Here is a 72,089-nt window from a genome sequence, read left to right as displayed (position 1 = left end):
TTGCACAATGCAGGTTCCCTAGCGGGCACTTTGACTATGTAGGTTCCCTAGCGGGCACTTGGACTGTATAGGTTTCCTAACGGGCACTTGGACTATGTAGGTTCCCTATCAGGCACTTGGACTATGTAGGTTAACTAGCGGGCACTTGGATGATCAAGGTTAACTAGCGGGCACTTGGACTCTCTAGGTTAACTAGCGGACACTTGGACTATCTAGGTTAATTAGCGGGCACTTATACAATGCACGTTCCCTAGCGGGCACTTTGACTATATAGGTTCCCTAGCGGGCACTTGGACTATATAGGTTCCCTACGGGCACTTGGACTATCTAGGTTCCCTAACGGGCACTTGGAATATGTAGGTTCCCTATCGGGCACTTGGACTATGTAGGTTCCTCAGCGGGTCCTTGGACTATGTAGATTCCCTAGCGGGCATTTGGACTACCTAGGTTCCCTAGGGGGCACTTAGACTCTGTATGTTCCCTAGCGGGCAATTGAACTATGTATGTTCCTTAGGGACACTTGAACTATGTAAGTTAACTACCGGGCACTTGGACTATGTAGGTTCCCTATCGGGTACTTGGACTGTCTAGGTTAACTAGCGGGCAATTGGACTGTCTAGGTTACCAAGTGGGCACAGGGACTATATAGTTTACCTAGCAGGCACTTGGACAATGTAGGTTAACATGCGGGCCCTTGGACTATCTAGGTTACCTAGCGGGCACTTGGACTATCTAGGTTAACTAGCGGGCACTTGGACTATCTAGGTTAATTAGCGGGCACTTATACAATGCAGGTTCCCTAGCGGGCACTTTGACTATGTAGGTTCCCTAGCGGACACTTGGACTATATAGGTTCCCTAACGGGCACTTGGAATATGTAGTTTCCCTATCGGGCACGTGGACTATGTACGTTCCTCAGCGGGCACTTGGACTATGTAGGTTCCCTAATGGGCACTTGGAATATGTAGTTTCCCTATCGGGCACTTTGACTATGTAGGTACGTCAGCGGGCACTTGGACTATGTAGGTTACCTAGAGGGCACTTGGACTATCTAGGTTAACTAGCAGGCACTTGGATTATCTAGGTTAACTAATGGGGACTTGGACTATGTATGTTCCAGTGCGGGCACTTGGACTATCTAGGTTCCCTAAAGGGCACTTGGACTATCTAGGTTACCTAGCGGGCACTTGGACTATGTAGGTTAACTAGCGGACAATTGGACGATCTAGGTTAACTAGCGGGTACTTGGACTATCTAGGTTAATTAGCGGTCCCTTGGACAATAGGTTAACTAGCGGACACTTGCACTATGTAGGTTAACTAGCGGGCCCATTGACTATGTAGATTAACTAGTGGGCACTTGGACGATCTAGGTTAACTAGCGGGTACTTGGACGATATAGGTTAACTAGCGGGCACTTGGATTATCTAGGTTACCTAGCGGGCACTTGGACTGTCTAGGTTAACGAACGGGCACTTGGACTATGTAGGTTAACTAGCGGACACTCCGACTATCTAGGTTAGCTAAAGGGCAATTGGACTATCTAGGTTACCTAGCGGGCACTTGGAATATGTAGGTTCCCTAGCGGGCACTTGGACTATTTAGGTTACCTAGCAGGCACTTTGACTATCTAGGTTAAGTAACGGGCATTTGGACTATGTAGGTTGCCTAGCGAGCACTTGGACTATGTAGGTTCCCTAGCGAGCACTTGGACTATGTAGGTTCCCTATCGGGTACTTGGACTGTCTAGGTTAACTAGCGGGCACAGGGACTATGTAGTTTACCTAGCAGGCACTTGGACAATGTAGGTTAACTTGCGGGCCCTTGGACTATCTAGGTTACCTAGCAGGCACTTGGACTATGTAGGTTAACTACCGGGCACTTGTACCACCTAGTTTACCTAGCGGGCACTTGGACTATGTACGTTCCCTAGCGGGCACTTGGACTATCTATGTTAACTAGCGGGCACTTGGACTATGTAGGTTAACTAGCAGGCACTTGGATTATCTAGGTTAACTAATGGGGACTTGGACTATGTATGTTCCAGTGCGGGCACTTGGACTATCTAGGTTCCCTAAAGGGCACTTGGACTATCTAGGTTACCTAGCGGGCACTTGGACTATGTAGGTTAACTAGCGGACAATTGGACGATCTAGGTTAACTAGCGGGTACTTGGACTATCTAGGTTAATTAGCGGTCCCTTGGACAATAGGTTAACTAGCGGACACTTGCACTATGTAGGTTAACTAGCGGGCCCATTGACTATGTAGATTAACTAGTGGGCACTTGGACGATCTAGGTTAACTAGCGGGTACTTGGACGATATAGGTTAACTAGCGGGCACTTGGATTATCTAGGTTACCTAGCGGGCACTTGGACTGTCTAGGTTAACGAACGGGCACTTGGACTATGTAGGTTAACTAGCGGACACTCCGACTATCTAGGTTAGCTAACGGGCAATTGGACTATCTAGGTTACCTAGCGGGCACTTGGAATATGTAGGTTCCCTAGCGGGCACATGGACTATTTAGGTTACCTAGCAGGCACTTTGACTATCTAGGTTAAGTAACGGGCATTTGGACTATGTAGGTTGCCTAGCGAGCACTTGGACTATGTAGGTTCCCTAGCGAGCACTTGGACTATGTAGGTTCCCTATCGGGTACTTGGACTGTCTAGGTTAACTAGCGGGCACAGGGACTATGTAGTTTACCTAGCAGGCACTTGGACAATGTAGGTTAACTTGCGGGCCCTTGGACTATCTAGGTTACCTAGCAGGCACTTGGACTATGTAGGTTAACTACCGGGCACTTGTACCACCTAGTTTACCTAGCGGGCACTTGGACTATGTACGTTCCCTAGCGGGCACTTGGACTATCTATGTTAACTAGCGGGCACTTGGACTATGTAGGTTAACTAGGGGACACTTGCACTATGTAGGTTACCTAGCGGCACTTCGACTATCTAGCTTAACTAGCGGGCGCTTGCACAATGCAGGTTCCCTAGCGGGCACTTTGACTATGTAGGTTCCCTAGCGGGCACTTGGACTGTATAGGTTTCCTAACGGGCACTTGGACTATGTAGGTTCCCTATCAGGCACTTGGACTATGTAGGTTAACTAGCGGGCACTTGGATGATCAAGGTTAACTAGCGGGCACTTGGACTATCTAGGTTAACTAGCGGACACTTGGACTATCTAGGTTAATTAGCGGGCACTTATACAATGCACGTTCCCTAGCGGGCACTTTGACTATATAGGTTCCCTAGCGGGCACTTGGACTATATAGGTTCCCTACGGGCACTTGGACTATCTAGGTTCCCTAACGGGCACTTGGAATATGTAGGTTCCCTATCGGGCACTTGGACTATGTAGGTTCCTCAGCGGGTCCTTGGACTATGTAGATTCCCTAGCGGGCATTTGGACTACCTAGGTTCCCTAGGGGGCACTTAGACTCTGTATGTTCCCTAGCAGGCAATTGAACTATGTATGTTCCTTAGGGACACTTGAACTATGTAAGTTAACTACCGGGCACTTGGACTATGTAGGTTCCCTATCGGGTACTTGGACTGTCTAGGTTAACTAGCGGGCAATTGGACTGTCTAGGTTACCAAGTGGGCACAGGGACTATATAGTTTACCTAGCAGGCACTTGGACAATGTAGGTTAACATGCGGGCCCTTGGACTATCTAGGTTACCTAGCGGGCACTTGGACTATCTAGGTTAACTAGCGGGCACTTGGACTATCTAGGTTAATTAGCGGGCACTTATACAATGCAGTTTCCCTAGCGGGCACTTTGACTATGTAGCTTCCCTAGCGGACACTTGGACTATATAGGTTCCCTAACGGGCACTTGGAATATGTAGTTTCCCTATCGGGCACGTGGACTATGTAGGTTCCTCAGCGGGCACTTGGACTATGTAGGTTCCCTAATGGGCACTTGGAATATGTAGTTTCCCTATCGGGCACTTTGACTATGTAGGTACGTCAGCGGGCACTTGGACTATGTAGGTTACCTAGAGGGCACTTGGACTATCTAGGTTAACTAGCAGGCACTTGGATTATCTAGGTTAACTAATGGGGACTTGGACTATGTATGTTCCAGTGCGGGCACTTGGACTATCTAGGTTCCCTAAAGGGCACTTGGACTATCTAGGTTACCTAGCGGGCACTTGGACTATGTAGGTTAACTAGCGGACAATTGGACGATCTAGGTTAACTAGCGGGTACTTGGACTATCTAGGTTAATTAGCGGTCCCTTGGACAATAGGTTAACTAGCGGACACTTGCACTATGTAGGTTAACTAGCGGGCCCATTGACTATGTAGATTAACTAGTGGGCACTTGGACGATCTAGGTTAACTAGCGGGTACTTGGACGATATAGGTTAACTAGCGGGCACTTGGATTATCTAGGTTACCTAGCGGGCACTTGGACTGTCTAGGTTAACGAACGGGCACTTGGACTATGTAGGTTAACTAGCGGACACTCCGACTATCTAGGTTAGCTAAAGGGCAATTGGACTATCTAGGTTACCTAGCGGGCACTTGGAATATGTAGGTTCCCTAGCGGGCACTTGGACTATTTAGGTTACCTAGCAGGCACTTTGACTATCTAGGTTAAGTAACGGGCATTTGGACTATGTAGGTTGCCTAGCGAGCACTTGGACTATGTAGGTTCCCTAGCGAGCACTTGGACTATGTAGGTTCCCTATCGGGTACTTGGACTTTCTAGGTTAACTAGCGGGCACAGGGACTATGTAGTTTACCTAGCAGGCACTTGGACAATGTAGGTTAACTTGCGGGCCCTTGGACTATCTAGGTTACCTAGCAGGCACTTGGACTATGTAGGTTAACTACCGGGCACTTGTACCACCTAGTTTACCTAGCGGGCACTTGGACTATGTACGTTCCCTAGCGGGCACTTGGACTATCTATGTTAACTAGCGGGCACTTGGACTATGTAGGTTAACTAGGGGACACTTGCACTATGTAGGTTACCTAGCGGCACTTCGACTATCTAGCTTAACTAGCGGGCACTTGCACAATGCAGGTTCCCTAGCGGGCACTTTGACTATGTAGGTTCCCTAGCGGGCACTTGGACTGTATAGGTTTCCTAACGGGCACTTGGACTATGTAGGTTCCCTATCAGGCACTTGGACTATGTAGGTTAACTAGCGGGCACTTGGATGATCAAGGTTAACTAGCGGGCACTTGGACTATCTAGGTTAAGTAGCGGGCACTTGGACTATCTAGGTTAATTAGCGGGCACTTATACAATGCACGTTCCCTAGCGGCACTTTGACTATGTAGGTTCCCTAGCGGGCACTTGGACTATATAGGTTCCCTACGGGCACTTGGACTATCTAGGTTCCCTAACGGGCACTTGGAATATGTAGGTTCCCTATCGGGCACTTGGACTATGTAGGTTCCTCAGCGGGCCCTTGGACTATGTAGATTCCCTAGCGGGCATTTGGACTACCTAGGTTCCCTAGGGGGCACTTAGACTCTGTATGTTCCCTAGCGGGCAATTGAACTATGTATGTTCCTTAGGGACACTTGAACTATGTAAGTTAACTACCGGGCACTTGGACTATGTAGGTTAACTAGCGGGCCCATGGACTATCTAGGTTACCTAGCGGGCACTTGTATTATGTAGGTTAACTACCGGGCACTTGCACCATCTAGGTTACCTAACGGGCACTTGGACTATGTACGTTCCCTAGCGGGCACTTGGACTATCTATGTTAACTAGCGGGCACATGGACTATGTAGGTTAACTAGGGGACACTTGCACTATGTAGGTTACCTAGCGGCACTTCGACTATCTAGCTTAACTAGCGGGCACTTTCACAATGCAGGTTCCCTAGCGGGCACTTTGACTATGAAGTTTCCCTACGGGCACTTGGACTATCTAGGTTCCCTAACGGGCACTTGGAATATGTAGGTTCCCTATCGGGCACTTGGACTATGTAGGTTCCTCAGCGGGCACTTGGACTATGTAGGTTCCCTAACGGGCAATTGGAATATGTAGGTTCCATATCGGGAACTTTGACTATGTAGGTTCGTCAGCGGGCAATTGGACTATGTAGGTTACCTAGCGGGCACTTGGACTATCTAGGTTAACTAGCAGGCACTTGGATTATCTAGGTTAACTAATGGGGACTTGGACAATGTATGTTCCAGTGCGGGCACTTTTACTATCTAGGTTCCCTAAAGGGCAGTTGGACTATCTAGGTTACATAGCGGGCACTTGGACTATGTAGGTTACGTAGCGGACAATTGGACGATCTAGGTTAACTAGCGGGTACTTGGACTATCTAGGTAAACTAGCGGTCCCTTGGACAATAGGTTAACTAGCGGACACTTGCACTATGTAGGTTAACTAGCGGGCCCATTGACTATGTAGGTTAACTAGTGGGCACTTGGACGATCTAGGTTAACTAGCGGGCACTTGGACGATGTAGGTTCCCTAGCGGGCACTTGGACTATGTAGGTTCCCTAGCGGGCATTTGGACTATATAGATAACCTAGCGGGCACTTAGACTCTGTAGGTTACCTAGCGGGCACTTGGACTATCTAGGTTAACGAACGGGCACTTGGACTATGTAGGTTAACTAGCGGGCACTTGGACTCTCTAGGTTAACTAGCTGACCTTGGACTATGTAGGTTAACTATCGGGCACTTCGACTATCTAGGTTAACTAGCGGGCACTTGGACTATCTATGTTAACTAGCGTTCACTTGCACAATGCAAGTTCCCTAGCGGGCACTTTGACTATGTAAGTTCCTTAGGGGGCATTTGGACTATGTAGGTTAACTAGCGGGCACTTGGACTATCTAGGTTCCCTAACGGTCACTTGGAATATGTAGGTTCCCTATCAGGCACTTGGACTATGTAGGTTCCTCAGCGGGCACTTGGATTATGTAAGTTCCCTAACGGGCACTTGGAATATGTAGGTTCAATATCTGGCACATGGACTATGTAGGTTTCTCAGCGGGCACTTGGACTATATAGGTTCCCTATCGGGCATTGGACTATGTAGGTTAACTAGCGGACACTTGGACAATCTGGGTTACCTAGCGGGCACTTGAACTATGTACATACCCTAGCGGGCACTTGGACTCTCTAGGTTACCTAGCGGGCACTTGGACTATCTAGGTAAACTAGAGGGCACTTAGACGATCTAGATTTACTAGCGGGCCCTTGGACTATCTAGGTTTACTAGCGGGCACTTGGATTATCTAGGTTAACTAGCGGGCACTTAGACGATCTAGGTTAACTAGCGGGCACTTGGACTATCTAGGTTAACTAGCGGGCACTTGGACTATCTAGATTAGCTAGCGGGCCCTTGGACTATCTAGGTTTACTAGCGGGCACTTGGACTATCTTTGTTAACTAGCAGGCACTTGGACTATGTAGTTTCCCTAGCGGGCATTTGGATTATTTAGGTTACTTAGTGGGCACTTGGACTATGTAGGTTACCTAGCGGGCACTTGGACTATGTAGGCTACCAGCGGGCACTTGAACTATCTAGGTTAACGAACGTGCACTTGTACTATGTAGGTAACCTAGTGGGCACTTGGACTGTATAGGTTAACGACCGGGCACTTGGATTATGTAGGTTAACTAGCGGACACTCCGACTATCTAGGTTAGCTAACGGGCAATTGGACTATCTAGGTTACCTAGCGGGCACTTGGAATATGTAGGTTCCCTAGCGGGCACTTGGACTATTTAGGTAACGTACCAGGCACTTTGACTATCTAAGTTAACTAAAGGGCATTTGGACTATGTAGGTTGCCTAGCGAGCACTTGGACTATGTAGGTTCCCTAGCGAGCACTTGGACTATGTAGGTTACCTATCGGGCACTTGGACTATGTAGGTGACCAGCGGGCACTTGGACTATCTAGGTTAACGAACGTGCACTTGTACTATGTAGGTTCCCTATCGGGTACTTGGACTGTCTAGGTTAACTAGCGGGCAATTGGACTGTCTTGGTTACCAAGTGGGCACAGGGACTATGTAGTATACCTAGCAGGCACTTGGAATATGTAGGTTAACGAGCGGGCCCTTGCACTATCTAGGTTACCTAGCGGGCACTTGGACTATGTAGGTTAACTACCGGGCACTTGCACCATCTAGGTTACCTAGCGGGCACTTGGACTATGTACATACCCTAGCGGGCACTTGGACAATCTATGTTAACTAGCGGGCACTTGGACTATGTAGGTTAACTAGGGGACACTTGCACTATATATGTTACCTAGCGGCACTTCGACTATCTAGCTTAACTAGCGGGCACTTGCACAATGCAGGTTCCCTAGCGGGCACTTTGACTATGTAGGTTCCATAGCGGGCACTTGGACTGTATAGGTTCCCTAACGGGCACTTGGACTATGTAGGTTCCTCAGCGGGCACTTGGACTATGTAGGTTCCCTATCAGGCACTTGGACTATCTAGGTTAACTAGCGGGTACTTGGATGATCAAGGTTAACTAGCGGGCACTTGGACTATCTAGGTTAACTAGCGGGCACTTGGACTATCTAAGTTAATTAGCGGGCACTTATACAATGCAGGTTCCCTAGCGGGCACTTGGACTATGTAGGTTCCCTAGCGGGCACTTGGACTATATAGGTTCCCTACGGGCACTTGGACTATCTAGGTTCCCTAACGGGCACTTGGAATATGTAGGTTCCCTATCGGGCACTTGGACTATGTAAGTTCCTCAGCGGGCACTTGGACTATGTAGGTTCCCTAACGGGCACTTGGAATATGTAGGTTCCATATCGGGAACTTTGACTATGTAGGTTCGTCAGCAGGCACTTGGACTATGTAGGTTACCTAGCGGGCACTTGGACTATCTAGGTTAATTAGCAGGCACTTGGATTATCTAGGTTAACTAATGGGGACTTGGACTATGTATGTTCCAGTGCGGGCACTTGGACTATCTAGGTTCCCTAAAGGGCACTTGGACTATCTAGGTTACCTAGCGGGCACTTGGACTATGTAGATTAACTAGCGGACAATTGGACGATCTAGGTTAACTAGCGGGTACTTGGACTATCTAGGTTAACTAGCGGTCCCTTGGACAATAGGTTAACTAGCGGACACTTGCACTATGTAGGTTAACTAGTGGGGCATTGACTATGTAGGTTAACTAGTGGGCACTTGGACTATCTAGGTTAACTAGCGGGCAAGTGGACGATATAGGTTAACTAGCAGGCACTTGGATTATCTAGGTTACCTAGCGGGCACTTGGACTATGTACGTTCCCTAGCGGGCATTTGGACTATATAGATAACCTAGCGGGCACTTAGACTCTGTAGGTTACCTAGCGGGCACTTGGACTATCTAGGTTAACGAACGGGCACTTGGACTATGTAGGTTAACTAGCGGGCACTTGGACTATGTAGGTTAACTAGCTGACCTTGGACTACGTAGGTTAACTATCGGGCACTTCGACTATCTAGGTTAACTAGCGGGCACTTGGACTATCTAGGTTAAATAGCGTTCACTTGCACAATGCCGGTTCCCTAGCGGGCACTGTGACTATGTAAGTTCCCTACGGGCATTTGGACTATCTAGGTTAACTAGAGGGCACTTGGACTATCTAGGTTAATTAGCGGGCACTTGTAAAATGCAGGTTCCCTAGCGGGCACTTTGACTATGTAGGTTCCCTAGCGGGCACTTGGACTATATAGGTTCCCTATGGGCACTTGGACTATGTAGGTTCCCTAACTGGCACTTGGAATATGTAGGTTCCCTATCGGGCACTTGGACTATGTAGGTTCCTCAGCGGGCACTTGGACTATGTATGTTCCCTAACGGGCAATTGGAATTTGTAGGTTCCCTATCGGGCACTTGGACTATGTAGGTTCCTCAGCGGGCACTTGGACTATGTAGGTTCCCTATCGGGCATTGGACTATGTAGGTTAACTAGCGGACACTTGGACAATCTAGGTTACCTAGCGGGCACTTGAACTATGTACATACCCTAGCGGGCACTTGGACTATCTTGGATACCTAGCGGGCACTTGGACTATGTACGTCCCCTAGCGGGAACTTGGACTATCTAGGTTAACTAGAGGGCACTTAGACGATCTAGGTTAACTAGCGGGCACTTGGACTATCTAGGTTAACTAGCGGGAACTTGGATAATCTAGATTAACTAGCGGGCCCTTGGACCATCTAGGTTTACTAGCGGGCAATTGGATTATCTAGGTTAACTAGCGGGCACTTAGACAATCTAGGTTAACTAGCGGGCACTTGGACTATCTATGTTAACTAGCGGGCACTTGGACTATGTAGGTTCCTCCGCGGGCACTAGGACTATGTAGGTTCCCTATCAGCCTCTTGGACTATGTAGGTAAACTAGCCGGCACTTGGATGATCAAGGTTAACTAGCGGGCACTTGGACTATCTAGGTTAACTAGCGGGCACTTGGACTATCTAGGTTAATTAGCGGGCACTTATACAATGCAGGTTCCCTAGCGGGCACTTGGAATATGTAGGTTCCCTATCGGGCACTTGGACTATGTAGGTTCCTCAGCGCGCACTTAGACTATGTAGGTTACCTAGCGGGGACTTGGACTATCTAGGTTAACTAGCAGGCACTTGTATTATCGAAGTTAACTAATGGTGATTTGGACTATGTATGTTCCAGTGCGGGCACTTGGACTATCTAGGTTCCCTAAAGGGCACTTGCACTATCTAGGTTACCTAGCGGGGACTTGGACTATGTAGGTTAACTAGCGGACAATTGGACGATCTAGGTTAACTAGCGGGTACTTGGACTATCTAGGTTAACTAGCGGTCCCTTGGACAATAGGTTAACTAGCGGACACTTGCACTATGTAGGTTAACTAGGGGGCCCATTGACTATGTAGGTTAACTAGTGGGCACTTGGACGATCTAGGTTAACTAGCGGGCACTTGGACGATATAGATTAACTAGCGGGCACTTGGATTATCTAGGTTACCTAGCGGGCACTTGGACTATGTACGTTCCCTAGCGGGCATTTGGACTATATAGATAACCTAGCGGGCACTTAGACTTTGTAGGTTACCTAGCGGGCACTTGGACTATCTAGGTTAACGAACGGGCACTTGGACTATGTAGGTTAATTAGCGGGCACTTGGACTATCTAGGTTAACTAGCTGACCTTGGACTATGTAGGTTAACTATCGGGCACTTCGACTATCTAGGTTAACTAGCGGGCACTTAGACTATCTAGGTTAACTAGCGTTCACTTGCACAATGCAGGTTCCCTAGCGGGCAATTTGACTATGTAAGTTCCCTAGCGGGCATTTGGACTATGTAGGTTAACTAGCGGGCACTTGGACTATGTAGGTTAAATAGCGGCCACTTTGACTATCTAGGTTAATTAGCGGGCACTTGTACAATGCAGGTTCCCTAGCGGGCACTTTGACTATGTAGGTTCCCTAGCGGGCACTTGGACTATATAGGTTCCCTATGGGCACTTGGACTATCTAGGTTCCCTAACGGTCACTTGGAATATGTAGGTTCCCTATCGGGCACTTGGACTATGTAGGTTCCTCAGCGGGCACTTGGACTATGTAGGTTCCCTAACGGGCACTTGGAACATCTAGGTTCCCTATCGGGCACTTGGACTATGTAGGTTAACTAGCGGACACTTGGACAATCTAGGTTCTCTAGCGGGCACTTGGACTATATAGGTTCCCTACGGGCACTTGGACTATCTAGGTTCCCTAACGGGCACTTGGAATATGTAGGTTCCCTATCGGGCACTTGGACTATGTAAGTTCCTCAGCGGGCACTTGGACTATGTAGGTTCCCTAACGGGCACTTGGAATATGTAGGTTCCATATCGGGAACTTTGACTATGTAGGTTCGTCAGCAGGCACTTGGACTATGTAGGTTACCTAGCGGGCACTTGGACTATCTAGGTTAATTAGCAGGCACTTGGATTATCTAGGTTAACTAATGGGGACTTGGACTATGTATGTTCCAGTGCGGGCACTTGGACTATCTAGGTTCCCTAAAGGGCACTTGGACTATCTAGGTTACCTAGCGGGCACTTGGACTATGTAGATTAACTAGCGGACAATTGGACGATCTAGGTTAACTAGCGGGTACTTGGACTATCTAGGTTAACTAGCGGTCCCTTGGACAATAGGTTAACTAGCGGACACTTGCACTATGTAGGTTAACTAGTGGGGCATTGACTATGTAGGTTAACTAGTGGGCACTTGGACTATCTAGGTTAACTAGCGGGCAAGTGGACGATATAGGTTAACTAGCAGGCACTTGGATTATCTAGGTTACCTAGCGGGCACTTGGACTATGTACGTTCCCTAGCGGGCATTTGGACTATATAGATAACCTAGCGGGCACTTAGACTCTGTAGGTTACCTAGCGGGCACTTGGACTATCTAGGTTAACGAACGGGCACTTGGACTATGTAGGTTAACTAGCGGGCACTTGGACTATGTAGGTTAACTAGCTGACCTTGGACTACGTAGGTTAACTATCGGGCACTTCGACTATCTAGGTTAACTAGCGGGCACTTGGACTATCTAGGTTAAATAGCGTTCACTTGCACAATGCCGGTTCCCTAGCGGGCACTGTGACTATGTAAGTTCCCTACGGGCATTTGGACTATCTAGGTTAACTAGAGGGCACTTGGACTATCTAGGTTAATTAGCGGGCACTTGTAAAATGCAGGTTCCCTAGCGGGCACTTTGACTATGTAGGTTCCCTAGCGGGCACTTGGACTATATAGGTTCCCTATGGGCACTTGGACTATGTAGGTTCCCTAACTGGCACTTGGAATATGTAGGTTCCCTATCGGGCACTTGGACTATGTAGGTTCCTCAGCGGGCACTTGGACTATGTATGTTCCCTAACGGGCAATTGGAATTTGTAGGTTCCCTATCGGGCACTTGGACTATGTAGGTTCCTCAGCGGGCACTTGGACTATGTAGGTTCCCTATCGGGCATTGGACTATGTAGGTTAACTAGCGGACACTTGGACAATCTAGGTTACCTAGCGGGCACTTGAACTATGTACATACCCTAGCGGGCACTTGGACTATCTTGGATACCTAGCGGGCACTTGGACTATGTACGTCCCCTAGCGGGAACTTGGACTATCTAGGTTAACTAGAGGGCACTTAGACGATCTAGGTTAACTAGCGGGCACTTGGACTATCTAGGTTAACTAGCGGGAACTTGGATAATCTAGATTAACTAGCGGGCCCTTGGACCATCTAGGTTTACTAGCGGGCAATTGGATTATCTAGGTTAACTAGCGGGCACTTAGACAATCTAGGTTAACTAGCGGGCACTTGGACTATCTATGTTAACTAGCGGGCACTTGGACTATGTAGGTTCCTCCGCGGGCACTAGGACTATGTAGGTTCCCTATCAGCCTCTTGGACTATGTAGGTAAACTAGCCGGCACTTGGATGATCAAGGTTAACTAGCGGGCACTTGGACTATCTAGGTTAACTAGCGGGCACTTGGACTATCTAGGTTAATTAGCGGGCACTTATACAATGCAGGTTCCCTAGCGGGCACTTGGAATATGTAGGTTCCCTATCGGGCACTTGGACTATGTAGGTTCCTCAGCGCGCACTTAGACTATGTAGGTTACCTAGCGGGGACTTGGACTATCTAGGTTAACTAGCAGGCACTTGTATTATCGAAGTTAACTAATGGTGATTTGGACTATGTATGTTCCAGTGCGGGCACTTGGACTATCTAGGTTCCCTAAAGGGCACTTGCACTATCTAGGTTACCTAGCGGGGACTTGGACTATGTAGGTTAACTAGCGGACAATTGGACGATCTAGGTTAACTAGCGGGTACTTGGACTATCTAGGTTAACTAGCGGTCCCTTGGACAATAGGTTAACTAGCGGACACTTGCACTATGTAGGTTAACTAGGGGGCCCATTGACTATGTAGGTTAACTAGTGGGCACTTGGACGATCTAGGTTAACTAGCGGGCACTTGGACGATATAGATTAACTAGCGGGCACTTGGATTATCTAGGTTACCTAGCGGGCACTTGGACTATGTACGTTCCCTAGCGGGCATTTGGACTATATAGATAACCTAGCGGGCACTTAGACTTTGTAGGTTACCTAGCGGGCACTTGGACTATCTAGGTTAACGAACGGGCACTTGGACTATGTAGGTTAATTAGCGGGCACTTGGACTATCTAGGTTAACTAGCTGACCTTGGACTATGTAGGTTAACTATCGGGCACTTCGACTATCTAGGTTAACTAGCGGGCACTTAGACTATCTAGGTTAACTAGCGTTCACTTGCACAATGCAGGTTCCCTAGCGGGCAATTTGACTATGTAAGTTCCCTAGCGGGCATTTGGACTATGTAGGTTAACTAGCGGGCACTTGGACTATGTAGGTTAAATAGCGGCCACTTTGACTATCTAGGTTAATTAGCGGGCACTTGTACAATGCAGGTTCCCTAGCGGGCACTTTGACTATGTAGGTTCCCTAGCGGGCACTTGGACTATATAGGTTCCCTATGGGCACTTGGACTATCTAGGTTCCCTAACGGTCACTTGGAATATGTAGGTTCCCTATCGGGCACTTGGACTATGTAGGTTCCTCAGCGGGCACTTGGACTATGTAGGTTCCCTAACGGGCACTTGGAACATCTAGGTTCCCTATCGGGCACTTGGACTATGTAGGTTAACTAGCGGACACTTGGACAATCTAGGTTCTCTAGCGGGCACTTGGACTATATAGGTTCCCTACGTGCACTTGGTCTATCTAGGTTCCCTAACGGGCACTTGGAATATGTAGGTTCCCTATCGGGCACTTGGACTATGTAGGTTCCTCAGCGGGCACTTGGACTATCTAGGTTCCCTAACGGGCACTTGGAATATGTAGGTTCCCTATCGGGCACTTGGACTATGTAGGTTCGTCAGCGGGCACTTGGACTATGTAGGTTACCTAGCGGGCACTTCGTCTATCTAGGTTAACTAGCAGGCACTTGGATTATCTAGGTTAACTAATGGGGACTTGGACTATGTATGTTCCAGTGCGGGCACTTGGACTATCTAGGTTCCCTAAAGGGCACTTGGACTATCTACGTTACCTAGCGGGCACTTGGAATATGTAGGTTAACTAGCGGACAATTGGACGATCTAGGTTAACTAGCGGGTACTTGGACTATCTAGGTTAACTAGCGGTCCCTTGGACAATAGGTTAACTAGCGGACACTTGCACTATGTAGGTTAACTAGTGAGGCCATTGACTATGTAGGTTAACTAGTGGGCACTTGGACTATCTAGGTTAACTAGCGGGCACTTGGACGATATAGGTTAACTAGCGGGCACTTGGATTATCTAGGTTACCTAGCGGGCACTTGGACTATGTACGTTCCCTAGCGGGCATTTGGACTATATAGATAAACTAGCGGGCACTTAGACTCTGTAGGTTACCTAGCGGGCACTTGGACTATCTAGGTTAACGAACGGGCACTTGGACTATGTAGGTTAAATAACGGGCACTTGGACTATGTAGGTTAACTAGCTGACCTTGGACTATGTAGGTTAACTATCGGGCACTTCGACTATCTAGGTTAACTAGCGGGCTCTTGGACTATCTAGGTTAACTAGGGTTCACTTGCACAACGCAGGTTCCCTAGCGGGCACTGTGACTATGTAAGTTCCCTACGGGCATTTGGACTATCTAGGTTAACTAGCGGGCACTTGGACTATCTAGGTTAATTAGCGGGCACTTGTACAATGCAGGTTCCCTAGCGGGCACTTTGACTATGTAGGTTCCCTAGCGGGCACTTGGACTATATTAGTTCCCTATGGGCACTTGGACTATCTAGGTTCCCTAACTGGCACTTGGAATATGTAGGTTCCCTATCGGGCACTTGGACTATGTAGGTTCCTCAGTGGACACTTGGACTATGTAGGTTCCCTAACGGGCACTTGGACTATGTAGGTTCCCTATCGGGCATTGGACTATGTAGGTTAACTAGCGGACACTTGGACAATCTAGGTTACCTAGCGGGCACTTGAACTATGTACATTCCCTAGCGGGTACTTGGACTATCTAGGTTACCTAGCGGGCACTTGGACTATGTACGTCCCCTAGCGGGAACTTGGACTATCTAGGTTAACTAGAGGGCACTTAGACGATCTAGGTTAACTAGCGGGCACTTGGACTATCTAGGTTAACTAGCGGGCACTTGGATAATCTAGATTAACTAGCGGGCCCTTGCACTATCTATGTTTACTAGCGGGCAATTGGATTATCTAGGTTAACTAGTGGGCACTTAGACGATCTAGGTTAACTAGCGGGCACTTGGACTATCTATGTTAACTAGCGGGGACTTGGACTATGTAGGTTACTCCGCGGGCACTTGGACTATGTAGGTTCCCTATCAGCCTCTTGGACTATGTAGGTTAACTAGCGGACACTTGGACAATCTAGGTTCTCTAGCGGGCACTTGGACTATATAGGTTCCCTACGGGCACTTGGACTATCTAGGTTCCCTAATGGGCACTTTGACTATGTAGGTTCCCTAGCGGGCACTTGGACTATATAGGTTCCCTATCGGGCACTTGGACTATGTAGGTTCGTCAGCGGGCACTTGGACTATGTAGGTTACCTAGCGGGCACTTCGTCTATCTAGGTTAACTAGCAGGCACTTGGATTATCTAGGTTAACTAATGGGGACTTGGACTATGTATGTTCCAGTGCGGGCACTTGGACTATCTAGGTTCCCTAAAGGGCACTTGGACTATCTACGTTACCTAGCGGGCACTTGGAATATGTAGGTTAACTAGCGGACAATTGGACGATCTAGGTTAACTAGCGGGTACTTGGACTATCTAGGTTAACTAGCGGTCCCTTGGACAATAGGTTAACTAGCGGACACTTGCACTATGTAGGTTAACTAGTGAGGCCATTGACTATGTAGGTTAACTAGTGGGCACTTGGACTATCTAGGTTACCTAGCGGGCACTTGGACTATGTACGTTCCCTAGCGGGCATTTGGACTATATAGATAAACTAGCGGGCACTTAGACTCTGTAGGTTACCTAGCGGGCACTTGGACTATCTAGGTTAACGAACGGGCACTTGGACTATGTAGGTTAAATAACGGGCACTTGGACTATGTAGGTTAACTAGCTGACCTTGGACTATGTAGGTTAACTATCGGGCACTTCGACTATCTAGGTTAACTAGCGGGCTCTTGGACTATCTAGGTTAACTAGGGTTCACTTGCACAACGCAGGTTCCCTAGCGGGCACTGTGACTATGTAAGTTCCCTACGGGCATTTGGACTATCTAGGTTAACTAGCGGGCACTTGGACTATCTAGGTTAATTAGCGGGCACTTGTACAATGCAGGTTCCCTAGCGGGCACTTTGACTATGTAGGTTCCCTAGCGGGCACTTGGACTATATTAGTTCCCTATGGGCACTTGGACTATCTAGGTTCCCTAACTGGCACTTGGAATATGTAGGTTCCCTATCGGGCACTTGGACTATGTAGGTTCCTCAGTGGACACTTGGACTATGTAGGTTCCCTAACGGGCACTTGGACTATGTAGGTTCCCTATCGGGCATTGGACTATGTAGGTTAACTAGCGGACACTTGGACAATCTAGGTTACCTAGCGGGCACTTGAACTATGTACATTCCCTAGCGGGTACTTGGACTATCTAGGTTACCTAGCGGGCACTTGGACTATGTACGTCCCCTAGCGGGAACTTGGACTATCTAGGTTAACTAGAGGGCACTTAGACGATCTAGGTTAACTAGCGGGCACTTGGACTATCTAGGTTAACTAGCGGGCACTTGGATAATCTAGATTAACTAGCGGGCCCTTGCACTATCTATGTTTACTAGCGGGCAATTGGATTATCTAGGTTAACTAGTGGGCACTTAGACGATCTAGGTTAACTAGCGGGCACTTGGACTATCTATGTTAACTAGCGGGGACTTGGACTATGTAGGTTACTCCGCGGGCACTTGGACTATGTAGGTTCCCTATCAGCCTCTTGGACTATGTAGGTTAACTAGCGGACACTTGGACAATCTAGGTTCTCTAGCGGGCACTTGGACTATATAGGTTCCCTACGGGCAATTGGACTATCTATGTTCCCTAACGGGCACTTGGAATATGTAGGTTCCCTATCGGGCACTTGGACTATGTAGGTTCCTCAGCGGGCACTTGGACTATGTAGGTTATGTAGCGGGCACTTGGACTATCTAGGTTAACTAGCAGGCACTTGGATTATCTAGGTTAACTAATGGGGACTTGGACTATGTATGTTCCAGTGCGGGCACTTGGACTATCTAGGTTCCCTAAAGGGCACTTGGACTATCTAGGTTACCTAGCGGGCACTTGGACTATGTAGGTTAACTAGCGGACAATTGGACGATCTAGGTTAACTAGCGGGTACTTGGACTATCTAGGTTAACTAGCGGTCCCTTGGACAATAGGTTAACTAGCGGACACTTGCACTATGTAGGTTAACTAGCGGGCCCATTGACTATGTAGGTTAACTAGTGGGCACTTGGACGATCTAGGTTAACTAGCGGGCACTTGGACGATATAGATTAACTAGCGGGCACTTGGATTATCTAGGTTATCTAGCGGGCACTTGGACTATGTACGTTCCCTAGCGGGCATTTGGACTATATAGATAACCTAGCGGGCACTTAGACTTTGTAGGTTACCTAGCGGGCACTTGGACTATCTAGGTTAACGAATGGGCACTTGGACTATGTAGGTTAACTAGCGGGCAATTGGACTATCTAGGTTAACTAGCTGACCTTGGACTATGTAGGTTAACTATCGGGCACTTCGACTATCTTGGTTAACTAGCGGGCACTTGGACTATCTAGGTTAACTAGCGTTCACTTGCACAATGCAGGTTCCCTAGCGGGCACTTTGACTATGTAAGTTCCCTAGCGTTTATTTGGACTATGTAGGTTAACTAGCGGGTACTTGGACTATCTAGGTTAAATAGCGGGCACTTGGACTATCTATGTTAAGTAGCGAGCACTTGGACTATCTAGGTAAACTAGCGGGCATTTGGACTATTAGGGTCCCTAGCGGGCATTTGGACTATATTGATTACCTAGCGAGCACTTGGACTATATAGGTAAACGAACAGGCACTTGGACTATGTAGGTAACCTAGTGGTCACTTGAACTGTCTAGGTTACCTAGCGGGCACTTAGAGTATGTAGGTTAACTAGGGGGCACTTGGACTACGTAGGTTAACTAGCGGGCCCTTGGACGATGTAGGTTAACTAGCGGGCCCTTGGACTATGTAGGTTAACTGGCGGGCCCTTGGACTATGTAGGTTAACTAGCGGGCACTTGGACGATCTAGGTTAACTAGCGGATACTTGGACTATGTAGGTTAACTTGCGGGCCCTTAGACTATGTAGATTAACTAGAGGCACTTGGACTATGTAGGTTAACTAGCGGGCACTTGGACTATCTAGGTTACTTAGCTGGCACTTGGACTATGTATGTTCCAGAGCGGGCACTTGGACTATGTAGGTTCCCTAGCAGGCACTTGGACTATGTAGGTTCCCTAGCGGGCACTTGTACTATGTAGGTTAACTAGCGGACACTTGGATGATCTAGGTTAACTAGCCGGTACTTGGACTATGTAGGTTAACAAGCGGTCCCTTCAACTATGTAGATTAACTAGCGGCACTTGGACTATCTACGTTAACTAGCGGGCCCTTGGACTATGTAGATTCCCTAGCGGGCACTTGGACTACGTAGGTTCCCTAGAGGGCACTTAGACTCTGTATGTTCCCTAGCAGGCACTTGGACTATATATGTTCCTTACGGACACTTTAACTATGTAAGTTAACTAACTGGCACTTGGACTATGTAGGTTAACTAGCGCGCCCTTGGACTATCTAGGTAACTAGCGGGCACTTGGACTATGTAGGTTAACTACCGGGCACTTGGACTATGTAGGTTAACTAGGGCACACTTGCACTATATAGGTTCCCTAACGGCACTTGGACTATCTAGGTTAACTAGCGGGCACTTGGACTATCTGGGTTAACTAGCGTGCACTTGGACTATGTAGGTTCCTTAGCGGGAACTTGGATATCTAGTTTACCCAGCGGGCACTTGGACTATGTAGGTTAACTAGCGGGCCCTTGGACTATCTAGGTTACATAGCTGGAACTTGGACAATATAGGTTACCTTGCGGGCACTTGGACTATGTAGGTTAACCGAGGCACTTGGACGATCTAGGTTAAATAGTGGGTCCTTGGACTATGTAGGTTAACGAACGGGCATTTGGACTATGTAGGTTACCTAGCAGGCACTTGGACTATGTAGGTTACCTAGCGGGTCCTTGGACTATCTAGGTTAACGAACGGGCACTTGGACTATCTAGGTTAACTAGCGGTCACTTGGACTATGTAGGTTACCTAGCGGGCACTTGCAATATCTAGGTTACCTAGAGGGCACTTGGACTATGTAGGTTAATTAGCGGGCATTTGGAATATGTAGGTAACTTAGCGGGCACTTGGACAGTCCCGGTTACCTAGCTTGCACTTGGACTTCTAGGTTAACCAATGGGCACTTGGACTATGTATGTTGCATAGCGGGCAATTGGATTATCTAGGTTAGGTAACGGGCACTTGGACTATCTAGGTTACCTAGCGGGAACTTGGACTATTTAGGTTACCTAGCGGGCACTTGGACTATCTAGGTTACCTAACGGGCACTTGGACTATCTTGATTTCTTAGCGGGCACTTGGACTATATAGGTTACCTAGCGGGCCCTTGGACTATGTAGGTTACCTAGCAGGCACTTGGACTATCTAGGTTAATGAAATGGCACTTGGACTATGTAGGTTACCTAGCGGGCACTTGGATTATCTAGGTTAGCTAACAGAAACTTGGAATATCTAGGTTACCTAGCGGGCACTTGGACTATGGAGGTTACCTTGCGGAGACTTGTACTATCTAGGTTACCTAACGGGAACTTGGACTATGTAGGTTAACTAGCATACACTTGGACGATCTAGGTTAACTAGCGGGCACTTGGAATATCTAGGTTAACTAGCGGGGCCTTGGACTATGTAGGTTAACTAGCAGGCACTTGGACTATGTAGGTTAACTAGCGGGCACTTGGACTATCTAGGTTAACTAGCTGACCTTCGACTATGTAGGTTAACTATTGGGCACTTCGACTATCTAAGTTAACTAGCGGGCACTTGGACTATCTAGATTAACTAGCGGGCACTTGCACAAAGCAGGTTCCCTAGCGGGCACTTTTACTATGTAGGTTCCCTAGCGGGCACTTGGATTATATAGGTTCCCTACGGGCACTTGGACTATCTAGGTTCCCTAACGGGCACTTGGACTATGTAGGTTCCTCTGCGGGCACTTGGACTATGTAGGTTCCCTATCAGGCACTTGGACTATGTAGGTTAACTATCGGGCACTTGGACTATGTAGGTTAACTAGCGGGCACGTGGACTATCTAGGTTAAGTCGCGGGCACTTGTACAATGCAGGTTCCCTAGCGGGCATTTTGAGTATGTAGGTTCCCTAGCGGGCACTTGGACTATATAAGTTCCCTACAGGCACTTGGACTATCTAGGTTCCCTAACGGGCACTAGGAATATGTAGGTTCCCTATCGGGCACTTGGACTATGTAGGTTCCTCAGCGGGCACTTGGACTATGTAGGTTCCCTATCGGGCATTGGACCATGTATGTGAACTAGCAGGACCTTGGACTATCTAAGTTACCTAGAGGGCACTTGGACTATGTAGTTTAACTAGCGGACACTTGGACAATCTAGGTTACCTAGCGGGCACTTGAACTATGTACATACCTTGGCGGGCACTTGGACTATTTAGGTTACCTAGCGGGCACTTGGACTATGTACGTCCCCTAGAGGGCACTTGGACTATCTAGGTTAACTAGAGGGCCCTTGGACTATGTAGGTTAAGTAGCGGGCACTTGGATTATCTAGGTTAACTAGCGGGCACTTAGACGATGTAGGTTAACTAGTGGGCACTTGGACTATCTAGGTTAACTAGCGGGCACTTGGACTATCTAGATTAACTAACGGGCCCTTATACTATCTAGGTTTACTAGCGGGCACTTGGACTATCTAGGTTAACTAGCGGGCACTTGGACTATGTAGTTTCCCTAGTGGGCATTTGGATTATTTAGGTTACCTAGTGGGCACTTGGACTATGTAGGTTACCTAGCAGGCACTTGGACTATCTAGGTTAACGAAATGGCACTAGGACTATGTAGGTTACCTAGCGGGCACTTGGATTATCTAGGTTAGCTAACAGGAACGTGGAATATCTAGGTTATCTAGCGGGCACTTGGACTATGTAGGTTAACGAACGGGCACTTGGACTATGTAGGTAACCTAGTGGTCACTTGAAATGTCTAGGTTACCTAGCGGGCACTTGGACTATGTAGGTTAACTAGCGGGCACTTGGACTAGCTAGGTTAACTAGCGGGCCCTTGGACGATGTAGGTTAACTAGCGGGCACTTGGACTATGTACGTCCCCTAGCGGGCCCTTGGACTGTGTAAGTTCCCTAGCGGGCACTTGGACTATGTGGGTTTCCTGGCGGGCATTTGGACTATCTAGGTTACCTAACGGGCACTTGGACTATGTAGGATACCTAGCAGGCACTTGGACTATGTAGGATCCCTATCGGGCACTTGGAAAATGTAGGTTAACTAGGAGGCACTAGGACTATGTAGGTTACCAAACGGGCCCTTAGACTATCTAGGTTACCTAGCGAGCATTTGGACTATGTAGGCTCCCTAGCGGTCATTTTGACTATATAGTTTACCTAGCGGGAACTTAGACTTTGTAGGGTACCTAGCGGGCACTTGGACTATCTAGGTTACCTAGCTGGCACTTGAACTATCTACGTTACCTAGCGGGTACTTGGAGTATGTAGGTTACCTACCGGGCTGTTGGACTATCTAGGTTACCATGCGGGCACTTGGACTATCTAGGTTAACTAACGGGCACTTGGACTATGTATGTTCCCTAGCGGGCCCTTGGACTATGTAAGTTCCCTAGCGGGCACTTGGACTATGTGGGTTCCCTTGCGGGCATTTGGACTATCTAGGTTACGTAACGGGCACTTGGACTGTTTGGGTTCCCTAGCGGGCATTTGGACTATCTAGGTTACCCAGCGGGCACTTGGACTATGTACGTTCCCTAGCGGGCACTTGGATTATCTAGGTTACCTAGCGGGCACTTGGACTATGTACGTTTCCTAGCGGGTACTTGGACTATCTATGTTATCTAGCGGGCACTTGGACTATGTAGGTTCCCTATCGGGCACTTGGACAAGATAGGTTCCCTAGCGGGCACTTGGTCTATCTAGGTTAACTAGCGGGCACTTGGACTATCTATGTTAAGTAGCGAGCACTTGGACTATCTAGGTAAACTAGCGGACATTTGGACTATTAGGGTCCCTAGCGGGCATTTGTACTATATTGGTTACCTAGCGGGCACTTGGACTATGTAGGTAAACGAACAGTCACTTGGACTATGTAGGTAACCTAGTGGTCACTTGAACTGTCTAGGTTTCCTAGCGGGCACTTGGAGTATGTAGGTTAACTAGGGGGCCCTTGGACTACGTAGGTTAACTAGCGGGCCCTTGGACGATGTAGGTTAACTAGCGGGCCCTTGGACTATGTAGGTTAACTAGCGGGCCCTTGGACTATGTAGGTTAACTAGCGGGTACTTGGACGATCTAGCTTAACTAGCGGATACTTGGACTATGTAGGTTAACTTGCGGGCCCTTAGACTATGTAGATTAACTAGAGGCACTTGGAGTATCTACGTTAACTACCGGGCCCTTGGACTATGTAGATTCCCTAGCGGGCACTTGGATTATGTATGTTCCAGAGCGGGCACTTGGACTATGTAGGTTCCCTAGCAGGCACTTGGACTATGTAGGTTCCCTAGCGGGCACTTGTACTATGTAGGTTAACTAGCGGACACTTGGACGATCTAGGTTAACTAGCCGGTACTTGGACTACGTAGGTTAACTAGCGGTCCCTTGAACTATGTAGATTAACTAGCGGCACTTGGACTATCTACGTTAACTAGCGGGCCCTTGGACTATGTAGATTCCCTAGCGGGCACTTGGACTACGTAGGGTCCCTAGTGGGCACTTAGACGCTGTATGTTCCCTAGCAGGCACGTGGACTATATATGTTCCTTACGGACACTTGAACTATGTAAGTTAACTAACGGGCACTTGGACTATGTAGGTTAACTAGCGCGCCCTTGGACTATCTAGGTAAACTAGCGGGCACTTGGACTATGTAGGTTAACTACCGGGCACTTGGACTATGTAGGTTAACTAGGGGACACTTGCACTATATAGGTTACCTAGCGGCACTTGGACTATCTAGGTTAACTAGTGGGCACTTGGACTATCTGGGTTAACTAGCGTGCACTTGGACTATGTAGGTTCCTTAGCGGGAACTTGGATATCTAGTTTACCTAGCGGGCACTTGGACTATGTAGGTTAACTAGCGGGCCCTTGGACTATCTAGGTTACATAGCTGGAACTTGGACTATATAGGTTACCTTGCGGGCACTTGGACTATGTAGGTTAACCGAGGCACTTGGACGATCTAGGTTAAATAGTGGGTCCTTGGACTATGTAGGTTAACGAACGGGCATTTGGACTATGTAGGTTACCTAGCAGGCACTTGGACTATGTAGGTTACCTAGCGGGTACTTGGACTTTTAGGGTAACAAACGGGAACTTGGACTATCTAGGTTAACTAGCGGTCACTTGGACTATGTAGGTTACCTAGCGGGCACTTGCACTATCTAGGTTACCTAGCGGGCACTTGGACTATGTAGGTTAATTAGCGGGCATTTGGACTATGTAGGTAACTTAGCGGGCACTTGGACAGTCCCGGTTACCTAGCTTGCACTTGGACTTCTAGGTTAACCAATGGGCACTTGGACTATGTATGTTGCATAGCGGGCAATTGGATTATCTAGGTTAGGTAACGGGCACTTGGACTATCTAGGTTACATAGCGGGCACTTGTACTATCTAGGTTACCTAACGGGCACTTGGACTATCTTGATTTCTTAGCGGGCACTTGGACTATATAGGTTACCTAGCGGGCCCTTGGACTATGTAGGTTACCTAGCAGGCACTTGGACTATCTAGGTTAACGAAATGGCACTTGGACTATGTAGGTTACCTAGCGGGCACTTGGATTATCTAGGTTAGCTAACAGAAACTTGGAATATCTAGGTTACCTAGCGGGCACTTGGACTATGGAGGTTACCTTGCGGGGACTTGTACTATCTAGGTTACCTAACGGGAACTTGGACTATGTAGGTTAACTAGCATACACTTGGACGATCTAGGTTAACTAGCGGGCACTTGGAATATCTAGGTTAACTAGCGGGGCCTTGGACTATGTAGGTTACCTAGCAGGCACTTGGACTGTCTAGGTTACCTAGCGGGCACTTGGACTATCTAGGTTAACTAGCGGTCACTTGGACTATGTAAGTTACCTAGCGGGCACTTGCACTATCTAGGTTACCTAGCGGGCACTTGGACTATGTAGGTTAATTAGCGGGCATTTGGACTATATAGGTAACCTAGCGGGCACTTGGACAGTCCCGGTTACCTTGCTTGCACTTGGACTTCTAGGTTAACCAATGGGCACTTGGACTATGTATGTTGCATAGCGGGCAATTGGATTATCTAGGTTAGGTAACGGGCACTTGGACTATCTAGGTTACCTAGCGGGAACTTGGACTATTTAGGTTACCTATCGGGCACTTGGACTATCTAGGTTACCTAACGGGCACTTGGACTATCTTGATTTCTTAGCGGGCACTTGGACTATATAGGTTACCTAGCGGGCCCTTGGACTATGTAGGCTACCTAGCAGGCACTTGGACTATCTAGGTTCACGAAATGGCACTTGGACTATGTAGGTTACCTAGCGGGCACTTGGATTATCTAGGTTAGCTAACAGAAACTTGGAATATCTAGGTTACCTAGCGGGCACTTGGACTATGGAGGTTACCTTGCGGGGACTTGTACTATCTAGGTTACCTAACGGGAACTTGGACTATGTAGGTTAACTATCATACACTTGGACGATCTAGGTTAACTAGCGGGCACTTGGAATATCTAGGTTAACTAGCGGGGCCTTGGACTATGTAGGTAAACTAGCAGGCACTTGGACTATATAGGTTAACTAGCGGGCACTTGGACTATCTAGGTTCCCTAACTGGCACTTGGAATATGTAGGTTCCCTATCGGGCAATTGGACTATGTAGGTTCCTCAGCGGACACTTGGACTATGTAGGTTCCCTAACGGGCACTTGGACTATGTAGGTTCCCTATCGGGCATTGGACTATGTAGGTTAACTAGCGGACACTTGGACAATCTAGGTTACCTAGCGGGCACTTGAACTATGTACATTCCCTAGCGAGCACTTGGACTATCTAGGTTACCTAGCGGGCACTTGGACTATGTACGTCCCCTAGCGGGAACTTGGACTATCTAGATTAACTAGCGGGCCCTTGCACTATCTATGTTTACTAGCGGACAATTGGATTATCTAGGTTAACTAGTGGGCACTTAGACGATCTAGGTTAACTAGCGGGCACTTGGACTATGTAGGTTACTCCCGGGCACTTGGACTATATAGGTTCCCTATCAGCCTCTTGGACTATGTAGGTTAACTAGCGGACACTTGGACAATCTAGGTTCTCTAGCGGGCACTTGGACTATATAGGTTCCCTACGGGCACTTGGACTATCTAGGTTCCCTAATGGGCACTTTGACTATGTAGGTTCCCTAGCGGGCACTTGGACTATATAGGTTCCCTATCGGGCACTTGGACTATGTAGGTTCCTCAGCGGGCACTTGGACTATGTAGGTTATGTAGCGGGCACTTGGACTATCTAGGTTAACTAGCAGGCACTTGGATTATCTAGGTTAACTAATGGGGACTTGGGCTATGTATGTTCCAGTGCGGGCACTTGGACTATCTAGGTTCCCTAAAGGGCACTTGGACTATCTAGGTTACCTAGCGGGCACTTGGACTATGTAGGTTAACTAGCGGACCATTGGACGATCTAGGTTAACTAGCGGGTACTTGGACTATCTAGGTTAACTAGCGGTCCCTTGGACAATAGGTTAACTAGCGGACACTTGCACTATGTAGGTTAACTAGCGGGCCCATTGACTATGTAGGTTAACTAGTGGGCACTTGGACGATCTAGGTTAACTAGCGGGCGCTTGGACGATATAGATTAACTAGCGGGCACTTGGATTATCTAGGTTACCTAGCGGGCACTTGGACTATGTACGTTCCCTAGCGGGCATTTGGACTATATAGATAACCTAGCGGGCACTTAGACCTTGTAGGTTACCTAGCGGGCACTTGGACTATCTAGGTTAACGAACGGGCACTTGGACTATGTAGGTTAACTAGCGGGCACTTGGACTATCTAGGTTAACTAGCTGACCTTGGACTATGTAGGTTAACTATCGGGCACTTCGACTATCTAGGTTAACTAGCGGGCACTTGGACTATCTAGGTTAACTAGCGTTCACTTGCACAATGCAGGTTCCCTAGTGGGCACTTTGACTATGTAAGTTCCCTAGCGTGCATTTGGACTATGTAGGTTAACTAGCGGGCACTTGGACTATCTAGGTTAAATAGCGGGCACTTGGACTTTCTATGTTAAGTAGCGAGCACTTGGACTATCTACGTAAACTAGCGGGCATTTGGACTATTAGGGTCCCTAGCGGGCATTTGGACTATATTGATTACCTAGCGGGCACTTGGACTATGTAGGTAAACGAACAGGCACTTGGACTATGTAGGTAACCTAGTGGTCACTTGAACTGTCTAGGTTACCTAGCGGGCACTTAGAGTATGTAGGTTAACTAGGGGGCACTTGGACTACGTAGGTTAACTAGCGGGCCCTTGGACGATGTAGGTTAACTAGCGGGCCCTTGGACTATGTAGGTTAACTGGCGGGCCCTTGGACTATGTAGATTAACTAGAGGCACTTGGACTATGTAGGTTAACTAGCGGGCACTTAGACTATCTAGGTTACTTAGCTGGCACTTGGACTATGTATGTTCCAGAGCGGGCACTTGGACTATGTAGGTTCCCTAGCAGGCACTTGGACTATGTAGGTTCCCTAGCGGGCACTTGTACTATGTAGGTTAACTAGCGGACACTTGGACGATCTAGGTTAACTAGCCGGTACTTGGACTATGTAGGTTAACAAGCGGTCCCTTGAACTATGTAGATTAACTAGCGGCACTTGGACTATCTACGTTAACTAGCGGGCCCTTGGACTATGTAAGTTAACTAACGGGCACTTGGACTATGTAGGTTAACTAGCGCGCCCTTGGACTATCTAGGTAAACTAGCGGGCACTTGGACTATTTGGTTAACTACCGGGCACTTGGACTATGTAGGTTAACTAGGGGACACTTGCACTATATAGGTTACCTAAGGCACTTGGACTATCTAGGTTAACTAGCGGGCACTTGGACTATCTGGGTTAACTAGCGTGCACTTGGGCTATGTAGGTTCCTTAGCGGGAACTTGGATATCTAGTTTACCTAGCGGGCACTTGGACTATGTAGGTTAACTAGCGGGCCCTTGGACTATCTAGGTTACATAGCTGGAACTTGGACTATATAGGTTACCTTGCGGGCACTTGGACTATGTAGGTTAACCGAGGCACTTGGACGATCTAGGTTAAATAGTGGGTCCTTGGACTATGTAGGTTAACGAACGGGCATTTGGACTATGTAGGTTACCTAGCAGGCACTTGGACTATGTAGGTTACCTAGCGGGTACTTGGACTATTTAGGGTAACGAACGGGCACTTGGACTATCTAGGTTAACTAGCGGTCACTTGGACTATGTAGGTTACCTAGCGGGCACTTGCACTATCTAGGTTACCAAGAGGGCACTTGGACTATGTAGGTTAATTAGCGGGCATTTGGAATATGTAGGTAACCTAGCGGGCACTTGGACAGTCCCGGTTACCTAGCTTGCACTTGGACTTCTAGGTTAACCAATGGGCACTTGGACTATGTATGTTGCATAGAGGGCAATTGGATTATCTAGGTTAGGTAACGGGCACTTGGACTATCTAGGTTACCTAGCGGGAACTTGGACTATTTAGGTTACCTAGCGGGCACTTGGACTATCTAGGTTACCTAACGGGCACTTGGACTATCTTGATTTCTTAGCGGGCACTTGGACTATATAGGTTACCTAGCGGGCCCTTGGACTATGTAGGTTACCTAGCAGGCACTTGGATTATCTAGGTTAACGAAATGGCACTTGGACTATGTAGGTTGCCTAGCGGGCACTTGGATTATCTAGGTTAGCTAACAGAAACTTGGAATATCTAGGTTACCTAGCGGGCACTTGGACTATGGAGGTTACCTTGCGGGGACTTGTACTATCTAGGTTACCTAACGGGAACTTGGACTATGTAGGTTAACTAGCATACACTTGGACGATCTAGGTTAACTAGCGGGCACTTGGAATATCTAGGTTAACTAGCGGGGCCTTGGACTATGTAGGTTAACTAGCAGGCACTTGGACTATGTAGGTTAACTAGCGGGCACTTGGACTATCTAAGTTAACTAGCTGACCTTGGACTATGTAGGTTAACTATTGGGCACTTCGACTATCTAAGTTAACTAGCGGGCACTTGGACTATCTAGGTTAACTAGCGGGCACTTGCACAAAGCAGGTTCCCTAGCGGGCACTTTGACTATGTAGGTTCCCTAGCGGGCACGTGGATTATATAGGTTCCCTACGGGCACTTGGACTATCTAGGTTCCCTAACGGGCACTTGGACTATGTAGGTTCCTCTGTGGGCACTTGGACTATGTAGGTTCCCTATCAGGCACTTGGACTATGTAGGTTAACTATCGGGCACTTGGACTATGTAGGTTAACTAGCGGGCACGTGGACTATCTAGGTTAATTCGCGGGCACTTGTACAATGCAGGTTCCCTAGCGGGCATTTTGAGTATGTAGGTTACCTAGCGGGCACTTGGACTATATAGGTTCCCTACGGGCACTTGGACTATCTAGGTTCCCTAACGGGCACTTGGAATATGTAGGTTCCCTATCGGGCACTTGGACTATGTAGGTTCCTCAGCGGGCACTTGGACTATGTAGGTTCCCTATCGGGCATTGGACTATGTAGGTGAACTAACAGGACCTTGGACTATCTAAGTTACCTAGTGGGCACTTGGACTATGTAGTTTAACTAGCGGACACTTGGACTATCTAGGCTACCTAGCGGGCACTTGGACTATGTACGTCCCCTAGCGGGCACTTGGACTATCTAGGTTAACTAGAGGGCCCTTGGACTATGTAGGTTATCTAGCGGGCACTTGTATTATCTAGGTTAACTAGCGGGCACTTAGACGATCTAGGTTAACTAGTGGGCACTTGGACTATCTAGGTTAACTAGCGGGCACTTGGACTATCTAGATTAACTAACGGGCCCTTATACAATCTAGGTTTACTAGCGGGCACTTGGACTATCTAGGTTAACTAGCGGGCACTTGGACTATGTAGTTTCCCTAGTGTGCATTTGGATTATTTAGGTTACCTAGTGGGCACTTGGACTATGTAGGTTACCTAGCAGGCACTTGGACTATCTAGGTTAACGAAATGGCACTAGGACTATGTAGGTTACCTAGCGGGCACTTGGATTATCTAGGTTAGCTAACAGGAACTTGGAATATCTAGTTTATCCAGCGGGCACTTGGACTATGTAGGTTAACGAACGGGCACTTGGACTATGTAGGTAACCTAGTGGTCACTTGAAATGTCTAGGTTACCTAGCGGGCACTTGGACTATGTAGGTTAACTAGCGGGCACTTGGACTAGCTAGGTTAACTAGCGGGCCCTTGGACGATGTAGGTCAACTAGGGGGCACTTGGACTATGTACGTACCGTAGCGGGCCCTTGGACTATGTAAGTTCCCTAGCGGGCACTTGGACTATGTGGGTTTCCTGGCGGGCATTTGGACTATCTAGGTTACCTAACGGGCACTTGGACTATGTAGGTTACCTAGCAGGCACTTGGACTATGTAGGATCCCTATCGGGCACTTGGAAAATGTAGGTTAACTAGGAGGCAATAGGACTATGTAGGTTACCAAACGGGCCCATAGACTATCTAGGTTACCTAGCGAGCATTTGGACTATGTAGGCTCCCTAGCGGTCATTTTGACTATATAGATTACCTAGCGGGAACTTAGACTTTGTAGGGTACCTAGCGGGCACTTGGACTATCTAGGTTACCTAGCTGGCACTTGAACTATCTACGTTACCTAGCGGGTACTTGGAGTATGTAGGTTAGCTACCGGGCTGTTCGACTATCTAGGTTACCATGCGGGCACTTGGACTATCTAGGTTAACTAACGGGCACTTGGACTATGTATGTTCCCTAGCGGGCCCTTGGACTATGTAAGTTCCCTAGCGGGCACTTGGACTATGTGGGTTCCCTTGCGGGCATTTGGACTATCTAGGTTACCTAGCGGGCACTTGGACTATGTACGTTCCCTAGCGGGCACTTGGATTATCTAGGTTACCTAGCGGGCACTTGGACTATGTACGTTTCCTAGCGGGTACTTGGACTATCTATGTTATCTAGCGGGCACTTGGACTATGTAGGTTCCCTATCGGGCACTTGGACAAGATAGGTTCCCTAGCGGGCACTTGGTCTATCTAGGTTAACTAGCGGGCACTTGGACTATCTATGTTAAGTAGCGAGCACTTGGACTATCTAGGTAAACTAGCGGGCATTTGGACTATTAGGGTCCCTAGCGGGCATTTGTACTATATTGGTTACCTAGCGGACACTTGGACTATGTAGGTAAACGAACAGTCACTTGGACTATGTAGATAACCTAGTGGTCACTTGAACTGTCTAGGTTACCTAGCGGGCACTTGGAGTATGTAGGTTAACTAGGGGGCACTTGGACTACGTAGGTTAACTAGCGGGCCCTTGGACGATGTAGGTTAACTAGCGGGCCCTTGGACTATGTAGGTTAACTAGCGGGCCCTTGGACTATGTAGGTTAACTAGCGGGCACTTGGACGATCTAGCTTAACTAGCGGATACTTGGATTATGTAGGTTAACTTGCGGGCCCTTAGAATATGTAGATTAACTAGAGGCACTTGGACTATCTACGTTAACTAGCGGGCCCTTGGACTATGTAGATTCCCTAGCGGGCACTTGGACTATGTATGTTCCAGAGCGGGCACTTGGACTATGTAGGTTCCCTAGCAGGCACTTGGACTATGTAGGTTCCCTAGCGGGCACTTGTACTATGTAGGTTAACTAGCGGACACTTGGACGATCTAGGTTAACTAGCCGGTACTTGGACTACGTAGGTTAACTAGCGGTCCCTTGAACTATGTAGATTAACTAACGGCACTTGGACTATCTACGTTAACTAGCGGGCCCTTGGACTATGTAGATTCCCTAGCGGGCACTTGGACTACGTAGGTTCCCTAGCGGGAACTTAGACTCTGTGTGTTCCCTAGCAGGCACGTGGACTATATATGTTCCTTACGGACACTTGAACTATGTAAGTTAACTAACGGGCACTTGGACTATGTAGGTTAACTATCGGGCACTTGGACTATGTAGGTTAACTAGCGGGCACGTGGACTATCTAGGTTAAGTCGCGGGCACTTGTACAATGCAGGTTCCCTAGCGGGCATTTTGAGTATGTAGGTTCCCTAGCGGGCACTTGGACTATATAAGTTCCCTACAGGCACTTGGACTATCTAGGTTCCCTAACGGGCACTAGGAATATGTAGGTTCCCTATCGGGCACTTGGACTATGTAGGTTCCTCAGCGGGCACTTGGACTATGTAGGTTCCCTATCGGGCATTGGACCATGTATGTGAACTAGCAGGACCTTGGAGTATCTAAGTTACCTAGAGGGCACTTGGACTATGTAGTTTAACTAGCAGACACTTGGACAATCTAGGTTACCTAGCGGGCACTTGAACTATGTACATACCTTGGCGGGCACTTGGACTATTTAGGTTACCTAGCGGGCACTTGGACTATGTACGTCCCCTAGCGGGCACTTGGACTATCTAGGTTAACTAGAGGGCCCTTGGACTATGTAGGTTAAGTAGCGGGCACTTGGATTATCTAGGTTAACTAGCGGGCACTTAGACGATGTAGGTTAACTAGTGGGCACTTGGACTATCTAGGTTAACTAGCGGGCACTTGGACTATCTAGATTAACTAACGGGCCCTTATACTATCTAGGTTTACTAGCGGGCACTTGGACTATCTAGGTTAACTAGCGGGCACTTGGACTATGTAGTTTCCCTAGTGGGCATTTGGATTATTTAGGTTACCTAGTGGGCACTTGGACTATGTAGGTTACCTAGCAGGCACTTGGACTATCTAGGTTAACGAAATGGCACTAGGACTATGTAGGTTACCTAGCGGGCACTTGGATTATCTAGGTTAGCTAACAGGAACGTGGAATATCTAGGTTATCTAGCGGGCACTTGGACTATGTAGGTTAACGAACGGGCACTTGGACTATGTAGGTAACCTAGTGGTCACTTGAAATGTCTAGGTTACCTAGCGGGCACTTGGACTATGTAGGTTAACTAGCGGGCACTTGGACTAGCTAGGTTAACTAGCGGGCCCTTGGACGATGTAGGTTAACTAGCGGGCACTTGGACTATGTACGTCCCCTAGCGGGCCCTTGGACTGTGTAAGTTCCCTAGCGGGCACTTGGACTATGTGGGTTTCCTGGCGGGCATTTGGACTATCTAGGTTACCTAACGGGCACTTGGACTATGTAGGATACCTAGCAGGCACTTGGACTATGTAGGATCCCTATCGGGCACTTGGAAAATGTAGGTTAACTAGGAGGCACTAGGACTATGTAGGTTACCAAACGGGCCCTTAGACTATCTAGGTTACCTAGCGAGCATTTGGACTATGTAGGCTCCCTAGCGGTCATTTTGACTATATAGTTTACCTAGCGGGAACTTAGACTTTGTAGGGTACCTAGCGGGCACTTGGACTATCTAGGTTACCTAGCTGGCACTTGAACTATCTACGTTACCTAGCGGGTACTTGGAGTATGTAGGTTACCTACCGGGCTGTTGGACTATCTAGGTTACCATGCGGGCACTTGGACTATCTAGGTTAACTAACGGGCACTTGGACTATGTATGTTCCCTAGCGGGCCCTTGGACTATGTAAGTTCCCTAGCGGGCACTTGGACTATGTGGGTTCCCTTGCGGGCATTTGGACTATCTAGGTTACGTAACGGGCACTTGGACTGTTTGGGTTCCCTAGCGGGCATTTGGACTATCTAGGTTACCCAGCGGGCACTTGGACTATGTACGTTCCCTAGCGGGCACTTGGATTATCTAGGTTACCTAGCGGGCACTTGGACTATGTACGTTTCCTAGCGGGTACTTGGACTATCTATGTTATCTAGCGGGCACTTGGACTATGTAGGTTCCCTATCGGGCACTTGGACAAGATAGGTTCCCTAGCGGGCACTTGGTCTATCTAGATTAACTAGCGGGCACTTGGACTATCTATGTTAAGTAGCGAGCACTTGGACTATCTAGGTAAACTAGCGGACATTTGGACTATTAGGGTCCCTAGCGGGCATTTGTACTATATTGGTTACCTAGCGGGCACTTGGACTATGTAGGTAAACGAACAGTCACTTGGACTATGTAGGTAACCTAGTGGTCACTTGAACTGTCTAGGTTTCCTAGCGGGCACTTGGAGTATGTAGGTTAACTAGGGGGCCCTTGGACTACGTAGGTTAACTAGCGGGCCCTTGGACGATGTAGGTTAACTAGCGGGCCCTTGGACTATGTAGGTTAACTAGCGGGCCCTTGGACTATGTAGGTTAACTAGCGGGTACTTGGACGATCTAGCTTAACTAGCGGATACTTGGACTATGTAGGTTAACTTGCGGGCCCTTAGACTATGTAGATTAACTAGAGGCACTTGGAGTATCTACGTTAACTACCGGGCCCTTGGACTATGTAGATTCCCTAGCGGGCACTTGGATTATGTATGTTCCAGAGCGGGCACTTGGACTATGTAGGTTCCCTAGCAGGCACTTGGACTATGTAGGTTCCCTAGCGGGCACTTGTACTATGTAGGTTAACTAGCGGACACTTGGACGATCTAGGTTAACTAGCCGGTACTTGGACTACGTAGGTTAACTAGCGGTCCCTTGAACTATGTAGATTAACTAGCGGCACTTGGACTATCTACGTTAACTAGCGGGCCCTTGGACTATGTAGATTCCCTAGCGGGCACTTGGACTACGTAGGGTCCCTAGTGGGCACTTAGATGCTGTATGTTCCCTAGCAGGCACGTGGACTATATATGTTCCTTACGGACACTTGAACTATGTAAGTTAACTAACGGGCACTTGGACTATGTAGGTTAACTAGCGCGCCCCTGGACTATCTAGGTAAACTAGCGGGCACTTGGACTATGTAGGTTAACTACCGGGCACTTGGACTATGTAGGTTAACTAGGGGACACTTGCACTATATAGGTTACCTAGCGGCACTTGGACTATCTAGGTTAACTAGTGGGCACTTGGACTATCTGGGTTAACTAGCGTGCACTTGGACTATGTAGGTTCCTTAGCGGGAACTTGGATATCTAGTTTACCTAGCGGGCACTTGGACTATGTAGGTTAACTAGCGGGCCCTTGGACTATCTAGGTTACATAGCTGGAACTTGGACTATATAGGTTACCTTGCGGGCACTTGGACTATGTAGGTTAACCGAGGCACTTGGACGATCTAGGTTAAATAGTGGGTCCTTGGACTATGTAGGTTAACGAACGGGCATTTGGACTATGTAGGTTACCTAGCAGGCACTTGGACTATGTAGGTTACCTAGCGGGTACTTGGACTTTTAGGGTAACAAACGGGCACTTGGACTATCTAGGTTAACTAGCGGTCACTTGGACTATGTAGGTTACCTAGCGGGCACTTGCACTATCTAGGTTACCTAGCGGGCACTTGGACTATGTAGGTTAATTAGCGGGCATTTGGACTATGTAGGTAACTTAGCGGGCACTTGGACAGTCCCGGTTACCTAGCTTGCACTTGGACTTCTAGGTTAACCAATGGGCACTTGGACTATGTATGTTGCATAGCGGGCAATTGGATTATCTAGGTTAGGTAACGGGCACTTGGACTATCTAGGTTACATAGCGGGCACTTGTACTATCTAGGTTACCTAACAGGCACTTGGACTATCTTGATTTCTTAGCGGGCACTTGGACTATATAGGTTACCTAGCGGGCCCTTGGACTATGTAGGTTACCTAGCAGGCACTTGGACTATCTAGGTTAACGAAATGGCACTTGGACTATGTAGGTTACCTAGCGGGCACTTGGATTATCTAGGTTAGCTAACAGAAACTTGGAATATCTAGGTTACCTAGCGGGCACTTGGACTATGGAGGTTACCTTGCGGGGACTTGTACTATCTAGGTTACCTAACGGGAACTTGGACTATGTAGGTTAACTAGCATACACTTGGACGATCTAGGTTAACTAGCGGGCACTTGGAATATCTAGGTTAACTAGCGGGGCCTTGGACTATGTAGGTTACCTAGCAGGCACTTGGACTGTCTAGGTTACCTAGCGGGCACTTGGACTATCTAGGTTAACTAGCGGTCACTTGGACTATGTAAGTTACCTAGCGGGCACTTGCACTATCTAGGTTACCTAGCGGGCACTTGGACTATGTAGGTTAATTAGCGGGCATTTGGACTATATAGGTAACCTAACGGGCACTTGGACAGTCCCGGTTACCTTGCTTGCACTTGGACTTCTAGGTTAACCAATGGGCACTTGGACTATGTATGTTGCATAGCGGGCAATTGGATTATCTAGGTTAGGTAACGGGCACTTGGACTATCTAGGTTACCTAGCGGGAACTTGGACTATTTAGGTTACCTATCGGGCACTTGGACTATCTAGGTTACCTAACGGGCACTTGGACTATCTTGATTTCTTAGCGGGCACTTGGACTATATAGGTTACCTAGCGGGCCCTTGGACTATGTAGGCTACCTAGCAGGCACTTGGACTATCTAGGTTAACGAAATGGCACTTGGACTATGTAGGTTACCTAGCGGGCACTTGGATTATCTAGGTTAGCTAACAGAAACTTGGAATATCTAGGTTACCTAGCGGGCACTTGGACTATGGAGGTTACCTTGCGGGGACTTGTACTATCTAGGTTACCTAACGGGAACTTGGACTATGTAGGTTAACTATCATACACTTGGACGATCTAGGTTAACTAGCGGGCACTTGGAATATCTAGGTTAACTAGCGGGGCCTTGGACTATGTAGGTAAACTAGCAGGCACTTGGACTATATAGGTTAACTAGCGGGCACTTGGACTATCTAGGTTCCCTAACTGGCACTTGGAATATGTAGGTTCCCTATCGGGCAATTGGACTATGTAAGTTCCTCAGCGGACACTTGGACTATGTAGGTTCCCTAACGGGCACTTGGACTATGTAGGTTCCCTATCGGGCATTGGACTATGTAGGTTAACTAGCGGACACTTGGACAATCTAGGTTACCTAGCGGGCACTTGAACTATGTACATTCCCTAGCGAGCACTTGGACTATCTAGGTTACCTAGCGGGCACTTGGACTATGTACGTCCCCTAGCGGGAACTTGGACTATCTAGATTAACTAGCGGGCCCTTGCACTATCTATGTTTACTAGCGGACAATTGGATTATCTAGGTTAACTAGTGGGCACTTGGACTATGTAGGTTACTCCCGGGCACTATGACTATATAGGTTCCCTATCAGCCTCTTGGACTATGTAGGTTAACTAGCGGACACTTGGACAATCTAGGTTCTCTAGCGGGCACTTGGACTATATAGGTTCCCTACGGGCACTTGGACTATCTAGGTTCCCTAATGGGCACTTTGACTATGTAGGTTCCCTAGCGGGCACTTGGACTATATAGGTTCCCTATCGGGCACTTGGACTATGTAGGTTCCTCAGCGGGCACTTGGACTATGTAGGTTATGTAGCGGGCACTTGGACTATCTAGGTTAACTAGCAGGCACTTGGATTATCTAGGTTAACTAATGGGGACTTGGGCTATGTATGTTCCAGTGCGGGCACTTGGACTATCTAGGTTCCCTAAAGGGCACTTGGACTATCTAGGTTACCTAGCGGGCACTTGGACTATGTAGGTTAACTAGCGGACCATTGGACGATCTAGGTTAACTAGCGGGTACTTGGACTATCTAGGTTAACTAGCGGTCCCTTGGACAATAGGTTAACTAGCGGACACTTGCACTATGTAGGTTAACTAGCGGGCCCATTGACTATGTAGGTTAACTAGTGGGCACTTGGACGATCTAGGTTAACTAGCGGGCACTTGGACGATATAGATTAACTAGCGGGCACTTGGATTATCTAGGTTACCTAGCGGGCACTTGGACTATGTACGTTCCCTAGCGGGCATTTGGACTATATAGATAACCTAGCGGGCACTTAGACCTTGTAGGTTACCTAGCGGGCACTTGGACTATCTAGGTTAACGAACGGGCACTTGGACTATGTAGGTTAACTAGCGGGCACTTGGACTATCTAGGTTAACTAGCTGACCTTGGACTATGTAGGTTAACTATCGGGCACTTCGACTATCTAGGTTAACTAGCGGGCACTTGGACTATCTAGGTTAACTAGCGTTCACTTGCACAATGCAGGTTCCCTAGTGGGCACTTTGACTATGTAAGTTCCCTAGCGTGCATTTGGACTATGTAGGTTAACTAGCGGGCACTTGGACTATCTAGGTTAAATAGCGGGCACTTGGACTTTCTATGTTAAGTAGCGAGCACTTGGACTATCTACGTAAACTAGCGGGCATTTGGACTATTAGGGTCCCTAGCGGGCATTTGGACTATATTGATTACCTAGCGGGCACTTGGACTATGTAGGTAAACGAACAGGCACTTGGACTATGTAGGTAACCTAGTGGTCACTTGAACTGTCTAGGTTACCTAGCGGGCACTTAGAGTATGTAGGTTAACTAGGGGGCACTTGGACTACGTAGGTTAACTAGCGGGCCCTTGGACGATGTAGGTTAACTAGCGGGCCCTTGGACTATGTAGGTTAACTGGCGGGCCCTTGGACTATGTAGATTAACTAGAGGCACTTGGACTATGTGGTTAACTAGCGGGCACTTGGACTATCTAGGTTACTTAGCTGGCACTTGGACTATGTATGTTCCAGAGCGGGCACTTGGACTATGTAGGTTCCCTAGCAGGCACTTGGACTATGTAGGTTCCCTAGCGGGCACTTGTACTATGTAGGTTAACTAGCGGACACTTGGACGATCTAGGTTAACTAGCCGGTACTTGGACTATGTAGGTTAACAAGCGGTCCCTTGAACTATGTAGATTAACTAGCGGCACTTGGACTATCTACGTTAACTAGCGGGCCCTTGGACTATGTAAGTTAACTAACGGGCACTTGGACTATGTAGGTTAACTAGCGCGCCCTTGGACTATCTAGGTAAACTAGCGGGCACTTGGACTATTTGGTTAACTACCGGGCACTTGGACTATGTAGGTTAACTAGGGGACACTTGCACTATATAGGTTACCTAAGGCACTTGGACTATCTAGGTTAACTAGCGGGCACTTGGACTATCTGGGTTAACTAGCGTGCACTTGGACTATGTAGGTTCCTTAGCGGGAACTTGGATATCTAGTTTACCTAGCGGGCACTTGGACTATGTAGGTTAACTAGCGGGCCCTTGGACTATCTAGGTTACATAGCTGGAACTTGGACTATATAGGTTACCTTGCGGGCACTTGGACTATGTAGGTTAACCGAGGCACTTGGACGATCTAGGTTAAATAGTGGGTCCTTGGACTATGTAGGTTAACGAACGGGCATTTGGACTATGTAGGTTACCTAGCAGGCACTTGGACTATGTAGGTTACCTAGCGGGTACTTGGACTATTTAGGGTAACGAACGGGCACTTGAACTATCTAGGTTAACTAGCGGTCACTTGGACTATGTAGGTTACCTAGCGGGCACTTGCACTATCTAGGTTACCAAGAGGGCACTTGGACTATGTAGGTTAATTAGCGGGCATTTGGAATATGTAGGTAACCTAGCGGGCACTTGGACAGTCCCGGTTACCTAGCTTGCACTTGGACTTCTAGGTTAACCAATGGGCACTTGGACTATGTATGTTGCATAGAGGTCAATTGGATTATCTAGGTTAGGTAACGGGCACTTGGACTATCTAGGTTACCTAGCGGGAACTTGGACTATTTAGGTTACCTATCGGGCACTTGGACTATCTAGGTTACCTAACGGGCACTTGGACTATCTTGATTTCTTAGCGGGCACTTGGACTATATAGGTTACCTAGCGGGCCCTTGGACTATGTAGGTTACCTAGCAGGCACTTGGATTATCTAGGTTAACGAAATGGCACTTGGACTATGTAGGTTGCCTAGCGGGCACTTGGATTATCTAGGTTAGCTAACAGAAACTTGGAATATCTAGGTTACCTAGCGGGCACTTGGACTATGGAGGTTACCTTGCGGGGACATGTACTATCTAGGTTACGTAACGGGAACTTGGACTATGTAGGTTAACTAGCATACACTTGGACGATCTAGGTTAACTAGCGGGCACTTGGAATATCTAGGTTAACTAGCGGGGCCTTGGACTATGTAGGTTAACTAGCAGGCACTTGGACTATGTAGGTTAACTAGCGGGCACTTGGACTATCTAGGTTAACTAGCTGACCTTGGACTATGTAGGTTAACTATTGGGCACTTCGAGTATCTAAGTTAACTAGCGGGCACTTGGACTATCTAGGTTAACTAGCGGGCACTTGCACAAAGCAGGTTCCCTAGCGGGCACTTTGACTATGTAGGTTCCCTAGCGGGTACTTGGATTATATAGGTTCCCTACGGGCACTTGGACTATCTAGGTTCCCTAACGGGCACTTGGACTATGTAGGTTCCTCTGCGGGCACTTGGACTATGTAGGTTCCCTATCAGGCACTTGGACTATGTAGGTTAACTATCGGGCACTTGGACTATGTAGGTTAACTAGCGGGCACGTGGACTATCTAGGTTAATTCGCGGGCACTTGTACAATGCAGGTTCCCTAGCGGGCATTTTGAGTATGTAGGTTACCTAGCGGGCACTTGGACTATATAGGTTCCCTACGGGCACTTGGACTATCTAGGTTCCCTAACGGGCACTTGGAATATGTAGGTTTCCTATCGGGCACTTGGACTATGTAGGTTCCTCAGCGGGCACTTGGACTATGTAGGTTCCCTATCGGGCATTGGACTATGTAGGTGAACTAACAGGACCTTGGACTATCTAAGTTACCTAGTGGGCACTTGGACTATGTAGTTTAACTAGCGGACACTTGGACTATCTAGGCTACCTAGCGGGCACTTGGACTATGTACGTCCCCTAGCGGGCACTTGGACTATCTAGGTTAACTAGAGGGCACTTAGACGATCTAGGTTAACTAGTGGGCACTTGGACTATCTAGGTTAACTAGCGGGCACTTGGACTATCTAGATTAACTAACGGGCCCTTATACAATCTAGGTTTACTAGCGGGCACTTGGACTATCTAGGTTAACTAGCGGGCACTTGGACTATGTAGTTTCCCTAGTGTGCATTTGGATTATTTAGGTTACCTAGTGGGCACTTGGACTATGTAGGTTACCTAGCAGGCACTTGGACTATCTAGGTTAACGAAATGGCACTAGGACTATGTAGGTTACCTAGCGGGCACTTGGATTATCTAGGTTAGCTAACAGGAACTTGGAATATCTAGTTTATCCAGCGGGCACTTGGACTATGTAGGTTAACGAACGGGCACTTGGACTATGTAGGTAACCTAGTGGTCACTTGAAATGTCTAGGTTACCTAGCGGGCACTTGGACTATGTAGGTTAACTAGCGGGCACTTGGACTAGCTAGGTTAACTAGCGGGCCCTTGGACGATGTAGGTTAACTAGGGGGCACTTGGACTATGTACGTACCGTAGCGGGCCCTTGGACTATGTAAGTTCCCTAGCGGGCACTTGGACTATGTGGGTTTCCTGGCGGGCATTTGGACTATCTAGGTTACCTAACGGGCACTTGGACTATGTAGGTTACCTAGCAGGCACTTGGACTATGTAGGATCCCTATCGGGCACTTGGAAAATGTAGGTTAACTAGGAGGCACTAGGACTATGTAGGTTACCAAACGGGCCCTTAGACTATCTAGGTTACCTAGCGAGCATTTGGACTATGTAGGCTCCCTAGCGGTCATTTTGACTATATAGATTACCTAGCGGGAACTTAGACTTTGTAGGGTACCTAGCGGGCACTTGGACTATCTAGGTTACCTAGCTGGCACTTGAACTATCTACGTTACCTAGCGGGTACTTGGAGTATGTAGGTTACCTACCGGGCTGTTCGACTATCTAGGTTACCATGCGGGCACTTGGACTATCTAGGTTAACTAACGGGCACTTGGACTATGTATGTTCCCTAGCGGGCCCTTGGACTATGTAAGTTCCCTAGCGGGCACTTGGACTATGTGGGTTCCCTTGCGGGCATTTGGACTATCTAGGTTACCTAGCGGGCACTTGGACTATGTACGTTCCCTAGCGGGCACTTGGATTATCTAGGTTACCTAGCGGGCACTTGGACTATGTACGTTTCCTAGCGGGTACTTGGACTATCTATGTTATCTAGCGGGCACTTGGACTATGTAGGTTCCCTATCGGGCACTTGGACAAGATAGGTTCCCTAGCGGGCACTTGGTCTATCTAGGTTAACTAGCGGGCACTTGGACTATCTATGTTAAGTAGCGAGCACTTGGACTATCTAGGTAAACTAGCGGGCATTTGGACTATTAGGGTCCCTAGCGGGCATTTGTACTATATTGGTTACCTAGCGGACACTTGGACTATGTAGGTAAACGAACAGTCACTTGGACTATGTAGGTAACCTAGTGGTCACTTGAACTGTCTAGGTTACCTAGCGGGCACTTGGAGTATGTAGGTTAACTAGGGGGCACTTGGACTACGTAGGTTAACTAGCGGGCCCTTGGACGATGTAGGTTAACTAGCGGGCCCTTGGACTATGTAGGTTAACTAGCGGGCCCTTGGACTATGTAGGTTAACTAGCGGGCACTTGGACGATCTAGCTTAACTAGCGGATACTTGGATTATGTAGGTTAACTTGCGGGCCCTTAGAATATGTAGAATAACTAGAGGCACTTGGACTATCTACGTTAACTAGCGGCCCCTTGGACTATGTAGATTCCCTAGCGGGCACTTGGACTATGTATGTTCCAGAGCGGGCACTTGGACTATGTAGGTTCCCTAGCAGGCACTTGGACTATGTAGGTTCCCTAGCGGGCACTTGTACTATGTAGGTTAACTAGCGGACACTTGGACGATCTAGGTTAACTAGCCGGTACTTGGACTACGTAGGTTAACTAGCGGTCCCTTGAACTATGTAGATTAACTAACGGCACTTGGACTATCTACGTTAACTAGCGGGCCCTTGGACTATGTAGATTCCCTAGCGGGCACTTGGACTACGTAGGTTCCCTAGCGGGCACTTAGACTCTGTGTGTTCCCTAGCAGGCACGTGGACTATATATGTTCCTTACGGACACTTGAACTATGTAAGGTAACTAACGGGCACTTGGACTATGTAGGTTAACTAGCGCGCCCTTGGACTATCTAGGTAAACTAGCAGGCACTTGGACTATGTAGGTTAACTACCGGGCACTTGGACTATGTAGGTTAACTAGGGGACACTTGCACTATATAGGTTACCTAGCGGCACTTGGACTATCTAGGTTAACTAGCGGGCACTTGGACTATCTGGGTTAACTAGCGTGCACTTGGACTATATAGGTTCCTTAGCGGGAACATGGATATCTAGTTTACCTAGCGGGCACTTGGACTATGTAGATTAACTAGCGGGCCCTTGGACTATCTAGGTTACATAGCTGGAACTTGGACTATATAGGTTACCTTGCGGGCACTTGGACTATGTAGGTTAACCGAGGCACTTGGACGATCTAGGTTAAATAGTGGGTCCTTGGACTATGTAGGTTAACGAACGGGCATTTGGACTATGTAGGTTACCTAGCAGGCACTTGGACTGTCTAGGTTACCTAGCGGGTACTTGGACTATCTAGGTTAACGAACGGGCACTTGGACTATCTAGGTTAACTAGCGGTCACTTGGACTATGTAGGTTACCTAGCGGGCACTTGCACTATCTAGGTTACCTAGCGGGCACTTGGACTATGTAGGTTAATTAGCGGGCATTTGGACTATGTAGGTAACCTAGCGGGCACTTGGACAGTCCCGGTTACCTAGCTTGCACTTGGACTTCTAGGTTAACCAATGGGCACTTGGACTATGTATGTTGCATAGCGGGCAATTGGATTATCTAGGTTAGGTAACGGGCACTTGGACTATCTAGGTTACATAGCGGGCACTTGGACTATCTAGGTTACCTAACGGGCACTTGGACTATCTTGATTTCTTAGCGGGAAGTTGGACTATATAGGTTACCTAGCGGGCCCTTGGACTATGTAGGTTACCTAGCAGGCACTTGGACTATCTAGGTTAACGAAATGGCACTTGGACTATGTAGGTTACCTAGCGGGCACTTGGATTATCTAGGTTAGCTAACAGAAACTTGGAATATCTAGGTTACCTAGCGGGCACTTGGACTATGGAGGTTACCTTGCGGGGACTTGTACTATCTAGGTTACCTAACGGGAACTTGGACTATGTAGGTTAACTAGCATACACTTGGACGATCTAGGTTAACTAGCGGGCACTTGGAATATCTAGGTTAACTAGCGGGGCATTGGACTATGTAGGTTACCTAGCAGGCACTTGGACTGTCTAGGTTACCTAGCGGGCACTTGGACTATCTAGGTTAACTCGCGATCACTTGGACTATGTAGGTTACCTAGCGGGCACTTGCACTATCTAGGTTACCTAGCGGGCACTTGGACTATGTAGGTTAATTAGCGGGCATTTGGACTATGTAGGTAACCTAGCGGGCACTTGGACAGTCCCGGTTACCTAGCTTGCACTTGGACTTCTAGGTTAACCAATGGGCACTTGGACTATGTATGTTGCATAGCGGGCAATTGGATTATCTAGGTTAGGTAACGGGCACTTGGACTATCTAGGTTACATAGCGGGCACTTGGACTATCTAGGTTACCTAACGGGCACTTGGACTATCTTGATTTCTTAGCGGGCACTTGGACTATATAGGTTACCTAGCGGGCCCTTGGACTATGTAGGTTACCTAGCAGGCACTTGGACTATCTAGGTTAACGAAATGGCACTTGGACTATGTAGGTTACCTAGCGGGCACTTGGATTATCTAGGTTAGCTAACAGAAACTTGGAATATCTAGGTTACCTAGCGGGCACTTGGACTATGGAGGTTACCTTGCGGGGACTTGTACTATCTAGGTTACCTAACGGGAACTTGGACTATGTAGGTTAACTAGCATACACTTGGACGATCTAGGTTAACTAGCGGGCACTTGGAATATCTAGGTTAACTAGCGGGGCATTGGACTATGTAGGTTACCTAGCAGGCACTTGGACTGTCTAGGTTACCTAGCGGGCACTTGGACTATCTAGGTTAACTCGCGATCACTTGGACTATGTAGGTTACCTAGCGGGCACTTGCACTATCTAGGTTACCTAGCGGGCACTTGGACTATGTAGGTTAATTAGCGGGCATTTGGACTATGTAGGTAACCTAGCGGGCACTTGGACAGTCCCGGTTACCTAGCTTGCACTTGGACTTCTAGGTTAACCAATGGGCACTTGGACTATGTATGTTGCATAGCGGGCAATTGGATTATCTAGGTTAGGTAACGGGCACTTGGACTATCTAGGTTACCTAGCGGGAACTTGGACTATTTAGGTTACCTATCGGGCACTTGGACTATCTAGGTTACCTAACGGGCACTTGGACTATCTTGATTTCTTAGTGGGCACTTGGACTATATAGGTTACCTAGCGGGCCCTTGGACTATGTAGGATACCTAGCAGGCACTTGGACTATCTAGGTTAACGAAATGGCACTTGGACTATGTAGGTTACCTAGCGGGCACTTGGATTATCTAGGTTAGCTAACAGAAACTTGGAATATCTAGGTTACCTAGCGGGCACTTGGACTATGGAGGTTACCTTGCGGGCACTTGTACTATCTAGGTTACCTAACGGGAACTTGGACTATGTAGGTTAACTAGCATACACTTGGACGATCTAGGTTAACTAGCGGGCACTTGGAATATCTAGGTTAACTAGCGGGGCCTTGGACTATGTAGGTTAACTAGCAGGCACTTGGACTATGTAGGTTAACTAGCGGGCACTTGGACTATCTAGGTTTACTAGCTGACCTTGGACTATGTAGGTTAACTATAGGGCACTTCGACTATCTAGGTTAACTAGCGGGCACTTCGACTATGTAGGTTAACTAGCGGGCACTTGGACTATCTAGGTTAACTAGCTGACCTTGGACTATGTAGTTTAACTAATGGGCACTTGGACTATGTAGGTTAACTAGCGGGCACTTGGACTATCTAGATTAACTAGCGGGCACTTGCACAAAGCAGGTTTCCTAGCGGGCACTTTTACTATGTAGGTTCCCTAGCGGGCACTTGGACTAAATAGGTTCCCTACGGGCACTTGGACTATCTAGGTTCCCTAACGGGCACTTGGACTATTTAGGTTCCTCTGCGGGCACATGGACTATGTAGGTTCCCTATCAGGCACTTGGACTATGTAGGTTAAATATTGGGCACTTGGACTATCTAGGTTAACTAGCGGGCACGTGGACTATCTAGGTTAATTAGCGGGCACTTGTACAATGCAGGTTCCCTAGCGGGCATTTTGAGTATGTAGGTTCCCTAGCGGGCACTTGGACTATATAAGTTCCCTACGTGCACTTGGACTATGTAGGTTCCCTAACGGGCACTTGGACTATGTAGGTTCCTCTGCGGGCACTTGGACTATGTAGGTTCCCTATCAGACACTTGGACTATGTAGGTTAAATATCGAGCACTTGGACTATCTAGGTTAATTAGCGGGCACTTGTACAATGCAGGTTCCCTAGCGGGCATTTTGAGTATGTAGGATCCCTAGCGGGCACTTGGACTATATAAGTTCCCTACGGGCACTTGGACTATCTAGGTTCCCTAACGGGCACTTGGAATATATAGGTTCCCTATCGGGCACATGGACTATGTAGGTTCCCTATTGGGCATTGGACTATGTAGGTTAACTAGCAGGACCTTGGACTATCTAAGATACCTAGCGGGCACTTGGACTATGTAGTTTAACTAGCGGACACTTGGACAATCTAGGTTACCTAGCGGGCACTTGAACTATGTACATACCTGGCGGGCACTTGGACTATCTAGGTTACCTAGCGGGCACTTGGACTATGTACGTCCCCTAGCGGGCACTTGGACTATCTAGGTTAACTAGAGGGCCCTTGGACTATGTAGGTTAACTAGCGGGCACTTGGATTATCTAGGTTAACTAGCGGGCACTTAGACGATCTAGGTTAACTAGCGGTCACTTGGACTATCTAGGTTAACTAACGGGCCCTTATACTATCTAGGTTTACTAGCGGGCACTTGGACTATCTAGGTTAACTAGCGTGCACTTGGACTATGTAGTTTCCCTAGTGGGCATTTGGATTATTTAGGTTACCTAGTGGGCACTTGAACTATGTAGGTTACCTAGCAGGCACTTGGAGTATCTAGGTTAACGAAATGGCACTAGGACTATGTAGGTTACCTAGCGGGCACTTGTATTATCTAGGTTAGCTAACAGGAACTTGGAATATCTAGGTTACCTAGCAGGCACTTGGACTATGGAGGTTACCTTGCGGGCAATTGTACTATCTAGGTTACCTAACGGGAACTTGGACTATGTAGGTTAACTAGCATACACTTGGACGATCTAGGTTAACTAGCGGGCACTTGGAATATCTAGGTTAACTAGCGGGCCCTTGGACTATGTAGGTTAACTAGCAGGCACTTGGACTATGTAGGTTAACTAGCGGGAACTTGGACTATCTAGGTTAACTAGCTGACCTTGGACTATGTAGGTTAACTATCGGGCACTTGGACTATCTAGGTTAACTATCGGGCACTTGGACTATCTAGGTTAACTAGCGGGAACTTGGACTATCTAGGTTAACTAGATGACCTTGGACTATGTCGGTTAACTATCGGGCACTTGGACTATCTAGGTTAACTAGTGGGCACGTGGACTATCTAGGTTAACTAGCAGGCACTTGGACTATGTAGTTTCCCTAGTGGGCATTTGGATTATTTAGGTTACCTAGTGGGCACTTGGACTATGTAGGTTACCTAGCAGGCACTTGGACTATCTAGGTTAACGAAATGGCACTAGGACTATGTAGGTTACCTAGCGGGCACTTGGATTATCTAGGTTAGCTAACAGGAACTTGGAATATCTAGGTTACCTAGCGGGCACTTGGACTATGGAGGTTACCTTGCGGGCACTTGTACTATCTAGGTTACCTAACGGGAACTTGGACTATGTAGGTTAACTAGCATACACTTGGACGATCTAGGTTAACTAGCGGGCACTTGGACTATCTAGGTTAACTAACGGGCCCTTATACTATCTAGGTTTACTAGCGGGCACTTGGACTATCTAGGTTAACTAGCAGGCACTTGGACTATGTAGTTTCCCTAGTGGGCATTTGGATTATTTAGGTTACCTAGTGGGCACTTGGACTATGTAGGTTACCTAGCAGGCACTTGGACTATCTAGGTTAACGAAATGGCACTAGGACTATGTAGGTTACCTAGCGGGCACTTGGATTATCTAGGTTAGCTAACAGGAACTTGGAATATCTAGGTTACCTAGCGGGCACTTGGACTATGGAGGTTACCTTGCGGGCACTTGTACTATCTAGGTTACCTAACGGGAACTTGGACTATGTAGGTTAACTAGCATACACTTGGACGATCTAGGTTAACTAGCGGGCACTTGGAATATCTAGGTTAACTGGCGGTGCCTTGGACTATGTAGGTTAACTAGCAGGCACTTGGACTATGTAGTTTAACTAGCGGACACTTGGACTATCTAGGTTACCCTGCGGGCACTTGGACTATGTACGTCCCCTAGCGGGCACTTGGACTATCTAGGTTAACTAGAGGGCCCTTGGACTATGTAGGTTATCTAGCGGGCACTTGGATTATCTAGGTTAACTAGCGGGCACTTAGACGATCTAGGTTAACTAGTGGGCACTTGGACTATCTAGGTTAACTAGCGGGCACTTGGACTATCTAGATTAACTAACGGGCCCTTATACAATCTAGGTTTACTAGCGGGCACTTGGACTATCTAGGTTAACTAGCGGGCACTTGGACTATGTAGTTTCCCTAGTGTGCATTTGGATTATTTAGGTTACCTAGTGGGCACTTGGACTATGTAGGTTACCTAGCAGGCACTTGGACTATCTAGGTTAACGAAATGGCACTAGGACTATGTAGGTTACCTAGCGGGCACTTGGATTATCTAGGTTAGCTAACAGGAACTTGGAATATCTAGTTTATCTAGCGGGCACTTGGACTATGTAGGTTAACGAACGGGCACTTGGACTATGTAGGTAACCTAGTGGTCACTTGAAATGTCTAGGTTACCTAGCGGGCACTTGGACTATGTAGGTTAACTAGCGGGCACTTGGACTAGCTAGGTTAACTAGCGGGCCCTTGGACGATGTAGGTTAACTAGGGGGCACTTGGACTATGTACGTACCGTAGCGGGCCTTGGACTATGTAAGTTCCCTAGCGGGCACTTGGACTATGTGGGTTTCCTGGCGGGCATTTGGACTATCTAGGTTACCTAACGGGCACTTGGACTATGTAGGTTACCTAGCAGGCACTTGGACTATGTAGGATCCCTATCGGGCACTTGGAAAATGTAGGTTAACTAGGAGGCACTAGGACTATGTAGGTTACCAAACGGGCCCTTAGACTATCTAGGTTACCTAGCGAGCATTTGGACTATGTAGGCTCCCTAGCGGTCATTTTGACTATATAGATTACCTAGCGGGAACTTAGACTTTGTAGGGTACCTAGCGGGCACTTGGACTATCTAGGTTACCTAGCTGGCACTTGAACTATCTACGTTACCTAGCGGGTACTTGGAGTATGTAGGTTACCTACCGGGCTGTTCGACTATCTAGGTTACCATGTGGGCACTTGGACTATCTAGGTTAACTAACGGGCACTTGGACTATGTATGTTCCCTAGCGGGCCCTTGGACTATGTAAGTTCCCTAGCGGGCACTTGGACTATGTGGGTTCCCTTGCGGGCATTTGGACTATCTAGGTTACGTAACGGGCACTTGGACTGTTTGGGTTCCCTAGCGGGCATTTGGACTATCTAGGTTACCTAGCGGGCACTTGGACTATGTACGTTCCCTAGCGGGCACTTGGATTATCTAGGTTACCTAGCGGGCACTTGGACTATGTACGTTTCCTAGCGGGTACTTGGACTATCTATGTTATCTAGCGGGCACTTGGACTATGTAGGTTCCCTATCGGGCACTTGGACAAGATAGGTTCCCTAGCGGGCACTTGGTCTATCTAGGTTAACTAGCGGGCACTTGGACTATCTATGTTAAGTAGCGAGCACTTGGACTATCTAGGTAAACTAGCGGGCATTTGGACTATTAGGGTCCCTAGCGGGCATTTGTACTATATTGGTTACCTAGCGGACACTTGGACTATGTAGGTAAACGAACAGTCACTTGGACTATGTAGGTAACCTAGTGGTCACTTGAACTGTCTAGGTTACCTAGCGGGCACTTGGAGTATGTAGGTTAACTAGGGGGCACTTGGACTACGTAGGTTAACTAGCGGGCCCTTGGACGATGTAGGTTAACTAGCGGGCCCTTGAACTATGTAGGTTAACTAGCGGGCCCTTGGACTATGTAGGTTAACTAGCGGGCACTTGGACGATCTAGCTTAACTAGCGGATACTTGGATTATGTAGGTTAACTTGCGGGCCCTTAGAATATGTAGAATAACTAGAGGCACTTGGACTATCTACGTTAACTAGCGGGCCCTTGGACTATGTAGATTCCCTAGCGGGCACTTGGACTATGTATGTTCCAGAGCGGGCACTTGGACTATGTAGGTTCCCTAGCAGGCACTTGGACTATGTAGGTTCCCTAGCGGGCACTTGTACTATGTAGGTTAACTAGCGGACACTTGGACGATCTAGGTTAACTAGCCGGTACTTGGACTACGTAGGTTAACTAGCGGTCCCTTGAACTATGTAGATTAACTAACGGCACTTGGACTATCTACGTTAACTAGCGGGCCCTTGGACTATGTAGATTCCCTAGCGGGCACTTGGACTACGTAGGTTCCCTAGCGGGCACTTAGACTCTGTGTGTTCCCTAGCAGGCACGTGGACTATATATGTTCCTTACGGACACTTGAACTATGTAAGTTAACTAACGGGCACTTGGACTATGTAGGTTAACTAGCGCGCCCTTGGACTATCTAGGTAAACTAGCAGGCACTTGGACTATGTAGGTTAACTACCGGGCACTTGGACTATGTAGGTTAACTAGGGGACACTTGCACTATATAGGTTACCTAGCGGCACTTGGACTATCTAGGTTAACTAGCGGGCACTTGGACTATCTGGGTTAACTAGCGTGCACTTGGACTATATAGGTTCCTTAGCGGGAACATGGATATCTAGTTTACCTAGCGGGCACTTGGACTATGTAGATTAACTAGCGGGCCCTTGGACTATCTAGGTTACATAGCTGGAACTTGGACTATATAGGTTACCTTGCGGGCACTTGGACTATGTAGGTTAACCGAGGCACTTGGACGATCTAGGTTAAATAGTGGGTCCTTGGACTATGTAGGTTAACGAACGGGCATTTGGACTATGTAGGTTACCTAGCAGGCACTTGGACTGTCTAGGTTACCTAGCGGGTACTTGGACTATCTAGGTTAACGACGGGCACTTGGACTATCTAGGTTAACTAGCGGTCACTTGGACTATGTAGGTTACCTAGCGGGCACTTGCACTATCTAGGTTACCTAGCGGGCACTTGGACTATGTAGGTTAATTAGCGGGCATTTGGACTATGTAGGTAACCTAGCGGGCACTTGGACAGTCCCGGTTACCTAGCTTGCACTTGGACTTCTAGGTTAACCAATGGGCACTTGGACTATGTATGTTGCATAGCGGGCAATTGGATTATCTAGGTTAGGTAACGGGCACTTGGACTATCTAGGTTACATAGCGGGCACTTGGACTATCTAGGTTACCTAACGGGCACTTGGACTATCTTGATTTCTTAGCGGGCACTTGGACTATATAGGTTACCTAGCGGGCCCTTGGACTATGTAGGTTACCTAGCAGGCACTTGGACTATCTAGGTTAACGAAATGGCACTTGGACTATGTAGGTTACCTAGCGGGCACTTGGATTATCTAGGTTAGCTAACAGAAACTTGGAATATCTAGGTTACCTAGCGGGCACTTGGACTATGGAGGTTACCTTGCGGGGACTTGTACTATCTAGGTTACCTAACGGGAACTTGGACTATGTAGGTTAACTAGCATACACTTGGACGATCTAGGTTAACTAGCGGGCACTTGGAATATCTAGGTTAACTAGCGGGGCATTGGACTATGTAGGTTACCTAGCAGGCACTTGGACTGTCTAAGTTACCTAGCGGGCACTTGGACTATCTAGGTTAACTCGCGATCACTTGGACTATGTAGGTTACCTAGCGGGCACTTGCACTATCTAGGTTACCTAGTGGGCACTTGGACTATGTAGGTTAATTAGCGGGCATTTGGACTATGTAGGTAACCTAGCGGGCACTTGGACAGTCCCGGTTACCAAGCTTGCACTTGGACTTCTAGGTTAACCAATGGGCACTTGGACTATGTATGTTGCATAGCGGGCAATTGGATTATCTAGGTTAGGTAACGGGCACTTGGACTATCTATGTTACATAGCGGGCACTTGGACTATCTAGGTTACCTAACGGGCACTTGGACTATCTTGATTTCTTAGCGGGCACTTGGACTATATAGGTTACCTAGCGGGCCCTTGGACTATGTAGGTTACCTAGCAGGCACTTGGACTATCTAGGTTAACGAAATGGCACTTGGACTATGTAGGTTACCTAGCGGGCACTTGGATTATCTAGGTTAGCTAACAGAAACTTGGAATATCTAGGTTACCTAGCGGGCACTTGGACTATGGAGGTTACCTTGCGGGGACTTGTACTATCTAGGTTACCTAACGGGAACTTGGACTATGTAGGTTAACTAGCATACACTTGGACGATCTAGGTTAACTAGCGGGCACTTGGAATATCTAGGTTAACTAGCGGGGCATTGGACTATGTAGGTTACCTAGCAGGCACTTGGACTGTCTAGGTTACCTCGCGGGCACTTGGACTATCTAGGTTAACTAGAGGGCCCTTGGACTATGTAGGTTATCTAGCGGGCACTTGGATTATCTAGGTTAACTAGCGGGCACTTAGACGATCTAGGTTAACTAGTGGGCACTTGGACTATCTAGGTTAACTAGCGGGCACTTGGACTATCTAGATTAAATAACGGGCCCTTATACAATCTAGGTTTACTAGCGGGCACTTGGACTATCTAGGTTAACTAGCGGGCACTTGGACTATGTAGTTTCCCTAGTGTGCATTTGGATTATTTAGGTTACCTAGTGGGCACTTGGACTATGTAGGTTACCTAGCAGGCACTTGGACTATCTAGGTTAACGAAATGGCACTAGGACTATGTAGGTTACCTAGCGGGCACTTGGATTATCTAGGTTAGCTAACAGGAACTTGGAATATCTAGTTTATCTAGCGGGCACTTGGACTATGTAGGTTAACGAACGGGCACTTGGACTATGTAGGTAACCTAGTGGTCACTTGAAATGTCTAGGTTACCTAGCGGGCACTTGGACTATGTAGGTTAACTAGCGGGCACTTGGACTAGCTAGGTTTACTAGCGGGCCCTTGGACGATGTAGGTTAACTAGGGGGCACTTGGACTATGTACGTACCGTAGAGGGCCCTTGGACTATGTAAGTTCCCTAGCGGGCACTTGGACTATGTGGGTTTCCTGGCGGGCATTTGGACTATCTAGGTTACCTAACGGGCACTTGGACTATGTAGGTTACCTAGCAGGCACTTGGACTATGTAGGATCCCTATCGGGCACTTGGAAAATGTAGGTTAACTAGGAGGCACTAGGACTATGTAGGTTACCAAACGGGCCCTAAGACTATCTAGGTTACCTAGCGAGCATTTGGACTATGTAGGCTCCCTAGCGGTCATTTTGACTATATAGATTACCTAGCGGGAACTTAGACTTTGTAGGGTACCTAGCGGGCACTTGGACTATCTAGGTTACCTAGCTGGCACTTAACTATCTACGTTACCTAGCGGGTACTTGGAGTATGTAGGTTACCTACCGGGCTGTTCGACTATCTAGGTTACCATGCGGGCACTTGGACTATCTAGGTTAACTAACGGGCACTTGGACTATGTATGTTCCCTAGCGGGCCCTTGGACTATGTAAGTTCCCTAGCGGGCACTTGGACTATGTGGGTTCCCTTGCGGGCATTTGGACTATCTAGGTTACGTAACGGGCACTTGGACTGTTTGGGTTCCCTAGCGGGCATTTGGACTATCTAGGTTACCTAGCGGGCACTTGGACTATGTACGTTCCCTAGCGGGCACTTGGATTATCTAGGTTACCTAGCGGGCACTTGGACTATGTACGTTTCCTAGCGGGTACTTGGACTATCTATGTTATCTAGCGGGCACTTGGACTATGTAGGTTCCCTATCGGGCACTTGGACAAGATAGGTTCCCTAGCGGGCACTTGGTCTATCTAGGTTAACTAGCGGGCACTTGGACTATCTATGTTAAGTAGCGAGCACTTGGACTATCTAGGTAAACTAGCGGGCATTTGGACTATTAGGGTCCCTAGCGGGCATTTGTACTATATTGGTTACCTAGCGGACACTTGGACTATGTAGGTAAACGAACAGTCACTTGGACTATGTAGGTAACCTAGTGGTCACTTGAACTGTCTAGGTTACCTAGCGGGCACTTGGAGTATGTAGGTTAACTAGGGGGCACTTGGACTACGTAGGTTAACTAGCGGGCCCTTGGACGATGTAGGTTAACTAGCGGGCCCTTGGACTATGTAGGTTAACTAGCGGGCACTTGGACGATCTAGCTTAACTAGCGGATACTTGGATTATGTAGGTTAACTTGCGGGCCCTTAGAATATGTAGAATAACTAGAGGCACTTGGACTATCTACGTTAACTAGCGGGCCCTTGGACTATGTAGATTCCCTAGCGGGCACTTGGACTATGTATGTTCCAGAGCGGGCACTTGGACTATGTAGGTTCCCTAGCAGGCACTTGGACTATGTAGGTTCCCTAGCGGGCACTTGTACTATGTAGGTTAACTAGCGGACACTTGGACGATCTAGGTTAACTAGCCGGTACTTGGACTACGTAGGTTAACTAGCGGTCCCTTGAACTATGTAGATTAACTAACGGCACTTGGACTATCTACGTTAACTAGCGGGCCCTTGGACTATGTAGATTCCCTAGCGGGCACTTGGACTACGTAGGTTCCCTAGCGGGCACTTAGACTCTGTGTGTTCCCTAGCAGGCACGTGGACTATATATGTTCCTTACGGACACTTGAACTATGTAAGTTAACTAACGGGCACTTGGACTATGTAGGTTAACTAGCGCACCCTTGGACTATCTAGGTAAACTAGCAGGCACTTGGACTATGTAGGTTAACTACCGGGCACTTGGACTATGTAGGTTAACTAGGGGACACTTGCACTATATAGGTTACCTAGCGGCACTTGGACTATCTAGGTTAACTAGCGGGCACTTGGACTATCTGGGTTAACTAGCGTGCACTTGGACTATATAGGTTCCTTAGCGGGAACATGGATATCTAGTTTACCTAGCGGGCACTTGGACTATGTAGATTAACTAGCGGGCCCTTGGACTATCTAGGTTACATAGCTGGAACTTGGACTATATAGGTTACCTTGCGGGCACTTGGACTATGTAGGTTAACCGAGGCACTTGGACGATCTAGGTTAAATAGTGGGTCCTTGGACTATGTAGGTTAACGAACGGGCATTTGGACTATGTAGGTTACCTAGCAGGCACTTGGACTGTCTAGGTTACCTAGCGGGTACTTGGACTATCTAGGTTAACGAACGGGCACTTGGACTATCTAGGTTAACTAGCGGTCACTTGGACTATGTAGGTTACCTAGCGGGCACTTGCACTATCTAGGTTACCTAGCGGGCACTTGGACTATGTAGGTTAATTAGCGGGCATTTGGACTATGTAGGTAACCTAGCGGGCACTTGGACAGTCCCGGTTACCTAGCTTGCACTTGGACTTCTAGGTTAACCAATGGGCACTTGGACTATGTATGTTGCATAGCGGGCAATTGGATTATCTAGGTTAGGTAACGGGCACTTGGACTATCTAGGTTACATAGCGGGCACTTGGACTATCTAGGTTACCTAACGGGCACTTGGACTATCTTGATTTCTTAGCGGGCACTTGGACTATATAGGTTACCTAGCGGGCCCTTGGACTATGTAGGTTACCTAGCAGGCACTTGGACTATCTAGGTTAACGAAATGGCACTTGGACTATGTAGGTTACCTAGCGGGCACTTGGATTATCTAGGTTAGCTAACAGAAACTTGGAATATCTAGGTTACCTAGCGGGCACTTGGACTATGGAGGTTACCTTGCGGGGACTTGTACTATCTAGGTTACCTAACGGGAACTTGGACTATGTAGGTTAACTAGCATACACTTGGACGATCTAGGTTAACTAGCGGGCACTTGGAATATCTAGGTTAACTAGCGGGGCATTGGACTATGTAGGTTACCTAGCAGGCACTTGGACTGTCTAAGTTACCTAGCGGGCACTTGGACTATCTAGGTTAACTCGCGATCACTTGGACTATGTAGGTTACCTAGCGGGCACTTGCACTATCTAGGTTACCTAGCGGGCACTTGGACTATGTAGGTTAATTAGCGGGCATTTGGACTATGTAGGTAACCTAGCGGGCACTTGGACAGTCCCGGTTACCAAGCTTGCACTTGGACTTCTAGGTTAACCAATGGGCACTTGGACTATGTATGTTGCATAGCGGGCAATTGGATTATCTAGGTTAGGTAACGGGCACTTGGACTATCTAGGTTACATAGCGGGCACTTGGACTATCTAGGTTACCTAACGGGCACTTGGACTATCTTGATTTCTTAGCGGGCACTTGGACTATATAGGTTACCTAGCGGGCCCTTGGACTATGTAGGTTACCTAGCAGGCACTTGGACTATCTAGGTTAACGAAATGGCACTTGGACTATGTAGGTTACCTAGCGGGCACTTGGATTATCTAGGTTAGCTAACAGAAACTTGGAATATCTAGGTTACCTAGCGGGCACTTGGACTATGGAGGTTACCTTGCGGGGACTTGTACTATCTAGGTTACCTAACGGGAACTTGGACTATGTAGGTTAACTAGCATACACTTGGACGATCTAGGTTAACTAGCGGGCACTTGGAATATCTAGGTTAACTAGCGGGGCATTGGACTATGTAGGTTACCTAGCAGGCACTTGGACTGTCTAGGTTACCTAGCGGGCACTTGGACTATCTAGGTTAACTCGCGATCACTTGGACTATGTAGGTTACCTAGCGGGCACTTGCACTATCTAGGTTACCTAGCGGGCACTTGGACTATGTAGGTTAATTAGCGGGCATTTGGACTATGTAGGTAACCTAGCGGGCACTTGGACTGTCCCGGTTACCTAGCTTGCACTTGGACTTCTAGGTTAACCAATGGGCACTTAGACTATGTATGTTGCATAGCGGGCAATTGGATTATCTAGGTTAGGTAATGGGCACTTGGACTATCTAGGTTACCTAGCGGGAACTTGGACTATTTAGGTTACCTATCGGGCACTTGGACTATCTAGGTTACCTAACGGGCACTTGGACTATCTTGATTTCTTAGTGGGCACTTGGACTATATAGGTTACCTAGCGGGCCCTTGGACTATGTAGGCTACCTAGCAGGCACTTGGACTATCTAGGTTAACGAAATGGCACTTGGACTATGTAGGTTACCTAGCGGGCACTTGGATTATCTAGGTTAGCTAACAGAAACTTGGAATATCTAGGTTACCTAGCGGGCACTTGGACTATGGAGGTTACCTTGCGGGCACTTGTACTATCTAGGTTACCTAACGGGAACTTGGACTATGTAGGTTAACTAGCATACACTTGGACGATCTAGGTTAACTAGCGGGCACTTGGAATATCTAGGTTAACTAGCGGGGCCTTGGACTATGTAGGTTAACTAGCAGGCACTTGGACTATGTAGGTTAACTAGCGGGCACTTGGACTATCTAGGTTTACTAGCTGACCTTGGACTATGTAGGTTAACTATAGGGCACTTCGACTATCTAGGTTAACTAGCGGGCACTTCGACTATGTAGGTTAACTAGCGGGCACTTGGACTATCTAGGTTAACTAGCTGACCTTGGACTATGTAGTTTAACTAATGGGCACTTGGACTATCTAGGTTAACTAGCGGGCACTTGGACTATCTAGGTTAACTAGCGGGCACTTGCACAAAGCAGGTTTCCTAGCGGGCACTTTTACTATGTAGGTTCCCTAGCGGGCACTTGGACTAAATAGGTTCCCTACGGGCACTTGGACTATCTAGGTTCCCTAACGGGCACTTGGACTATTTAGGTTCCTCTGCGGGCACATGGACAATGTAGGTTCCCTATCAGGCACTTGGACTATGTAGGTTAAATATTGGGCACTTGGACTATCTAGGTTAACTAGTGGGCACGTGGACTATCTAGGTTAATTAGCGGGCACTTGTACAATGCAGGTTCCCTAGCGGGCATTTTGAGTATGTAGGTTCCCTAGCGGGCACTTGGACTATATAAGTTCCCTACGTGCACTTGGACTATGTAGGTTCCCTAACGGGCACTTGGACTATGTAGGTTCCTCTGCGGGCACTTGGACTATGTAGGTTCCCTATCAGACACTTGGACTATGTAGGTTAAATATCGGGCACTTGGACTATCTAGGTTAATTAGCGGGCACTTGTACAATGCAGGTTCCCTAGCGGGCATTTTGAGTATGTAGGATCCCTAGCGGGCACTTGGACTATATAAGTTCCCTACGGGCACTTGGACTATCTAGGTTCCCTAACGGGCACTTGGAATATATAGGTTCCCTATCGGGCACATGGACTATGTAGGTTCCCTATTGGGCATTGGACTATGTAGGTTAACTAGCAGGACCTTGGACTATCTAAGATACCTAGCGGGCACTTGGACTATGTAGTTTAACTAGCGGACACTTGGACAATCTAGGTTACCTAGCGGGCACTTGAACTATGTACATACCTGGCGGGCACTTGGACTATCTAGGTTACCTAGCGGGCACTTGGACTATGTACGTCCCCTAGCGGGCACTTGGACTATCTAGGTTAACTAGAGGGCCCTTGGACTATGTAGGTTAACTAGCGGGCACTTGGATTATCTAGGTTAACTAGCGGGCACTTAGACGATCTAGGTTAACTAGCGGCCACTTGGACTATCTAGGTTAACTAACGGGCCCTTATACTATCTAGGTTTACTATCGGGCACTTGGACTATCTAGGTTAACTAGCGTGCACTTGGACTATGTAGTTTCCCTAGTGGGCATTTGGATTATTTAGGTTACCTAGTGGGCACTTGGACTATGTAGGTTACCTAACAGGCACTTGGAGTATCTAGGTTTACGAAATGGCACTAGGACTATGTAGGTTACCTAGCGGGCACTTGTATTATCTAGGTTAGCTAACAGGAACTTGGAATATCTAGGTTACCTAGCAGGCACTTGGACTATGGAGGTTACCTTGCGGGCAATTGTACTATCTAGGTTACCTAACGGGAACTTGGACTATGTAGGTTAACTAGCATACACTTGGACGATCTAGGTTAAGTAGCGGGCACTTGGAATATCTAGGTTAACTAGCGGGCCCTTGGACTATGTAGGTTAACTAGCAGGCACTTGGACTATGTAGGTTAACTAGCGGGAACTTGGACTATCTAGGTTAACTAGCTGACCTTGGACTATGTAGGTAAACTATCGGGCACTTGGACTATCTAGGTTAACTAGCGGGCACTTGGACTATCTAGGTTAACTAACGGGCCCTTATACTATCTAGGTTTACTAGCGGGCACTTGGACTATCTAGGTTAACTAGCAAGCACTTGGACTATGTAGTTTCCCTAGTGGGCATTTGGATTATTTAGGTTACCTAGTGGGCACTTGGACTATGTAGGTTACCTAGCAGGCACTTGGACTATCTAGGTTAACGAAATGGCACTAGGACTATGTAGGTTACCTAGCGGGCACTTGGATTATCTAGGTTAGCTAACAGGAACTTGGAATATCTAGGTTACCTAGCGGGCACTTGGACTATGGAGGTTACCTTGCGGGCACTTGTACTATCTAGGTTACCTAACGGGAACTTGGACTATGTAGGTTAACTAGCATACACTTGGACGATCTAGGTTAACTAGCGGGCACTTGGACTATCTAGGTTAACTAACGGGCCCTTATACTATCTAGGTTTACTAGCGGGCACTTGGACTATCTAGGTTAACTAGCAGGCACTTGGACTATGTAGTTTCCCTAGTGGGCATTTGGATTATTTAGGTTACCTAGTGGGCACTTGGACTATGTAGGTTACCTAGCAGGCACTTGGAGTATCTAGGTTAATGAAATGGCACTAGGACTATGTAGGTTACCTAGCGGGCACTTGTATTATCTAGGTTAGCTAACAGGAACTTGGAATATCTAGGTTACCTAGCGGGCACTTGGACTATGGAGGTTACCTTGCGGGCACTTGTACTATCTAGGTTACCTAACGGGAACTTGGACTATGTAGGTTAACTAGCATACACTTGGACGATCTAGGTTAACTAGCGGGCACTTGGAATATCTAGGTTAACTGGCGGTGCCTTGGACTATGTAGGTTAACTAGCAGGCACTTGGACTATGTAGGTTAACTAGCGGGCACTTGGACTATCTAGGTTAACTAGCTGACCTTGGACTATGTAGGTTAACTAATGTGCACTTCGACTATCTAGGTTAACTAGCGGACACTTGGACTATCAATGTTAACTTGCGGGCACTTGCACAAAGCAGGTTCCCTAGCGGGCAATTTTACTATGTAGGTTCCCTTGCGGGCACTTGGACTATATAAGTTCCCTACGGGCACTTGGACTATGTAGGTTCCTCTGCGGGCACTTGGACTATGTAGGTTCCCTATCAGGCACTTGGACTATGTAGGTTAAATATCGGGCACTTGGACTATCTAGGTTAATTAGCGGGCACTTGTACAATGCAGGTTCCCTAGCGGGCATTTTGAGTATGTAGGATCCCTAGCGGGCACTTGGACTATATAAGTTCCCTACGGGCACTTGGACTATCTAGGTTCCCTAACGGGCACTTGGAATATATAGGTTCCCTATCAGGCACATGGACTATGTAGGTTCCCTATTGGGCATTGGACTATGTAGGTTAACTAGCAGGACCTTGGACTATCTTAGATACCTAGCGGGCACTTGGACTATGTAGTTTAACTAGCGGACACTTGGACAATCTAGGTTACCTAGCGGGCACTTGGACTATGTAGGTTAACTAGCGGACCATTGGACGATCTAGGTTAACTAGCGGGTACTTGGACTATCTAGGTTAACTAGCGGTCCCTTGGACAATAGGTTAACTAGCGGACACTTGCACTATGTAGGTTAACTAGCGGGCCCATTGACTATGTAGGTTAACTAGTGGGCACTTGGACGATCTAGGTTAACTAGCGGGCCTTTGGACGATATAGATTAACTAGCGGGCACTTGGATTATCTAGGTTATCTAGCGGGCACTTGGACTATGTACGTTCCCTAGCGGGCATTTGGACTATATAGATAACCTAGCGGGCACTTAGACCTTGTAGGTTACCTAGCGGGCACTTGGACTATCTAGGTTAACGAACGGGCACTTGGACTATGTAGGTTAACTAGCGGGCACTTGGACTATCTAGGTTAACTAGCTGACCTTGCACTATGTAGGTTAACTATCGGGCACTTCGACTATCTAGGTTAACTAGCGGGCTCTTGGACTATCTAGGTTAACTAGCGTTCACTTGCACAATGCAGGTTCCCTAGCGGGCATTTTGAGTATGTAGGTTACCTAGCGGGCACTTGGACTATATAGGTTCCCTACGGGCACTTGGACTATCTAGGTTCCCTAACGGGCACTTGGAATATGTAGGTTCCCTATCGGGCACTTGGACTATGTAGGTTCCTCAGCGGGCACTTGGACTATGTAGGTTCCCTATCGGGCATTGGACTATGTAGGTGAACTAACAGGACCTTGGACTATCTAAGTTACCTAGTGGGCACTTGGACTATGTAGGTAACCTAGTGGTCACTTGAACTGTCTAGGTTACCTAGCGGGCACTTAGAGTATGTAGGTTAACTAGGGGGCACTTGGACTACGTAGGTTAACTAGCGGGCCCTTGGACGATGTAGGTTAACTAGCGGGCCCTTGGACTATGTAGGTTAACTGGCGGGCCCTTGGACTATGTAGGTTAACTAGCGGGCACTTGGACGATCTAGGTTAACTAGCGGATACTTGGACTATGTAGGTTAACTTGCGGGCCCTTAGACTATGTAGATTAACTAGAGGCACTTGGACTATGTAGGTTAACTAGCGGGCACTTGGACTATCTAGGTTACTTAGCTGGCACTTGGACTATGTATGTTCCAGAGCGGGCACTTGGACTATGTAGGTTCCCTAGCAGGCACTTGGACTATGTAGGTTCCCTAGCGGGCACTTGTACTATGTAGGTTAACTAGCGGACACTTGGACGATCTAGGTTAACTAGCCGGTACTTTGACTATGTAGGTTAACAAGCGGTCCCTTGAACTATGTAGATTAACTAGCGGCACTTGGACTATCTACGTTAACTAGCGGGCCCTTGGACTATGTAGATTCCCTAGCGGGCACTTGGACTACGTAGATTCCCTAGCGGGCACTTAGATCTGTATATTCCCTAGCAGGCACTTGGACTATATATGTTCCTTACGGACACTTTAACTATGTAAGTTAACTAACGGGCACTTGGACTATGTAGGTTAACTAGCGCGCCCTTGGACTATCTAGGTAAACTAGCGGGCACTTGGACTATTTGGTTAACTACCGGGCACTTGGACTATGTAGGTTAACTAGGGGACACTTGCACTATATAGGTTACCTAACGGCACTTGGACTATCTAGGTTAACTAGCGGGCACTTGGACTATCTGGGTTAACTAGCGTGCACTTGGACTATGTAGGTTCCTTAGCGGGAACTTGGATATCTAGTTTACCTAGCCTGCACTTGGACTATGTAGGTTAACTAGCGGGCCCTTGGACTATCTAGGTTACATAGCTGGAACTTGGACTATATAGGTTACCTTGCGGGCACTTGGACTATGTAGGTTAACCGAGGCACTTGGACGATCTAGGTTAAATAGTGGGTCCTTGGACTATGTAGGTTAACGAACGGGCATTTGGACTATGTAGGTTACCCAGCAGGCACTTGGACTATGTAGGTTACCTAGCGGGTACTTGGACTATTTAGGGTAACGAACGGGCACTTGGACTATCTAGGTTAACTAGCGGTCACTTGGACTATGTAGGTTACCTAGCGGGCACTTGCACTATCTAGGTTACCAAGAGGGCACTTGGACTATGTAGGTTAATTAGCGGGCATTTGGAATATGTAGGTAACCTAGCGGGCACTTGGACAGTCCCGGTTACCTAGCTTGCACTTGGACTTCTAGGTTAACCAATGGGCACTTGGACTATGTATGTTGCATAGCGGGCAATTGGATTATCTAGGTTAGGTAACGGGCACTTGGACTATCTAGGTTACCTAGCGGGAACTTGGACTATTTAGGTTACCTATCGGGCACTTGGACTATCTAGGTTACCTAACGGGCACTTGGACTATCTTGATTTCTTAGCGGGCACTTGGATTATATAGGTTACCTAGCGGGCCCTTGGACTATGTAGGTTACCTAGCAGGCACTTGGATTATCTAGGTTAACGAAATGGCACTTGGACTATGTAGGTTACCTAGCGGGCACTTGGATTATCTAGGTTAGCTAACAGAAACTTGGAATATCTAGGTTACCTAGCGGGCACTTGGACTATGGAGGTTACCTTGCGGGGACTTGTACTATCTAGGTTACCTAACGGGAACTTGGACTATGTAGGTTAACTAGCATACACTTGGACGATCTAGGTTAACTAGCGGGCACTTGGAATATCTAGGTTAACTAGCGGGGCCTTGGACTATGTAGGTTAACTAGCAGGCACTTGGACTATGTAGGTTAACTAGCGGGCACTTGGACTATCTAGGTTAACTAGCTGACCTTGGACTATGTAGGTTAACTATTGGGCACTTCGACTATCTAAGTTAACTAGCGGGCACTTGGACTATCTAGGTTAACTAGCGGGCACTTGCACAAAGCAGGTTCCCTAGCGGGCACTTTGACTATGTAGGTTCCCTAGCGGGCACTTGGATTATATAGGTTCCCTACGGGCACTTGGACTATCTAGGTTCCCTAACGGGCACTTGGACTATGTAGGTTCCTCTGCGGGCACTTGGACTATGTAGGTTCCCTATCAGGCACTTGGACTATGTAGGTTAACTATCGGGCACTTGGACTATGTAGGTTAACTAGCGGGCACGTGGACTATCTAGGTTAATTCGCGGGCACTTGTACAATGCAGGTTCCCTAGCGGGCATTTTGAGTATGTAGGTTACCTAGCGGGCACTTGGACTATATAGGTTCCCTACGGGCACTTGGACTATCTAGGTTCCCTAACGGGCACTTGGAATATGTAGGTTCCCTATCGGGCACTTGGACTATGTAGGTTCCTCAGCGGGCACTTGGACTATGTAGGTTCCCTATCGGGCATTGGACTATGTAGGTGAACTAACAGGACCTTGGACTATCTAAGTTACCTAGTGGGCACTTGGACTATGTAGGTAACCTAGTGGTCACTTGAACTGTCTAGGTTACCTAGCGGGCACTTAGAGTATGTAGGTTAACTAGGGGGCACTTGGACTACGTAGGTTAACTAGCGGGCCCTTGGACGATGTAGGTTAACTAGCGGGCCCTTGGACTATGTAGGTTAACTGGCGGGCCCTTGGACTATGTAGGTTAACTAGCGGGCACTTGGACGATCTAGGTTAACTAGCGGATACTTGGACTATGTAGGTTAACTTGCGGGCCCTTAGACTATGTAGATTAACTAGAGGCACTTGGACTATGTAGGTTAACTAGCGGGCACTTGGACTATCTAGGTTACTTAGCTGGCACTTGGACTATGTATGTTCCAGAGCGGGCACTTGGACTATGTAGGTTCCCTAGCAGGCACTTGGACTATGTAGGTTCCCTAGCGGGCACTTGTACTATGTAGGTTAACTAGCGGACACTTGGACGATCTAGGTTAACTAGCCGGTACTTTGACTATGTAGGTTAACAAGCGGTCCCTTGAACTATGTAGATTAACTAGCGGCACTTGGACTATCTACGTTAACTAGCGGGCCCTTGGACTATGTAGATTCCCTAGCGGGCACTTGGACTACGTAGATTCCCTAGCGGGCACTTAGATCTGTATATTCCCTAGCAGGCACTTGGACTATATATGTTCCTTACGGACACTTTAACTATGTAAGTTAACTAACGGGCACTTGGACTATGTAGGTTAACTAGCGCGCCCTTGGACTATCTAGGTAAACTAGCGGGCACTTGGACTATTTGGTTAACTACCGGGCACTTGGACTATGTAGGTTAACTAGGGGACACTTGCACTATATAGGTTACCTAACGGCACTTGGACTATCTAGGTTAACTAGCGGGCACTTGGACTATCTGGGTTAACTAGCGTGCACTTGGACTATGTAGGTTCCTTAGCGGGAACTTGGATATCTAGTTTACCTAGCCTGCACTTGGACTATGTAGGTTAACTAGCGGGCCCTTGGACTATCTAGGTTACATAGCTGGAACTTGGACTATATAGGTTACCTTGCGGGCACTTGGACTATGTAGGTTAACCGAGGCACTTGGACGATCTAGGTTAAATAGTGGGTCCTTGGACTATGTAGGTTAACGAACGGGCATTTGGACTATGTAGGTTACCCAGCAGGCACTTGGACTATGTAGGTTACCTAGCGGGTACTTGGACTATTTAGGGTAACGAACGGGCACTTGGACTATCTAGGTTAACTAGCGGTCACTTGGACTATGTAGGTTACCTAGCGGGCACTTGCACTATCTAGGTTACCAAGAGGGCACTTGGACTATGTAGGTTAATTAGCGGGCATTTGGAATATGTAGGTAACCTAGCGGGCACTTGGACAGTCCCGGTTACCTAGCTTGCACTTGGACTTCTAGGTTAACCAATGGGCACTTGGACTATGTATGTTGCATAGCGGGCAATTGGATTATCTAGGTTAGGTAACGGGCACTTGGACTATCTAGGTTACCTAGCGGGAACTTGGACTATTTAGGTTACCTATCGGGCACTTGGACTATCTAGGTTACCTAACGGGCACTTGGACTATCTTGATTTCTTAGCGGGCACTTGGATTATATAGGTTACCTAGCGGGCCCTTGGACTATGTAGGTTACCTAGCAGGCACTTGGATTATCTAGGTTAACGAAATGGCACTTGGACTATGTAGGTTACCTAGCGGGCACTTGGATTATCTAGGTTAGCTAACAGAAACTTGGAATATCTAGGTTACCTAGCGGGCACTTGGACTATGGAGGTTACCTTGCGGGGACTTGTACTATCTAGGTTACCTAACGGGAACTTGGACTATGTAGGTTAACTAGCATACACTTGGACGATCTAGGTTAACTAGCGGGCACTTGGAATATCTAGGTTAACTAGCGGGGCCTTGGACTATGTAGGTTAACTATCAGGCACTTGGACTATGTAGGTTAACTAGCGGGCACTTGGACTATCTAGGTTAACTAGCTGACCTTGGACTATGTAGGTTAACTATTGGGCACTTCGACTATCTAAGTTAACTAGCGGGCACTTGGACTATCTAGGTTAACTAGCGGGCACTTGCACAAAGCAGGTTCCCTAGCGGGCACTTTTACTATGTAGGTTCCCTAGCGGGCACTTGGATTATATAGGTTCCCTACGGGCACTTGGACTATCTAGGTTCCCTAACGGGCACTTGGACTATGTAGGTTCCTCTGCGGGCACTTGGACTATGTAGGTTCCCTATCAGGCACTTGGACTATGTAGGTTAACTATCGGGCACTTGGACTATGTAGGTTAACTAGCGGGCACGTGGACTATCTAGGTTAATTCGCGGGCACTTGTACAATGCAGGTTCCCTAGCGGGCATTTTGAGTATGTAGGTTACCTAGCGGGCACTTGGACTATATAGGTTCCCTACGGGCACTTGGACTATCTAGGTTCCCTAACGGGCACTTGGAATATGTAGGTTCCCTATCGGGCACTTGGACTATGTAGGTTCCTCAGCGGGCACTTGGACTATGTAGGTTCCCTATCGGGCATTGGACTATGTAGGTGAACTAACAGGACCTTGGACTATCTAAGTTACCTAGTGGGCACTTGGACTATGTAGTTTAACTAGCGGACACTTGGACTATCTAGGTTACCTAGCGGGCACTTGGACTATGTACGTCCCCTAGTGGGCACTTGGACTATCTAGGTTAACTAGAGGGCCCTTGGACTATGTAGGTTATCTAGCGGGCACTTGGATTATCTAGGTTAACTAGCGGGCACTTAGACGATCTAGGTTAACTAGTGGGCACATGGACTATCTAGGTTAACTAGCGGGCACTTGGACTATCTAGATTAACTAACGGGCCCTTATACAATCTAGGTTTACTAGCGGGCACTTGGACTATCTAGGTTAACTAGCGGGCACTTGGACTATGTAGTTTCCCTAGTGTGCATTTGGATTATTTAGGTTACCTAGTGGGCACTTGGACTATGTAGGTTACCTAGCAGGCACTTGGACTATCTAGGTTAACGAAATGGCACTAGGACTATGTAGGTTACCTAGCGGGCACTTGGATTATCTAGGTTAGCTAACAGGAACTTGGAATATCTAGTTTATCTAGCGGGCACTTGGACTATGTAGGTTAACGAACGGGCACTTGGACTATGTAGGTAACCTAGTGGTCACTTGAAATGTCTAGGTTACCTAGCGGGCACTTGGACTATGTAGGTTAACTAGCGGGCACTTGGACTAGCTAGGTTTACTAGCGGGCCCTTGGACGATGTAGGTTAACTAGGGGGCACTTGGACTATGTACGTACCGTAGCGGGCCCTTGGACTATGTAAGTTCCCTAGCGGGCTCTTGGACTATGTGGGTTTCCTGGCGGGCATTTGGACTATCTAGGTTACCTAACGGGCACTTGGACTATGTAGGTTACCTAGCAGGCACTTGGACTATGTAGGATCCCTATCGGGCACTTGGAAAATGTAGGTTAACTAGGAGGCACTAGGACTATGTAGGTTACCAAACGGGCCCTTAGACTATCTAGGTTACCTAGCGATCATTTGGACTATGTAGGCTCCCTAGCGGTCATTTTGACTATATAGATTACCTAGCGGGAACTTAGACTTTGTAGGGTACCTAGCGGGCACTTGGACTATCTAGGTTACCTAGCTGGCACTTGAACTATCTACGTTACCTAGCGGGTACTTGGAGTATGTAGGTTACCTACCGGGCTGTTCGACTATCTAGGTTACCATGCGGGCACTTGGACTATCTAGGTTAACTAACGGGCACTTGGACTATGTATGTTCCCTAGCGGGCCCTTGGACTATGTAAGTTCCCTAGCGGGCACTTGGACTATGTGGGTTCCCTTGCGGGCATTTGGACTATCTAGGTTACGTAACGGGCACTTGGACTGTTTGGGTTCCCTAGCGGGCATTTGGACTATCTAGGTTACCTAGCGGGCACTTGGACTATGTACGTTCCCTAGCGGGCACTTGGATTATCTAGGTTACCTAGCGGGCACTTGGACTATGTACGTTTCCTAGCGGGTACTTGGACTATCTATGTTATCTAGCGGGCACTTGGACTATGTAGGTTCCCTATCGGGCACTTGGACAAGATAGGTTCCCTAGCGGGCACTTGGTCTATCTAGGTTAACTAGCGGGCACTTGGACTATCTATGTTAAGTAGCGAGCACTTGGACTATCTAGGTAAACTAGCGGGCATTTGGACTATTAGGGTCCCTAGCGGGCATTTGTACTATATTGGTTACCTAGCGGACACTTGGACTATGTAGGTAAACGAACAGTCACTTGGACTATGTAGGTAACCTAGTGGTCACTTGAACTGTCTAGGTTACCTACCGGGCACTTGGAGTATGTAGGTTAACTAGGGGGCACTTGGACTACGTAGGTTAACTAGCGGGCCCTTGGACGATGTAGGTTAACTAGCGGGCCCTTGGACTATGTAGGTTAACTAGCGGGCCCTTGGACTATGTAGGTTAACTAGCGGGCACTTGGACGATCTAGCTTAACTAGCGGATACTTGGATTATGTAGGTTAACTTGCGGGCCCTTAGAATATGTAGAATAACTAGAGGCACTTGGACTATCTACGTTAACTAGCGGGCCCTTGGACTATGTAGATTCCCTAGCGGGCACATGGACTATGTATGTTCCAGAGCGGGCACTTGGACTATGTAGGTTCCCTAGCAGGCACTTGGACTATGTAGGTTCCCTAGCGGGCACTTGTACTATGTAGGTTAACTAGCGGACACTTGGACGATCTAGGTTAACTAGCCGGTACTTGGACTACGTAGGTTAACTAGCGGTCCCTTGAACTATGTAGATTAACTAACGGCACTTGGACTATCTACGTTAACTAGCGGGCCCTTGGACTATGTAGATTCCCTAGCGGGCACTTGGACTACGTAGGTTCCCTAGCGGGCACTTAGACTCTGTGTGTTCCCTAGCAGGCACGTGGACTATATATGTTCCTTACGGACACTTGAACTATGTAAGTTAACTAACGGGCACTTGGACTATGTAGGTTAACTAGCGCGCCCTTGGACTATCTAGGTAAACTAGCAGGCACTTGGACTATGTAGGTTAACTACCGGGCACTTGGACTATGTAGGTTAACTAGGGGACACTTGCACTATATAGGTTACCTAGCGGCACTTGGACTATCTAGGTTAACTAGCGGGCACTTGGACTATCTGGGTTAACTAGCGTGCACTTGGACTATATAGGTTCCTTAGCGGGAACATGGATATCTAGTTTACCTAGCGGGCACTTGGACTATGTAGATTAACTAGCGGGCCCTTGGACTATCTAGGTTACATAGCTGGAACTTGGACTATATAGGTTACCTTGCGGGCACTTGGACTATGTAGGTTAACCGAGGCACTTGGACGATCTAGGTTAAATAGTGGGTCCTTGGACTATGTAGGTTAACGAACGGGCATTTGGACTATGTAGGTTACCTAGCAGGCACTTGGACTGTCTAGGTTACCTAGCGGGTACTTGGACTATCTAGGTTAACGAACGGGCACTTGGACTATCTAGGTTAACTAGCGGTCACTTGGACTATGTAGGTTACCTAGCGGGCACTTGCACTATCTAGGTTACCTAGCGGGCACTTGGACTATGTAGGTTAATTAGCGGGCATTTGGACTATGTAGGTAACCTAGCGGGCACTTGGACAGTCCCGGTTACCTAGCTTGCACTTGGACTTCTAGGTTAACCAATGGGCACTTGGACTATGTATGTTGCATAGCGGGCAATTGGATTATCTAGGTTAGGTAACGGGCACTTGGACTATCTAGGTTACATAGCGGGCACTTGGACTATCTAGGTTACCTAACGGGCACTTGGACTATCTTGATTTCTTAGCGGGCACTTGGACTATATAGGTTACCTAGCGGGCCCTTGGACTATGTAGGTTACCTAGCAGGCACTTGGACTATCTAGGTTAACGAAATGGCACTTGGACTATGTAGGTTACCTAGCGGGCACTTGGATTATCTAGGTTAGCTAACAGAAACTTGGAATATATAGGTTACCTAGCGGGCACTTGGACTATGGAGGTTACCTTGCGGGGACTTGTACTATCTAGGTTACCTAACGGGAACTTGGACTATGTAGGTTAACTAGCATACACTTGGACGATCTAGGTTAACTAGCGGGCACTTGGAATATCTAGGTTAACTAGCGGGGCATTGGACTATGTAGGTTACCTAGCAGGCACTTGGACTGTCTAGGTTACCTAGCGGGCACTTGGACTATCTAGGTTAACTCGCGATCACTTGGACTATGTAGGTTACCTAGCGGGCACTTGCACTATCTAGGTTACCTAGCGGGCACTTGGACTATGTAGGTTAATTAGCGGGCATTTGGACTATGTAGGTAACCAAGCGGGCACTTGGACAGTCCCGGTTACCTAGCTTGCACTTGGACTTCTAGGTTAACCAATGGGCACTTGGACTATGTATGTTGCATAGCGGGCAATTGGATTATCTAGGTTAGGTAACGGGCACTTGGACTATCTAGGTTACCTAGCGGGAACTTGGACTATTTAGGTTACCTATCGGGCACTTGGACTATCTAGGTTACCTAACGGGCACTTGGACTATCTTGATTTCTTAGCGGGCACTTGGATTATAT

Source organism: Tenrec ecaudatus, chromosome 3, assembly GCF_050624435.1.
Source record: "Tenrec ecaudatus isolate mTenEca1 chromosome 3, mTenEca1.hap1, whole genome shotgun sequence".
Taxonomy (NCBI): Eukaryota; Metazoa; Chordata; class Mammalia; order Afrosoricida; family Tenrecidae; genus Tenrec; species Tenrec ecaudatus.
This window is presented reverse-complemented; position numbering follows the sequence as displayed.